Source organism: Elaeis guineensis, chromosome 2, assembly GCF_000442705.2.
Source record: "Elaeis guineensis isolate ETL-2024a chromosome 2, EG11, whole genome shotgun sequence".
NCBI classification, from domain to species: Eukaryota; Viridiplantae; Streptophyta; class Magnoliopsida; order Arecales; family Arecaceae; genus Elaeis; species Elaeis guineensis.
In genome coordinates this window covers 96,148,101-96,200,781 of record NC_025994.2, presented here as the reverse complement: position 1 = coordinate 96,200,781, position 52,681 = coordinate 96,148,101, and the positions used below count along the sequence as shown (strand labels likewise).

Sequence of the window (52,681 nt, the reverse complement as noted above, 5' to 3'; positions counted from 1 at the left end):
AAAATAGAAAGTTTGAAAAAGTAATAAACTTTAAATTTTAATACATTTGAACTTCACTGCGAACAAGAAGCATTTGTGACATAGGGGATGACAGGAAACCTTTACTTTTTTTGAGACCACACCATTCTCTCCAATTACAGTGCAAATCTTGTTGAATTGTACTTAGTAAATTGATAAGGATTCAAAATCTGAAACAAATTTAGGAACTCAGATAAATACGAGAGGTCTACCTTTCCCAAGGAAGTGTGGAAAGGGCAGGTTTCTTGTGATGAGTGGTGCCTAGATTTCTGAAAGTATTGGGAAGGGAAGGAGGGGACGGGATGTGTTTAGTGGGCACCGTCGCACAAAGGTGAAACATGGTAAGTGTTAGAATCGAATCTTAAAGCCAAGGGCTCAATCCACTTCCTTCCATGTATTTAGGAGATATTGAGGGAATATCTGAGGATATCTCCCAGCTGAATAAGGCCAAAAATATGGTGTTCGATTGTGTAGAAGAAAAGGGTCTTGCTATCTTCTTTGCTTTCAATAAAATTAAAGGTAGAGGGGAAACGTGAAGTAATTGCGAGAAAACAAAGAAATAGCCTCTTAGGTTTCGGTTTCACTAGCAGTTCCAGTCTCACAGGTAAAGTTTCAGTTTTAGACCTCTCCGAGTATTGGAGTTTAAGATTAAAAAGTCTGCAACAATTCAAGAAAATGAGAAAAGCAAGAAAAATCAAGGAAAAATATTTCCCATCATTTAACTTTGTTTATGATATTTAGGAACATAATTCACATAGTTTAGCTGGTTTTAGGCTGAAATCAAACTGTATTAAATACTCCATTTGGTGAAATAACAACCAATGAAGCATAAACTGGCAAGACAAGTGCATAAAATAAATTGAGACACCACAAACTATTTTGTGGTGCGTTATGCAAAGACACCATCATCACAACATCGGTGGGAGTATTGATAGGAATATTGATAGTAATGAGCTAGCTCACCACCAATCAATATAATTATGAAATGTCAATTTTATACAGAATATTATTTTGGTGAACTGTATCATATCTATTTGTCTATAATAATTTTTGTAAAGTACTATACTAAGGATTATTTTAGAGGCCTTGACCTGTCAAGGACAGCTGATGATGTACTTATGCTCTCTTTCAACTTAAGAAAAAGAAAGAAAATCAATTGCAAATTGGCATTATATAAGCCTATTATACTAAAATAAAGAAAGAAATGATGACAATGTGATTGCAAACTGGGTCAGTTATGGTTCAATCTCCACCGAAACAGATTTGATCATGGCTGAAACTTGGAACCTCAGTGACCTCCTAAGATCTCAAACCTAAAAGGGATAGAGAATGATCAAGGGAGGAGACAAAGCAAATCAACACAACATCTTACATTGCCATCTTTGTCATGATTCCAACTCAAGCACCATTTAAATCAACATTGAGTCAAAAACAACTTCTCAAAGCCATACTGTAAGAGCACCGCACTTATTTCATAGTTTTTACTCATGATTGGATGCCTTAATTGTTTCTTTTAGAACCATTTTACAAATTGAAAGGTTCCATTTCGCCGGACTTCCTGCATTCATAGGAACATTTATCTAGAGGAATGTTCCATGGCGAAATGTTCAGTTCAAAATTTCATGTGCTAAATTTCAGTTCAAGTCATGGAAATGCATTCCAACAAATCATATTTCTCTGTGTGAAACCAAGCAAATGCTTGGTGGATCCGTTCTTGGGGCCAAGGTAAATTTGATATCCTGCATTTTACAAATGCTGCACCTGAAAACATATCTAGCGGGAAGAACAGCAGATGGTTAGAGTAGACCAAAGCCAACAATACTCTGATCTGCCTGTGCGCACCCCACTCTGCTCTCAGCATGCACTGGGGAGAGGTTCCAGGTTCAGACACAGAAAATGGCGTTTGTCACAGTTCTCACAAAATGATGACAGTCTAATTTCAACATAATGAAAAGCATAAACAACCAAAGTTCAAACACAGTCAGAAGAATAATATTTTTAGCAGCAGGTTCCTACTTATTCTGGATGGCTATTTGCAAATGACACAAGAACCTATGCTGTTCTGAATACCATTATTCTGGGCTAGTCATCTGCAAACAGATCCAGACACTTGGTTTTGACAGATTTTCAAAATGCTCTCTCAAAAGCAGCTTCAGAAATTGGCCTTCATAAATCATACATAAGGCTAGACTTCATAGCAGCAGGAATTAATAGGATAGAAAATGCTACAGCAGCTCCAAATATACGATGCGAAGTTGAATATGCGGCACTCAGTTGTGGCCTGTTCAGGGGCAGATGTGGTGATAATGGACGGTTTGAAACAATTTTGGTGGATTCAGATAAGGCTCAACTTGCATGGAGGCTCAGCTTCCATGGGAGAATTCCTTGGCTGTGAAGTTTCCAAATAGAAAGAAGATCCACAAGGGGACCTAGAGAAAGTTTTGCCACCCCCAAGTTGCTCAAGGCTTAGAAGTGACCAGTGAAACCAACCTGTGTTACAACATCAAGAACTGGTGCCAGTGAGAGGATCTGAGAAAATTGAATGCAGCATGATTTTTGCACCATAATGAAGAAACCATATACATGTGCTATCTTCATTTTATAGAGATATTGAGCCTACTAAAAGCCACGAACGCATTATGGCTCTAGTTGTTCTGCATGTGAATATACACTTAGTGTTGTCACAGAACTGAAGAAATCTAGTAAATATTAATAGCATAAGCTCAGATGCAAGACATAGGCAGCTGGCTGAGAGCAATATTAACAGCAAAGCAAGCAAACTCCTTAACTAAAACAAGCTCGTCACAGATGCATGGCTAGCAAACCATGGACTTCTTTTAAGGAAGAATGCCAGGTGAGTTGATTCCTCTTAGAGATTTGCACCAACAGCATATATTATGAAGGTCAGTTGGTCAAACACGCCAGCCCCCTTCAGTCATTGATATTTTTAGCAGCATATACTTTGGTAGACATAGAAACAGGATCGAATCAAGTTGCAAGGGATCAAGTTGTCTGAGATTGTAAACAATTGTCCAAAATTTTATTTTATCATTGGAAAATGGAAATGAAAATGAAGAGTTGATATTTTATCATTGAAAATTGAAAATTTTCCCTCCTACCATGAAGTGCAAATGGAGAATCTATATGAAGCGTGTAATGAGCAGTTGGTTTGAACTTACATGCTCCTGTACTAAAACAATTAGCAGTTAAATCCTACAGAGTCAAGAAATAAACTAGAGACAATCTAGATAGGCAGTGCAACATAAGCATCCTCATCGGTTTGCTTGGCTTTAAGCAAGAAATCTTGATGATCAAGCTTCATTATGGAGACAAGTCCGAAACTGAGGTTTTATGCAGGTCACACTTACATCAACATCCCAGCAATGAACCAATGATACACAGAAATATATTTGAGGAGCAAACTGAGAATTTTGCAGCTTTACCTCAGGTTCGACCCTTTTCAAGAAATTTGATGTGGTGCACCAAAAGTGCTTTTCTAGAGAAATTAGTATTGCAAGTGATAGGAAAAAATTTTGCAACATAAGCACAGCCAAGAGTTTGAGTCCTTAATCAAAAATTGAGATGCACCAGTTAAGCCTTCCAAATGAAAAACTCCCAGCAAGCAACTTATGCCACAGAACAATTGGATGAAGTTATAAGAAAAACAGAGGATCGAAGAAAAAATAGGCAGAAAAATGGAGTCTATTTTCGAAATTTAGAAAACTTTATCCCACTATATGGTTTGTATGTGAACTGCAATTTCTGCCAAAAGCTAAAATTTCATTACTGGATAAACTGCTATGAACGGTGGTTGGGGTTGCAATTTGTATATTATCCACTTTGACAAAAAAAATGTTGTGGTTGTATGTCCCCTTCACATGTAACAGAATTTAATTGCTTTAATATGATTCCAATTGGAAGATCTTAACACCCTTTACTTCCATTAATATACTTTTTAAAATTAAATGTAAGATTTCAGAAATCCTAAGTTTCCCGAGAGAACCTTGTAGTGAACTTACATAGGAACTGACAAACCTTTACTTATCTTAAAGTAATTCGCAAAAATAAGGATAAGAAATTTGGAGTATTCAGATTTTACAATAGCACCTCTTAGTGAAACAGCCAAGGCACATCAATTGGCACAATTAACCCAATATCAACCATTCTACAATGAACCTTTTTTCTTTTTTACTTTTTTTTTTTTTTTGTGAGGAAAAGGGAAGCAGAGGTACTGTCACCTGGCTTTTATTAGAAGTGGATATTCACATAGGATAAGAAAAGAAACCAGAGACTACATGCTCTGGGGTGTTAACAGAGCTCCTCTAAGTTACAATGAACCATTGGTAGCAACAACAATCATGACTTTAGAAATATACTGCTTGTATATATTCTATTTTCATCTCTTTCCACAATTAACCCAATATGTCTTTCGTTATAACACATTAATCTTACCACAACACATATGAGGTCCATAGAACAATCTGGACTCACAAAAATGGAAAATCGTGCATAAAATCTAAAAGAAAATGAAGACTAAGAGCATAGAATTAATGCAAGTCAACAACTTTGAAAGTGCTAGGCATGAATTATCAATTATCATACTAAGAAATGCCTTTCAAGTTTTGCATATAGAAGGATGACATCATAAGAAATGCTGTTATATAACCCAACAATGTTATGATTCTATGAAAATAATAAAATCTGTCCCCAAATATCATTTTCCCCACCTTTTAAATAGAAACCATGAACATATACAAAGCAGTAGTTATGGTCATGCTCATGAACCATTACTGGTCTTCAAGCATCTTAAATATAAGTTCATATGCCATGTTTATTTCTCTGAAGAACAAAGGCCAGGTATCAAATGTTGACTAATTTTTCTGAGACCTAATCTACAAAAAAAAAGAGATTTGTGCATATAATCATGGAAAAGAGTAAAGCATCCATGCCCTTAGGACAGCATATGAGCATAAATTGCATGAACTCATTTGAAACAAAATTATGCTTTTCAAAAAGTTAGACTCATACCAGAAACAAAATTATGCTTTTCAAATTTATTATTAAAGAACCCTATTGATTGATCTTGACTTTAATTCGATCTGTGCCTCACGATTTCTTGATCAAGTCACTTGAATCTGACTCTCAGATCAAAGATCCTAAATTGCCCTGGTATCTAGATGGTCCGACACATTCGGTCAACGGTCCTCTTTCCTTATGATTTAATCTTATTATATTTATGGAATAGAATTTGATAATGATTTGATATTTTAAATAGGATTAGCTGATTCTTCTTACGAAGTCTGAAGATCTAAGATGAAAGAGGTAAGTGAATTTTATGCTCCTTATTTATTTTAAAATAATCATGTTTTTATGTAAAGAATTGGTATTGATGAAATCATAATTTTTCATAAAATAAGCATCGGCATATGTGATATGAAAAAGCATGTTTTATTATGAGCATTGATTTCATGAATATGTCTTATGAAAATAGCATGATTATGAAGCATGAATTTCATTGTTTTTCCATCTATGTATATGTATGCTTTAAGAAAAAGATATAATGATTTCAAAGGCTCTCAGATGGCTATGAATAAATTTCTTCGGGAAGGTCGACATCCGGAGCTAGCATCCACACGAAACATGGCCCTGCCAACGGGTATAAAGTTGGCACATGAATTAAGAACTCTGTCGATTAAGAAATATGGTCCTGTCATGGGTATAATAGTGACCTTAGCACGAATATCTGTGAGCAATGTTTTGAAACATGACATGAATACATGATGAAAATGATTTACGATTCATAATTGTGAAATATACATGATTTATGCATGCATGATGAGCTTATAACTTGTTTTATTATATGCTCTATGAAATATTTATTTTTACAATAATTGTTATTTGCTAAATGATGCATTATCATAGAAAACTTATGCTTGATCCGGTAAGGAAGCGGAAGTCTACTTACTGAGCTAGTGTAGCTCATATTCTTTTTATTTTCTTTTTGTTTGAACAGAGAAATAAGGTTAGGATCGACAAAAGGAATCCAAGCTTGAAGATCGGCATAGCAAGCTGAAAAATTTAGCAGCAGAAGTTTAATTTATTTTATAATCATGGATCTATAATTATTTATGAATGTTGAGATTCGGGTTAGTACTTGCTTTTGGATTTAGATGCTCTGAACCATTATTGGTTCGATTATTTGATGAATAATAGAATTGAATCTTTTTATTTGATAGATATTAGGTGATTATGATGGATTAGCTTCGTGTTATCGTGGGCTGCATCCCTCGGTAGCATGGCCGTGTTATGTCCCGGATTTGGGGTGTGATAACTTCTCCATATAAATGCCGCAGGTTAATTAATTTGTTCATGTCTTCTGGCAACCTAATAGAGCAGTATGATAGCACGTTCAAAACTTGCAGATGACATAGACAACAAATTGATTCGGGCAGCTGTTCGATCTTAGTGCAGGAGACATCTAAGTACCGTAGATGTAATAACCTACCAATAGCATCCGGTAGTCTGCTTCACATTTAAGTAAGATAAATCCAAAACACGCAGACTTTTTGATTGGCTTAACATGCCATCAAGAAAACGGTAAAATTTTTCAGAATCATAATCACCAAAGAATAAAATGGACCGTAGGTTTTGAAGTTTACAGGTGCCCATAACTGCATCCAATTTATCAGTCCTCAGAGTCAAGTGGCGAATTGTCTCTGGAATTTCTCCTTTCTCATCACTAATGACCAAACATTCATCCAACGAAACACAAACTGCCAATTCTCTTATCAGATCGTGCATCACGTACTTATTATTCAGAGTTGGTAGAAAGAAGTACCTGCTGGTTAATTCCTCAAATATCTGACTTCCGATGTCCTCCATTCTCATTCTTACCCCATTCTTGTTCTGAATAAAACCTTGAGCCATCCACATCTGGACTAACCGATCTTTTTCAAAAACATAGCTCTTGGGAAACATGGAGCAGTATGCGAAGCATTGCTTTAGATTTGCATTCAAGTGTTCATAACTTAAAGCCAGAGATGGAAGGATATTATCTAAAACATCACTATTTTGCCACCACTCACTTTCTAAGATCATGTTCCAGGAATTCTCATTTAGTTTGGACTTCAATAAACTTCCCACTACCTTTCCAGCTAGAGGTAATCCATGCAGTTTTTCAGATATTTTCCTTCCTATTGTTTGCAATTTTTCTCTTCGCTCTTCCTCAAGATTGTTTTCACCAAAAGCACAATGTTCGAAAAGTCTCCAGAAGTCATCTTCCTGCAGACTCTTCAAATCTATCGGGTCCATCGTGCCCATGACTTCTGCCACTATTGGACTTTGAGTTGTCACCAGAACCATGCTTCCTTTTGCTCCAGATGTCAAGACACCACGGAGTTCTTTCCACTTGCTACCAGTCTCATCCCACACATCATCAAGGACAAACAAAAACCTCTTGTTCCTCGTAGCATCTCTAAGTCTCCCTAGAAGGCCATCCAAACTAATATCGTCCCAAATTTGGGCATATACCGAGTCATATACAACCAGCTCTTTGGAAATCCGCTTGACATCAAAATTGTCAGACACATACACCCACTTCCTCAGCTCAAAATGCTTTACTACTCTTTCATGATTATAAATCAGTTGAGTCAGAGTAGTCTTGCCAACACCCCCAATGCCTACTATAGGAAGAACACAAGACTCGGGTAGCTACTAGTCCCAGCCCCACATGTCATGCTAGATTCCGGTTCATCCGCTGAAGCCAACAAGACATCCAATATCATGTCTGTCTCTCTGCGTCTCCCAAACACAATAACCTGGATAACCGAGCTGGTCTCTCTGGTCACACTTCTCTGCTTTGAGTTGTAGTCCTTTAATTGTTCCTCTATGTAATTGATATTGGTATAAATCTTGTCAAGATTTCCCACAAGATTCTTCAAGTTTTCCAGCTCATTATCGGACATTATAAAATGCTTGAGAAGCTTAACAGCAGAGGATGCAAAGTCACTCACCTTTCTCTTGTGGCGCAGCTTATAATGAAGCTATTTGAATTCAAGCTCATCCAGCACATCGTCGGCCTCGTAGGCAGCATCTTTGAGTTCCCTCAACCATGTGGCCAGAGCTGCGTCCCTGATCGGCCTTCCCTCCGCTGCCTGGATCACGGCCCGGATACGAGGAAGTCTAGCCTTCACATCCTCCACCATGGTCTTATCAGCAGTGAACTGATCATACCGGTCCTCCAAAAGCAGCAAAACCTTGTCAGCCAGTCTATTGAAGACGTAGGATACCATCAATTCTCCGACCATCATTCCGATCTTCTCCATATTGCGGGAAACTCCGGTTGCACAGTTGAAGACAGAGATCTTGCTCGGTCGGTCTTCTAACTAGCTTGCAACTTTACGCAGTACGATTAAATCTATGCACAGAGAAATTCTTGGCCACAGACTTGGTCTACGTATGGATAAGGGTCACTTGAATAAAATATAGCGCGTTAGGTGCGAGAGTCTCGCAACGAGTCGAAAGCAAATTTTACAGATATGTCTAGACTCCAAATTGCAAGCTTATGTCAATCTAATATTGGTGCCAGCAAGTATTTCAAATGTTTGTCCAAGGTGTTGGCCAAAGGGGATGGTTTTCTTCAGAAAAACACTATTGCCCAGAGGGTTCAGGTTGTACCTTTGGCACAAGAATACTTGATCGTTTTTTGTAACCTCAATCGTTGGATCGCATTTTACATAGCTTCAAAAAGCAACGTCAACTTTATATTCTGTACAGTGGATAGAGAGATATGATGTATTGTCTAAAATATGAGATTGGGAAAAAAAATCAACCATTTTTTCATGCGAAAGATATGAGGGAGCAAGATTTTAGTCTCACAGCGGTTGTTTAGCCAAACCATCTTAGTTTATAAGGCTTCGAAATCCTCCAACCTTTTAAAAAGCATTTTTTGGCCCGTGCAACGTGGTTCCAAGAGACAAAGCCGTGCAGAGTCCACCCCCGATGCCTACCATAGGAAGAACACCAAGACTCGGGTAGCTACTAGTCCCAGTCCCACATTTGATGCTGGATTCCGGTTCATCGGCTAAATGCAACAACAAATCTAAAATCATGTCTGTCTCTTTTTCCCTCCCAACCGGCCTATCCTGGATAAGCGAGCTGGTCTCTTTGGACACACTGTAACGGCCCAGTTACTTGAGCCTGTAGCACAGACGGCCCAACAATAATAAAAAAAAAAAATAATGCAGAGGAGGAGGAAGACTCCTAGCCGGAGTCTTCTTCCTTCCCGTTTCCGGCAAAATCGGACTCAAAGAGTCCGGCTAGGGTAGGAAATCCAGCACTATAAGATCCCCCATCCTTCCTTTAGGAATTTACAACAAAAATTTCAAAGAAAATCAAGGGATTTGAGAGATTTTCTCAAGGATCACCGTGGGTGGCTGATCGGAAGAGAGGAGGTCGTCGGAGCTAACTTTGGACGTCGGAGCAAGGTATTCTTCGTTCCCTATTGATCCTCCGATCGTCGGTGAACTTGGAAGCCGGCGAGGTGTCGGTTCGGATTCAAACAGGAATACCCTATTTATGTTAATTTTTTTTCTCTTCTTTTCTGTCGCCGGCAACAAGGATGGTGGCACTGCCACCGAGATGGTAACTCGCCGCCGTCGAGTCTTTGCCGAAAAGGGTGGTCGGAGGTGGCTCACCTGGCCAGTTGTGGGGGAGGCGCTCGGAAAGAGCGCGGGTTCCCTGTTTTTGACCGTGGGGAAGAGAAGAAGAAGAAGCCTCTTCTCTCTTCTCTAAAAATAATAATAATAATAATATATAATATATATATAATATAATTATATATATATATACATACATATACATATAATAAATAAAAATAATAAATAAAAATCAAATATATATATAAAATAAAAAAAAAGGGGGGGGATATGGGTAAGAGTCAGATAAACCTCAATATATATATATATATATATATATATATATTTTAGGAAATTTATTGGTTAAATTAATTTGTCTTGTTTGATAGGAGAATAGTCCAACGACCAGGAGGACAACGAGTAGGGTTTGATTTTTCAACTATAAGACTGTGAAATTGATTTCTCATTGATCGAGGTAAGAATCATTATACATGATCATCATCACATGTATATATTATTTTACTGTTAGTTTTGCATCGTTGGATTTGAGATCAATAAATTTATTATATGTATAATGTTGATATTTACTTGTGTGGTTGCGAGCATGAATATGTTTTCATCAGAGCATATGATGGCATGATTATATAGTTATGACATGTTTATTTTAAGTACACTGCAAAATTTGAATTGATTAATGAAGTCAAATATTATAATTTCATGAAAAATAGAGAGAAAGAGAAATGTGGTTTGGACTGACCTTGTCCTGTGGAATAGCTTGCCAGGAGCTTATGCCTGGGACAGCCTCCATAGGCTTATGTGTGGAAGAACTTGATCCGAGAAAGATCATGAATGATTTGATTCGAGAAAGATCACGGCTACTTGATCCGAGAAAGATTATAAATAGTTCGATCTGAGGAAGATCACAGAAATCGATCCGAATAAAAGATCGTCGCATGATCCTGGTTAGTCCAAAGCCAAAAAGGAATAAAAGGTTGTCATTCCGAAGATGTGAAAAATGAAACATATAATATGAAATTCAAAAATGAATGAAGATTTCACCTGATGATACATGATGATACATATGCATATTTGTGACAATATTCCAGTTATTATATACCTATGAGTTTTCTAAATTGTATTGATTTTAGAAATATTAATTTTATCTACTGGTTTGATGTACATGTGCAGTGATTCTTACTGAGCTGGAGAAGCTCATATTTCCTTCTTATTTTTTTTTCAGACTTACGGGATGCTTAGTTTGGACGGTTTGGGCGAGAGCAAATAAGAGCAGAAGCCTTTAGTAGTTTAGTTAGTCTAAATTTTCTGATACCAATGAACATTTGAATAAATTGTATTGAACAAAGTTTACATTTGATTTAAAGTTTTGACTCGGTGGATTGATTTGGTATTTACTTAGTTATTTAAATTTTTTTAAGTGTTAAATTAATAGGCCTTACATGATCTAGGGCGCTGCTCTAGGATTTGTGTGGCCGTGTCACGTGCCCAATTCAGATGCTGAATTTGGGGCGTGACACACACTCTTCTGCTTTGCATTGTAGTCCTTCAATTGTTCTTCCTTACTATTGATATCAAGATAAATCTCGTCAAAATTTCTCACAAGTTTCTTCAAATTTTCCAGGTCATCGTCGGGCATTATAAAACGCTGCAGAAGCTTAACAGCAGAGGATGCAAAGTCACTCATCTTTCTCTTTTTGAAAAGCTTATCATGAAGCTCGTTGAATTCAAGCTCATCCAGCACATCGTCCGCCTCGTAGGCAGCATCTTTAAGTTTCCTTAGCCATGCGGCCAGAACTTGGTCCTCGATCGGCCACCTTTCCGCTGCCTGGATTGGGGCTTGGATACAAGGAAGTCTAGCTTTCACATACTCCACCATATCAGCCATGGATTGATCCTCCAAATGCTGCGAAACCTTGTCAGCCAGTTTATTTCCGACGTAGGATGCAAACCATCCTCCAACCGTCATTACGATCTTCCCCATATCCATATTGGATGAGACTCACACTCGTGCTGCACAGTGGTAGTCTTCCTCTTTACGAGCTCAAGACAGGAAGGTTGCTACCTCGCAGCAAGGACCGCGTCTGCCCGTGCATCAATGGAAAAAAAAACTTACCCGTGTTAGGTACGAAATCTCTCAATTGGTCAAATACTGCAGACAAGACCGCGCCTATCACAATAAATATAGCCAGTTGGGTACCGAAATCTCGCAATTGGTCAAATATTGTGGCCAAGACCGCGGTTGGGTACCGAAATCTCGCAATTGATCAAATATTGTGGCCAAGACCGCATCTACGGGTCCGTCAATGGAATAAATTATAGGTCTACCCCAAAATATTAAAATTTTATCGAAAAAATTAATAAAAAATAAATTTAAAAAATACAGAGACCCATTTTTATATGCTCTATCTATCGTTGTTTGCAAGCTTTTAATTTAAAAAGATACAAATTGAGCAGTCCGAATTGATGAACAATCCTTCTTTTTATCATTATTCTTAAAATATTTTGAATCAGAAGATAGATGGTGACTCGCATCTCTCCGGTCCTAATCTATCTTTCTTCCTATAACTCCAATCAAATATAAGATTAATATTATTGCTCTAGAGACGCTTGCGTAAGACAGTTTTAAAAGAAAATAGAATAATAAAAGAGAGATGGAGAAATAGAATTAAACTGTACCAATTGTGCTGTTATTATGCTAATTATTTAGAAATTTGATTGACTATCAAATTGGTACGCTGAACTATCAGATAATATTTTAAAAATGATAAGCCGAATGTATCACTTGCCTCCATTTTTTGGGCCTAAGCTGTGTTTGCTTGGCTAAACCGAAGTTGAGCTATAAAATCAACCCAGGATGCTTTTGGAGGCCATTTAATGCTCGGCACGATTCTCATGTAGCCAATTCCATTCTCGAAGCATTGTGCATATGGGTAGGAATTTCAATGACGCAACCACTCCTCGAGGCATTGATCGTTACCATTTAGAGCTTTATTTAAAGGGCAGAAGCTTTAGTTGGTTTCCTCTGCATAACGAGTACTCTTCCATTTCTATGTTTTTCGTCTGTGGAAGCTTTGACTCCTTTCTCTTTCCTTTTGTAGGTTGGTTCTTTCTTCTTTCTTCTCTCTTCATCTCATTTTACTATCACGGTCGCCTCATTTGATAGTGAGCTTTTTATTAGCTGGTCAAATCATGCAGCTTCATCCTAGAATTCCCATGACTTTAATAACACTAAACCGGAGACTTAGTTCAATCCCGGCACCAAAGAGTGCGTTCTAGACTAGGACAACCTTAATTGATTCTGCGTCAATTATCATGTTCCAATCGGCTTCTTCCTCAAATTGCTTGAGGTTAAGGAGCAGGCACATGGTTGCTACCACACCCAAGTCAGTCTTTATGAGGAGACTCTAAAGGCTGAGTTGAGGCTTTCACTTCCTCCTTTCATAGTTCTCACCAATTTCCAATTAGTGCTTCCCCAATTGATTCCCAACTCATGGAGGATTATCATTGGCTTTCTATCTCTATTGGCTCTGCACAGTATTCAACCTATAATAGAGTTGTTCAATGCATGATACATACTTAAGAAGCATTCTATTGAGCACGATTGGTGGTACATCTCAATTCGAAAAGAGTTCCAATTGATTCAAAATGGTTCTTCTTTAGTTATGGTTGGAAGAACTGCTTCTTTTTTGTGTTATCTGAGCAGTCCTAGGGATTCGATATTTTGTGGGTACCCTCAAGAAAAATTTAAACTAAGTTGCTATCCTCTCCAACGTTAAGTAGAAGATTTTTGAATCCTTACATAGCATCAAGGCTCCTCTTGTTCTAGAGTTGTTGACCAAGCAAGCGCTAGTCAACACCAAGCTAGGTCTTGCTAGACCTCAAGGTAAGGATCTCTCTATCTTTTTGATTTTCTGGCATGTTACCAATTTTTTTTAACTTCATTTTTATTTCTATAGATACGGCAAATAAGTTGATGGTGAGAAAAATGGTCATCGTCAAATGCGAGGTGACGATGGAAGATCGATCGTCAATCATCTACCCAGAGACCATATGGTGCTTCTCCCTCTTGCCCGAGTTGGGGCACAACTGCAACCACCCCAACCTTGCAAGCTAGTCAGCTCCATTTAGAGATGGTCATGCATAAGGGATAAGCTAGAAGAGCTTGGTGGCAACAAAGCTACGAAGGTTCGAGAAACAAATTGTTTTTTGAGGGATTTAATTGTTATCTTCTCTTTTCCTATCTTGGTAGGCTGGAGCTGTTGAGGATTCATTAGATGTGCTATAAAAAATTGGCCATGAGCCTCCTATAATAGGATAAGAGTTCATTATTTTGGTAGTTAAAACCCAATAGATAGGTTTCATGTAAGACACTTGAAATGCTTGCCCCATAAATGAGAATTTTAGGTGTGAATCAAACATCATCTTTGAGGCGGTTGTTGTAGGCATGGAATTAAATTAGGAGTGGAATTGTGAGCGGCGTTTAGGGTTGATGCCATGTGTCAAGGAATTCATAATATCTCATTTCCTGTTTAAAATTGTTATTGGCAATAAAGTTTTAGAGTTTTTGTAAGTAGAACTTTAAAAAATAGAGTTTCTCTGAGAAATTATTTGCTGTTTGGTAACTGTATTTCTAAAAGACTACATGTGAAATTTTAACATATATTTGGTAATCAAAATAAAAAAATATATTTGATATGATAAAATAACAAAAAGATATATTGCATAATATTGTATACCAGAGTATAATATAATATTATATTATATATTACTATAAATTAAAAAATTATTATATTATATATACTATATAATATTAAATACTATAGCATAATAATATGATATGATACGACACGATATGATATAATGTAGTAATGTATTATTAATAAGACATTATTATTGCAATATAATATCATGTAATATAATATTATAATATAATTTAATTATAATTATAATGTAATATATAATGCAATATGATATAATAATATGGTAATGTAATATAACAATATAATATAGCATGGATTATAATTTAATCTAATAATAAATTATAATGTAGTATTCTAATAAATATTATTATCTTATTAATATAATAATATTTTACAATATTCTATTATATATTGTGATTATATTAATATGTTATATTATCATAATAACGATATTTTGATAATATAATATTATAATATAATTTTATGATAACTAAATAGAATATAATATTATGTAATATAATCTAATATATTATATTATTGATATAATAATATAATACAATATTCTATTATATCATGACTATAATAATAAAATATTATATTATAAAAATATGTTATATTATACTTTCTACATTATTATATTTTAGAATTATATATTTTATAAAAATATAATATATTTTTAATTTATTATTTTAGTATATGATATTTATTATATAATAATATAGAATGATATAATATGAAATGATATAAACTGTAATTATGAGATTTATTAATCGCCATTTTGGTCATTATAAAAAATTAATTAAAACCAAAATAGCTTTTTAATATTGGTCAAAAAATATTTTTGAGGAGAAGCTACAAAATTGAGCTTTTCTTAAATAGATCTTTTTAGCTTTCTGATAAAAATAATTTTTTTAATTTTTTATCAAATACTATTATATCATCCAAAAAAAAAAATTAGAAGATGGAAAAGTACTTTCTGAACATCCAAAAGCTCCGCCAAAAGGTGCCTAAGCTTTGTTTGGGATCAGTAAATTGCATTGTAATAGATAGAAAAGTAACCACCCAAAAAGATTTGAAACTTGCTAGTGTGCTAGTCTAATGAATATATTACAAATTTATGCACTGCATGTATACAAATGATATCTATACATTGATTGATCAGGTGTAGAATGCTCCAATCCCTACTCTTTCTTACTATTCAAGTTTCATTTTGATTACAATTTTGACTCTAATCGTGAATCAAGCATGTTAAAGAATATAACCATTCCAATTTCCACTGCAATCCATTTCAATTTCGATTCTAATCACAGATCAAAAGTGCCCGTGTCCAACTAGGATCTCACCTTTCTAGTAGCAATTTCAGTTTATATATTGTCTTTTTAACAAAACGCACCCACCTTGCGTAGTTCTTTTAGGTTAGCAATCGACAGTGTATGTGCAAAAGAATCAAAAGAGTAGGCGTAAAAGATTTTGATTTAAATTCTAAATGCAGTCCATCCCGCTTCTTCTAATGTGCAAGGCATGTGATAGATGCTGGTCTGGATAAGGCACACTCTTTTAATTCTGCTCCTCGGATCACACAGCTAAACCTTTTTCATCTCAAAGTGTATTTGCAAACAGTAAGTAGCATCTAACCTACACGCCTCCTACGTTCTGGGAACCTTTCCTTCTCAGAGGCAACTGTAATTATGATCCTGCATCACATGAACACATGTTATAAATCAGCTTGGAATAAAGCCCACTTGTTTTGAACAATCAAGCCCCGCTTTAGAACCAGAATAAAGCCACCTAGTCTTAGTTTGGTGTTGATCCACGCTAAGCTGGCTTTCTGGATGGGATCATAGTTGAACCCACCATCTCAGAGTCAAGTGATGAGGTAATCACCTTTCTCAGCAAACCGATCAAGACATTAAGATCAACGAAGTTCTATAACTCTAAGAATCTAATCTGGTAGTACCAGAAAACCCAGTCACGATGATTCATACTAGGTGAAAGGTACTGATCAATGGGCTAAATTGGACTTAGAACCTAAGGCCAGTAACCTATCATTACCTAATTCCGAACCAGAGCGGACAGCCTGAAGTTTGTGCTCTCCAGCAGTAATGAGAAACGATGAAACAGTCTCATTAACAAGTGAGCTCCTGTACGACTGATTCATGTCCGAACCAAATCTCTATGGAACAACCTTGCCTGCAATTACATTGGTGGCGATGAGCAAAGTAGCAAGAAAGCGTGAAAGGAACCCTGTTGGCCTACTCCAGCCAGGTTGGCCACTCACGTGGGTCACTATATAGCGCAGGGCCCTGGCAGTCAACAGGTCTGTATCCATTAAAAACCGTAAACAAGCAGTGAGTTCCCATATTTACCCAAAGAAAAAAACGGAGTAAGTTCCCACGTCAAAGACGCCATTATGAAAAGTAGTAGAAAATTAACATAGACTTATCGTAATTTGAGTTCTCCCTGGAAATATGTGACTTGGGGCAAAACAAGGCAGGACTTCAGTACAACAAAATGCAATTAATTACAAAGTAAACGACAAGTCTCAAAACAAATCCAAGAACACGGACCAATTTGGTTGAACTTCAGAGACTACCTGCAAATTAATGACAGCTCACTCTGCTGGTGTCATGTAAACTTTATCCAATTTTCAGAGTAGAATTGCAATTTTGAATTTTGAAGACTGTGATCTTATAGTAGACATTTCATACATGTTCAAACTGTATATGGCATCAAGATCATTGTAACAAATTATCGTGGCATTCTAGAGTTAATCACAGATGCCCTGTTAAATAAGCATTCTCCCTCGGTTGTTAAAACGCAGTTCAGACCTAAAGACAGAATACAACAAAATTCAAAGGCAAAACCATCTAGGTGATCGTATATTATTTCTAGCAAAATGCTTAAAACAGACATTTTCCACCTACATTAAATTCCCATCATAATTGATGATTCCTGATTAATGTCTCAGCAATGGAATGGTGCAGATGGAAAAGCCCCAATTTGTTCATTAAGCCCTCTTCTTTCGCACGGAAGGGGCATGAGAGGAAGTAGCAATTGTGCGGCGAGGGTGAGAGAGACATCCCCGTAGGATTGCAAAGAGGGCGAGGAGAATACATTTGAATTAACCTGTCTGATGCCTTGCCTGAAAGCATCAGCTCTGCCATCAGAGCAGCCTGAATGAATAAACCCAGCATCAGACACAGTAGAAATAACTGGAACAAAAACATTATCCAACTATGTATATCAGGAACAGAAATGATATAGGTTTCCTGTAGGTATATTCATCCACCACGGCAACCTAATAAAGGTTGCTGGATATCACAGCCAACATTAAATGGATAAATCTGATAACAGCCAATGGTCACTTATTGTTTACCAACCCAGAATACTTGCGGTTTATCAAGGCAACGGACTAACCCCTCCCTCCAGAACTAATGACTTGTCAATTTCTTCCAAGCATAAGTGGAAGTATTGTGGGCATTCCTATCTTTCTATGCTAAGCTGGACCAACTCATTTCTGTCATTTTTCAAAGGATAAGCCAATCTTTTTAAACCAATTCTTCCCAGGAAGTGAGACAAGACTTTTACAAAAGAAGATGAGTTTATTGTCTATGCTGGTTTGGTGAAGAGTCGAGTAGATTCACATGTTCTTCATCTCAGTGGCACTCTAGAGCTGCAGAAGGTTTTGATTATAATGCACAAGCACGTGCCTTGTTCGACACAAACAATAAAGCTAGTATGAGCATAATTTGATTGAAGTATCAGATTAACTGATAGAATTGGCACTCATTTGCATCGCCAGTAATAGTTAGTAATATCTGAATTTATGATTAGTTTTCCTTGGATTTAAGTTGTAGTAGCAAATGGTCTCTGTAATACATGTTAAGAATAAAATAGAAAGTTTGGAAAAGTAATAAACTTTAATTTTGATACATTTGAACTTCACAGTGAATAAGAAGCATTGTCACACAGCTAATGAGAGAGGAAACCTTTATTTTTTTTGAGACCAGACCATTCTCTCCAATTATAGTGGAAATCTTGCTGAATAGAACTTATTAAATCGATAAGGATTCAATATTTGAAACAAATTTAGTTAGAGAAATATGTTAGGGCTCCCATTTCTCAAGGAAGGTTGGGAAGGCAGGTCAGTTGGGATGGTTAGTGGCTAGATTTTTGAGGATTGGGAAGGGAATGAGGAGATAGTTGAAGCATTTAGGGTGCACAGCCGGACAAAGGTGACACATGGTTGTGTTAGAATTGAATCTTAAAGCCAAGCACCAAATCCACCCTTTTCACTGCATTTCCAAGACATTTGAGGAAAAACATCTTGGATTTAAGCTGTACGAGCAAATGGGTCAGTAATATATGTCAGGCATAAAATAGAAAGTTTGAAAAAGTAATAAACTTTAATTTTAATACATTTGAACTTCACTGCGAACAAGAAGCATTGTGACATAGGGGATGACAGGAAACCTTTACTTTTTTTGAGACCACACCATTCTCTCCAATTACAGTGCAAATCTTGTTGAATTGTACTTAGTAAATTGATATGGATTCAAAATCTGAAACAAATTTAGGAAACTCAGATAAATATGAGAGGTCTACCTTTCTCAAGGAAGTGTGGAAGGGCAGGTTTCTTGTGATGAGTGGTGCCTAGATTTCTGAAAGTATTGGGAAGGGAAGGAGGGGACGGGATGTGTTTAGGATGCACCATCGCAAAAAGGTGAAACATGGTAGTGTTAGAATCGCATCTTAAAGCCAAGGGCTTAATCCACTTCCTTCCATTGTGTTAGAATCTCCCAGCTGAATAAGGCCAAAAATATGGTGTTCGATTGTGTAGAAGAAAAGGGTCTTGCTATCTTCTTTGCTTTCAATAAAATTAAAGGTAGCGGGGGAAAACGTGAAGTAATTGCGAGAAAACAAAGAAATAGCCTCTTAGGATTCGGTTTCACTAGCAGTTCCAGTCTCACAGGTAAAGTTTCAGTTTTAGACCTTCTCCGAGTATTGGAGTTTAAGATTAAAAAGTCTGCAACAATTCAAGAAAATGAGAAAAGCAAGAAAAATCAAAGAAAAATATTTCCCATCATTTAACTTTGTTTATGATATTTAGGAACATAATTCACATAGTTTAGCTGGTTTTAGGCTGAAATCAAACTGTATTAAATACTCTATTTGGTAAAATAACAACCAATGAAGCATAAACTAGCAAGACAAGTGCATAAAATAAATTGAGATACCGCAAACTATTTTGTGGTGCGTTATGCAAAGACACCATCATCACAACATCGGTGGGAGTATTGATAGGAATATTGATAGTAATGAGCTAGCTCACCACCAATCAATATAATTATGAAATGTCAATTTTATACAGAATATTATTTTGGTGAACTGTATCATATCTATTTGTCTATAATAATTTTTGTAAAGTACTATACTAAGGATTATTTTAGAGGCCTTGACCTGTCAAGGACAGCTGATCATGTACTTATGCTCTCTTTCAACTTAAGAAAAAGAAAAGAAAATCAATTGCAAATTGGCATTATATAGCCTATTATACTTAAATAAAGAAAGAAATGATGACAATGTGATTGCAAACTGGGTCAGTTATGGTTCAATCTCCACCGAAACAGATTTGATCATGGCTGAAACTTGGAACCTCAGTGACCTCCTAAGATCTCAAACCTAAAAGGGATAGAAAATGATCAAGGGAGGAGACAAAGCAAATCAACACAACATCTTACATTGCCATCTTTGTCATGATTCCAACTCAAGCACCATTTAAATCAACATTGAGTCAAAAACAACTTCTCAAAGCCATACTGTAAGAGCAAAGCACTTATTTCATAGTTCTTGCTCATGATTGGATGCCTTAATTGTTTCTGTTAGAACCATTTTACAAATTGAAAGGTTCCATTTCGCCGGACTTCCTGCATTCATAGGAACATTTATCTAGAGGAATGTTCAGTTCAAAATTTCATGTGCTAAATTTCAGTTCAAGTCATGGAAATGCATTCCAACAAATCATATTTCTCTGTGTGAAACCAAGCAAATGCTTGGTGGATCCGTTCTTGGGGCCAAGGTAAATTTGATATCCTGCATTTTACAAATGCTGCACCTGAAAACATATCTAGTGGGAAGAACAGCAGATGGTTAGAGTAGACCAAAGCCAACAATACTCTGATCTGCCTGTGCGCACCCCACTCTGCTCTCAGCATGCACTGGGGAGAGGTTCCAGGTTCAGACACAGAAAATGGCGTTTGTCACCGTTCTCACAAAATGATGACAGTCTAATTTCAACATAATGAAAAGCATAAACAACTAAAGTTCAAACACAGTCAGAAGAATAATATTTTTAGCAGCAGGTTCCTACTTATTCTGGATGGCTATTTGCAAATGACACAAGAACCTATGCTGGTCTGAATACCATTATTCTGGGCTAGTCATATGCAAACGGATCCAGACACTTGGTTTTGACAGATTTTCAAAATGCTCTCTCAAAAGCAGCTTCAGAAATTGGCCTTCATACATCATACATAAGTCTAGACTTCATAGCAGCAGGAATTAATAGGATAGAGGATGCTACAGCAGCTCCAAATATACGATGCGAAGTTGAACATGCTGCACTCAGTTGTGGCTTGTTCAGGGGCAGATGTGGTGATAATGGACGGTTTGAAACAATTTTGGTGGATTCAGATAAGGCTCAACTTGCATGGAGGTCTCAGCTTCCATGGGAAGAATTCCTTGGCTGTGAAGTTTCGAAATAGAAAGAAGATCCACAAGGGGACCTAGTGAAAGTTTTGCCATCCCCAAGTTGCTCGAGGCTTAGAAGTGACCAGTGAAACCAACCTGTGTTACAACATCAAGAACTGGTGCCAGTGAGAGGATCTGAGAAAATTGAATGCGGCATGATTTTTGCACCATAATGAAGCAACCATATACATGTGCTATCTTCATTTTATAGAGATATTGAGCCTACTAAAAGCCACGAACGCTTAATGGCTCTAGTTGTTCTGCATGTGAATATATACTTAGTGTTGTCACAGAACTGAAGAAATCTAGTAAATATTAATAGCATAAGCTCAGATGCAAGACATAGGCAGCTGGCTGAGAGCAATATCAACAGCAAAGCAAGCAAACTCCTTAACTAAAACAAGCTCGTCACAGATGCATGGCTAGCAAACCATGGACTTCTTTTAAGGAAGAATACCAGGTGAGTTGATTCCTCTTAGAGATTTGCACCAACAGCATATATTATGAAGGTCAGTTGGTCAAACACGCCAGCCCCCTTCAGTCATTGATATTTTTAGCAGCATATACTTTGGTAGACATAGAAACAGGATCGAATCAAGTTGCAAGGGATCAAGTTGTCTGAGATTGTAAACAATTGTCCAAAATTTTATTTTATCATTGGAAAATGGAAATGAAAATGAACAGTTGATATTTTATCATTGAAAATTGAAATTTTTCCCTCCTACCATGAAGTGCAAATGGAGAATCTATATGAAGCGTGTAATGAGCAGTTGGTTTGAACTTACATGCTCCTGTACTAAAACAATTAGCAGTTAAATCCTACAGAGTCAAGAAATAAACTAGAGACAATCTAGATAGGCAGTGCAACATAAGCATCCTCATCGGTTTGCTTGGCTTTAAGCAAGAAATCTTGATGATCAAGCTTCATTATGGAGACAAGTCCGAAACTGAGGTTTTATGCAGGTCACACTTACATCAACATCCCAGCAATGAACCAATGATACACAGAAATATATTTGAGGAGCAAACTGAGAATTTTGCAGCTTTACCTCAGGTTCGACCCTTTTCAAGAAATTTGATGTGGTGCACCAAAAGTGCTTTTCTAGAGAAATTAGTATTGCAAGTGATAGGAAAAAATTTTGCAACATAAGCACAGCCAAGAGTTTGAGTCCTTAATCAAAAATTGAGATGCACCAGTTAAGCCTTCCAAATGAAAAACTCCCAGCAAGCAACTTATGCCACAGAACAATTGGATGAAGTTATAAGAAAAACAGAGGATCGAAGAAAAAATAGGCAGAAAAATGGAGTCTATTTTCGAAATTTAGAAAACTTTATCCCACTATATGGTTTGTATGTGAACTGCAATTTCTGCCAAAAGCTAAAATTTCATTACTGGATAAACTGCTATGAACGGTGGTTGGGGTTGCAATTTGTATATTATCCACTTTGACAAAAAAAATGTTGTGGTTGTATGTCCCCTTCACATGTAACAGAATTTAATTGCTTTAATATGATTCCAATTGGAAGATCTTAACACCCTTTACTTCCATTAATATACTTTTTAAAATTAAATGTAAGATTTCAGAAATCCTAAGTTTCCCGAGAGAACCTTGTAGTGAACTTACATAGGAACTGACAAACCTTTACTTATCTTAAAGTAATTCGCAAAAATAAGGATAAGAAATTTGGAGTATTCAGATTTTACAATAGCACCTCTTAGTGAAACAGCCAAGGCACATCAATTGGCACAATTAACCCAATATCAACCATTCTACAATGAACCTTTTTTCTTTTTTACTTTTTTTTTTTTTTTTGTGAGGAAAAGGGAAGCAGAGGTACTGTCACCTGGCTTTTATTAGAAGTGGATATTCACATAGGATAAGAAAAGAAACCAGAGACTACATGCTCTGGGGTGTTAACAGAGCTCCTCTAAGTTACAATGAACCATTGGTAGCAACAACAATCATGACTTTAGAAATATACTGCTTGTATATATTCTATTTTCATCTCTTTCCACAATTAACCCAATATGTCTTTCGTTATAACACATTAATCTTACCACAACACATATGAGGTCCATAGAACAATCTGGACTCACAAAAATGGAAAATCGTGCATAAAATCTAAAAGAAAATGAAGACTAAGAGCATAGAATTAATGCAAGTCAACAACTTTGAAAGTGCTAGGCATGAATTATCAATTATCATACTAAGAAATGCCTTTCAAGTTTTGCATATAGAAGGATGACATCATAAGAAATGCTGTTATATAACCCAACAATGTTATGATTCTATGAAAATAATAAAATCTGTCCCCAAATATCATTTTCCCCACCTTTTAAATAGAAACCATGAACATATACAAAGCAGTAGTTATGGTCATGCTCATGAACCATTACTGGTCTTCAAGCATCTTAAATATAAGTTCATATGCCATGTTTATTTCTCTGAAGAACAAAGGCCAGGTATCAAATGTTGACTAATTTTTCTGAGACCTAATCTACAAAAAAAAAGAGATTTGTGCATATAATCATGGAAAAGAGTAAAGCATCCATGCCCTTAGGACAGCATATGAGCATAAATTGCATGAACTCATTTGAAACAAAATTATGCTTTTCAAAAAGTTAGACTCATACCAGAAACAAAATTATGCTTTTCAAATTTATTATTAAAGAACCCTATTGATTGATCTTGACTTTAATTCGATCTGTGCCTCACGATTTCTTGATCAAGTCACTTGAATCTGACTCTCAGATCAAAGATCCTAAATTGCCCTGGTATCTAGATGGTCCGACACATTCGGTCAACGGTCCTCTTTCCTTATGATTTAATCTTATTATATTTATGGAATAGAATTTGATAATGATTTGATATTTTAAATAGGATTAGCTGATTCTTCTTACGAAGTCTGAAGATCTAAGATGAAAGAGGTAAGTGAATTTTATGCTCCTTATTTATTTTAAAATAATCATGTTTTTATGTAAAGAATTGGTATTGATGAAATCATAATTTTTCATAAAATAAGCATCGGCATATGTGATATGAAAAAGCATGTTTTATTATGAGCATTGATTTCATGAATATGTCTTATGAAAATAGCATGATTATGAAGCATGAATTTCATTGTTTTTCCATCTATGTATATGTATGCTTTAAGAAAAAGATATAATGATTTCAAAGGCTCTCAGATGGCTATGAATAAATTTCTTCGGGAAGGTCGACATCCGGAGCTAGCATCCACACGAAACATGGCCCTGCCAACGGGTATAAAGTTGGCACATGAATTAAGAACTCTGTCGATTAAGAAATATGGTCCTGTCATGGGTATAATAGTGACCTTAGCACGAATATCTGTGAGCAATGTTTTGAAACATGACATGAATACATGATGAAAATGATTTACGATTCATAATTGTGAAATATACATGATTTATGCATGCATGATGAGCTTATAACTTGTTTTATTATATGCTCTATGAAATATTTATTTTTACAATAATTGTTATTTGCTAAATGATGCATTATCATAGAAAACTTATGCTTGATCCGGTAAGGAAGCGGAAGTCTACTTACTGAGCTAGTGTAGCTCATATTCTTTTTATTTTCTTTTTGTTTGAACAGAGAAATAAGGTTAGGATCGACAAAAGGAATCCAAGCTTGAAGATCGGCATAGCAAGCTGAAAAATTTAGCAGCAGAAGTTTAATTTATTTTATAATCATGGATCTATAATTATTTATGAATGTTGAGATTCGGGTTAGTACTTGCTTTTGGATTTAGATGCTCTGAACCATTATTGGTTCGATTATTTGATGAATAATAGAATTGAATCTTTTTATTTGATAGATATTAGGTGATTATGATGGATTAGCTTCGTGTTATCGTGGGCTGCATCCCTCGGTAGCATGGCCGTGTTATGTCCCGGATTTGGGGCGTGATAACTTCTCCATATAAATGCCGCAGGTTAATTAATTTGTTCATGTCTTCTGGCAACCTAATAGAGCAGTATGATAGCACGTTCAAAACTTGCAGATGACATAGACAACAAATTGATTCGGGCAGCTGTTCGATCTTAGTGCAGGAGACATCTAAGTACCGTAGATGTAATAACCTACCAATAGCATCCGGTAGTCTGCTTCACATTTAAGTAAGATAAATCCAAAACACGCAGACTTTTTGATTGGCTTAACATGCCATCAAGAAAACGGTAAAATTTTTCAGAATCATAATCACCAAAGAATAAAATGGACCGTAGGTTTTGAAGTTTACAGGTGCCCATAACTGCATCCAATTTATCAGTCCTCAGAGTCAAGTGGCGAATTGTCTCTGGAATTTCTCCTTTCTCATCACTAATGACCAAACATTCATCCAACGAAACACAAACTGCCAATTCTCTTATCAGATCGTGCATCACGTACTTATTATTCAGAGTTGGTAGAAAGAAGTACCTGCTGGTTAATTCCTCAAATATCTGACTTCCGATGTCCTCCATTCTCATTCTTACCCCATTCTTGTTCTGAATAAAACCTTGAGCCATCCACATCTGGACTAACCGATCTTTTTCAAAAACATAGCTCTTGGGAAACATGGAGCAGTATGCGAAGCATTGCTTTAGATTTGCATTCAAGTGTTCATAACTTAAAGCCAGAGATGGAAGGATATTATCTAAAACATCACTATTTTGCCACCACTCACTTTCTAAGATCATGTTCCAGGAATTCTCATTTAGTTTGGACTTCAATAAACTTCCCACTACCTTTCCAGCTAGAGGTAATCCATGCAGTTTTTCAGATATTTTCCTTCCTATTGTTTGCAATTTTTCTCTTCGCTCTTCCTCAAGATTGTTTTCACCAAAAGCACAATGTTCGAAAAGTCTCCAGAAGTCATCTTCCTGCAGACTCTTCAAATCTATCGGGTCCATCGTGCCCATGACTTCTGCCACTATTGGACTTTGAGTTGTCACCAGAACCATGCTTCCTTTTGCTCCAGATGTCAAGACACCACGGAGTTCTTTCCACTTGCTACCAGTCTCATCCCACACATCATCAAGGACAAACAAAAACCTCTTGTTCCTCGTAGCATCTCTAAGTCTCCCTAGAAGGCCATCCAAACTAATATCGTCCCAAATTTGGGCATATACCGAGTCATATACAACCAGCTCTTTGGAAATCCGCTTGACATCAAAATTGTCAGACACATACACCCACTTCCTCAGCTCAAAATGCTTTACTACTCTTTCATGATTATAAATCAGTTGAGTCAGAGTAGTCTTGCCAACACCCCCAATGCCTACTATAGGAAGAACACCAAGACTCGGGTAGCTACTAGTCCCAGCCCCACATGTCATGCTAGATTCCGGTTCATCCGCTGAAGCCAACAAGACATCCAATATCATGTCTGTCTCTCTGCGTCTCCCAAACACAATAACCTGGATAACCGAGCTGGTCTCTCTGGTCACACTTCTCTGCTTTGAGTTGTAGTCCTTTAATTGTTCCTCTATGTAATTGATATTGGTATAAATCTTGTCAAGATTTCCCACAAGATTCTTCAAGTTTTCCAGCTCATTATCGGACATTATAAAATGCTTGAGAAGCTTAACAGCAGAGGATGCAAAGTCACTCACCTTTCTCTTGTGGCGCAGCTTATAATGAAGCTATTTGAATTCAAGCTCATCCAGCACATCGTCGGCCTCGTAGGCAGCATCTTTGAGTTCCCTCAACCATGTGGCCAGAGCTGCGTCCCTGATCGGCCTTCCCTCCGCTGCCTGGATCACGGCCCGGATACGAGGAAGTCTAGCCTTCACATCCTCCACCATGGTCTTATCAGCAGTGAACTGATCATACCGGTCCTCCAAAAGCAGCAAAACCTTGTCAGCCAGTCTATTGAAGACGTAGGATACCATCAATTCTCCGACCATCATTCCGATCTTCTCCATATTGCGGGAAACTCCGGTTGCACAGTTGAAGACAGAGATCTTGCTCGGTCGGTCTTCTAACTAGCTTGCAACTTTACGCAGTACGATTAAATCTATGCACAGAGAAATTCTTGGCCACAGACTTGGTCTACGTATGGATAAGGGTCACTTGAATAAAATATAGCGCGTTAGGTGCGAGAGTCTCGCAACGAGTCGAAAGCAAATTTTACAGATATGTCTAGACTCCAAATTGCAAGCTTATGTCAATCTAATATTGGTGCCAGCAAGTATTTCAAATGTTTGTCCAAGGTGTTGGCCAAAGGGGATGGTTTTCTTCAGAAAAACACTATTGCCCAGAGGGTTCAGGTTGTACCTTTGGCACAAGAATACTTGATCGTTTTTTGTAACCTCAATCGTTGGATCGCATTTTACATAGCTTCAAAAAGCAACGTCAACTTTATATTCTGTACAGTGGATAGAGAGATATGATGTATTGTCTAAAATATGAGATTGGGAAAAAAAATCAACCATTTTTTCATGCGAAAGATATGAGGGAGCAAGATTTTAGTCTCACAGCGGTTGTTTAGCCAAACCATCTTAGTTTATAAGGCTTCGAAATCCTCCAACCTTTTAAAAAGCATTTTTTGGCCCGTGCAACGTGGTTCCAAGAGACAAAGCCGTGCAGAGTCCACCCCCGATGCCTACCATAGGAAGAACACCAAGACTCGGGTAGCTACTAGTCCCAGTCCCACATTTGATGCTGGATTCCGGTTCATCGGCTAAATGCAACAACAAATCTAAAATCATGTCTGTCTCTTTTTCCCTCCCAACCGGCCTATCCTGGATAAGCGAGCTGGTCTCTTTGGACACACTGTAACGGCCCAGTTACTTGAGCCTGTAGCACAGACGGCCCAACAATAATAAAAAAAAAAAAATAATGCAGAGGAGGAGGAAGACTCCTAGCCGGAGTCTTCTTCCTTCCCGTTTCCGGCAAAATCGGACTCAAAGAGTCCGGCTAGGGTAGGAAATCCAGCACTATAAGATCCCCCATCCTTCCTTTAGGAATTTACAACAAAAATTTCAAAGAAAATCAAGGGATTTGAGAGATTTTCTCAAGGATCACCGTGGGTGGCTGATCGGAAGAGAGGGAGGTCGTCGGAGCTAACTTTGGACGTCGGAGCAAGGTATTCTTCGTTCCCTGTTGATCCTCCGATCGTCGGTGAACTTGGAAGCCGGCGAGGTGTCGGTTCGGATTCAAACAGGAATACCCTATTTATGTTAATTTTTTTTCTCTTCTTTTCTGTCGCCGGCAACAAGGATGGTGGCACTGCCACCGAGATGGTAACTCGCCGCCGTCGAGTCTTTGCCGAAAAGGGCGGTCGGAGGTGGCTCACCTGGCCAGTTGTGGGGGAGGCGCTCGGAAAGAGCGCGGGTTCCCTGTTTTTGACCGTGGGGAAGAGAAGAAGAAGAAGCCTCTTCTCTCTTCTCTAAAAAATAATAATAATAATAATATATAAATATATATATATAATATAATTATATATATATATACATACATATACATATAAAATAAATAAAAATAATAAATAAAAATCAAATATATATATAAAATAAAAAAAAAGGGGGGGGATATGGGTAAGAGTCAGATAAACCTCAATATATATATATATATATATATATATATATTTTAGGAAATTTATTGGTTAAATTAATTTGTCTTGTTTGATAGGAGAATAGTCCAACGACCAGGAGGACAACGAGTAGGGTTTGATTTTTCAACTATAAGACTGTGAAATTGATTTCTCATTGATCGAGGTAAGAATCATTATACATGATCATCATCACATGTATATATTATTTTACTGTTAGTTTTGCATCGTTGGATTTGAGATCAATAAATTTATTATATGTATAATGTTGATATTTACTTGTGTGGTTGCGAGCATGAATATGTTTTCATCAGAGCATATGATGGCATGATTATATAGTTATGACATGTTTATTTTAAGTACACTGCAAAATTTGAATTGATTAATGAAGTCAAATATTATAATTTCATGAAAAATAGAGAGAAAGAGAAATGTGGTTTGGACTGACCTTGTCCTGTGGAATAGCTTGCCAGGAGCTTATGCCTGGGACAGCCTCCATAGGCTTATGTGTGGAAGAACTTGATCCGAGAAAGATCATGAATGATTTGATTCGAGAAAGATCACGGCTACTTGATCCGAGAAAGATTATAAATAGTTCGATCTGAGGAAGATCACAGAAATCGATCCGAATAAAAGATCGTCGCATGATCCTGGTTAGTCCAAAGCCAAAAAGGAATAAAAGGTTGTCATTCCGAAGATGTGAAAAATGAAACATATAATATGAAATTCAAAAATGAATGAAGATTTCACCTGATGATACATGATGATACATATGCATATTTGTGACAATATTCCAGTTATTATATACCTATGAGTTTTCTAAATTGTATTGATTTTAGAAATATTAATTTTATCTACTGGTTTGATGTACATGTGCAGTGATTCTTACTGAGCTGGAGAAGCTCATATTTCCTTCTTATTTTTTTTTCAGACTTACGGGATGCTTAGTTTGGACGGTTTGGGCGAGAGCAAATAAGAGCAGAAGCCTTTAGTAGTTTAGTTAGTCTAAATTTTCTGATACCAATGAACATTTGAATAAATTGTATTGAACAAAGTTTACATTTGATTTAAAGTTTTGACTCGGTGGATTGATTTGGTATTTACTTAGTTATTTAAATTTTTTTAAGTGTTAAATTAATAGGCCTTACATGATTCTAGGGCGCTGCTCTAGGATTTGTGTGGCCGTGTCACGTGCCCAATTCAGATGCTGAATTTGGGGCGTGACACACACTCTTCTGCTTTGCATTGTAGTCCTTCAATTGTTCTTCCTTACTATTGATATCAAGATAAATCTCGTCAAAATTTCTCACAAGTTTCTTCAAATTTTCCAGGTCATCGTCGGGCATTATAAAACGCTGCAGAAGCTTAACAGCAGAGGATGCAAAGTCACTCATCTTTCTCTTTTTGAAAAGCTTATCATGAAGCTCGTTGAATTCAAGCTCATCCAGCACATCGTCCGCCTCGTAGGCAGCATCTTTAAGTTTCCTTAAACATGCGGCTAGAACTTGGTCCTCGATCGGCCACCTTTCCGCTGCCTGGATTGGGGCTTGGATACGAGGAAGTCTAGCTTTCACATACTCCACCATATCAGCCATGGATTGATCCTTCAAATGCTGCGAAACGTTGTCAGCCAGTTTATTTCCGACGTAGGATGCAAACCATCCTCCGACCGTCATTACGATCTCCCCCATATCCATATTGGACGAGACTCACACTCGTGCTTCACAGTGGTAGTCTTCCTCTTTACGAGCTCAAGACAGGACGGTTGCTACCTCGCAGCAAGGACCGCGTGTGCCCGTGCATCAATGGAAAAAAAAACTTACGTGTTAGGTACGAAATCTCTCAATTGGTCAAATACTGCGGACAAGACCGCGTCTATCACAATAAAAATAGCCAGTTGGGTACCGAAATCTCGCAATTGGTCAAATATTGTGGCCAAGACCGCGGTTGGGTACCGAAATCTCGCAATTGATCAAATATTGTGGCCAAGACCGCATCTACGGGTCCGTCAATGGAATAAATTATAGGTCTACCTCAAAAAATTAAAATTTTATCAAAAAAATTAATAAAAATAAATTTAAAAAATACAGAGACCCATTTTTATATGCTCTATCTATCTTTGTTTGCAAGCTTTTAATTTAAAAAGATACAAATTGAGCAGTCCGAATTGATGAACAATCCTTCTTTTTATCATTATTCTTAAAATATTTTGAATCAGAAGATAGATGGTGACTCGCATCTCTCCGGTCCTAATCTATCTTTCTTCCTATAACTCCAATCAAATATAAGATTAGTATTATTGCTCTAGAGACGCTTGCGTAAGACAGTTTTAAAAGAAAATAGAATAATAAAAGAGAGATGGAGAAATAGAATTAAACTGTACCAATTGTGCTGTTATTATGCTAATTATTTAGAAATTTGATTGACTATCAAATTGGTACGCTGAACTATCGGATAATATTTTAAAAATGATAAGCCGAATGTATCACTTGCCTCCATTTTTTGGGCCTAAGCTGTGTTTGCTTGGCTAAACCGAAGTTGAGCTATAAAATCAACCCAGGATGCTTTTGGAGGCCATTTAATGCTCAGCACGATTCTCATGTAGCCAATTCCATTCTCGAAGCATTGTGCATATGGGTAGGAATTTCAATGACGCAACCACTCCTCGAGGCATTGATCGCTACCATTTAGAGCTTTATTTAAAGGGCAGAAGCTTTAGTTGGTTTCCTCTGCATAATGAGTACTCTTCCATTTCTATGTTTTTCATCTGTGGAAGCTTTGACTCCTTTCTCTTTCCTTTTGTAGGTTGGTTCTTTCTTCTTTCTTCTCTCTTCATCTCATTTTACTATCACGGTCGCCTCATTTGATAGTGAGCTTTTTATTAGCTGGTCAAATCATGCAGCTTCATCCTAGAATTCCCATGACTTCAATAACACTAAACCGGAGACTTAGTTCAATCCCGGCACCAAAGAGTGCGTTCTAGACTAGGACAACCTTAATTGATTCTGCGTCAATTATCATGTTCCAATCGGCTTCTTCCTCAAATTGCTTGAGGTTAAGGAGCAGGCACATGGTTGCTACCACACCCAAGTCAGTCTTTATGAGGAGACTCTAAAGGCTGAGTTGAGGCTTTCACTTCCTCCTTTCATAGTTCTCACCAATTTCCAATTAGTGCTTACCCAATTGATTCCCAACTCATGGAGGATTATCATTGGCTTTCTATCTCTATTGGCTCTGCACAGTATTCAACCTATAATAGAGTTGTTCAATGCATGATACATACTTAAGAAGCATTCTATTGAGCAAGATTGGTGGTACATCTCAATTCGAAAAGAGTTCCAATTGATTCAGAATGGTTCTTCTTTAGTTATGGTTGGAAGAACTGCTTCTTTTTTGTGTTATCTGAGCAGTCCTAGGGATTCGATATTTTGTGGGTACCCTCAAGAAAAATTTAAACTAAGTTGCTATCCTCTCCAACGTTAAGTAGAAGATTTTTGAATCCTTACATAGCATCAAGGCTCCTCTTGTTCTAGAGTTGTTGACCAAGCAAGCGCTAGTCAACACCAAGCTAGGTCTTGCTAGACCTCAAGGTAAGGATCTCTCTATCTTTTTGATTTTCTGGCATGTTACCAATTTTTTTTAACTTCATTTTTATTTCTATAGATACGGCAAATAAGTTGATGGTGAGAAAAATGGTCATCGTCAAATGCGAGGTGACGATGGAAGATCGATCGTCAATCATCTACCCAGAGACCATATGGTGCTTCTCCCTCTTGCCCGAGTTGGGGCACAACTGCAACCACCCCAACCTTGCAAGCTAGTCAGCTCCATTTAGAGATGGTCATGCATAAGGGATAAGCTAAAAGAGCTTGGTGGCAACAAAGCTACGAAGGTTCGAGAAACAAATTGTTTTTTGAGGGATTTAATTGTTATCTTCTCTTTTCCTATCTTGGTAGGCTGGAGCTGTTGAGGATTCATTAGATGTGCTATAAAAAATTGGCCATGAGCCTCCTATAATAGGATAAGAGTTCATTATTTTGGTAGTTAAAACCCAATAGATAGGTTTCATGTAAGACACTTGAAATGCTTGCCCCATAAATGAGAATTTTAGGTGTGAATCAAACATCATCTTTGAGGCGGTTGTTGTAGGCATGGAATTAAATTAGGAGTGGAATTGTGAGCGGCGTTTAGGGTTGATGCCATGTGTCAAGGAATTCATAATATCTCATTTCCTGTTTAAAATTGTTATTGGCAATAAAGTTTTAGAGTTTTTGTAAGTAGAACTTTAAAAAATAGAGTTTCTCTGAGAAATTATTTGCTGTTTGGTAACTGTATTTCTAAAAGACTACATGTGAAATTTTAACATATATTTGGTAACCAAAATAAAAAAATATATTTGATATGATAAAATAGCAAAAAGATATATTGCATAATATTGTATACTAGAGTATAATATAATATAATATTATATATTACTATAAATTAAAAAAATATTATATTATATATACTATATAATATTAAATACTATAGCATAATAATATGATATGATACGACACGATATGATATAATGTAGTAATGTATTATTAATAAGACATTATTATTGCAATATAATATCATGTAATATAATATTATAATATAATTTAATTATAATTATAATGTAATATATAATGCAATATGATATAATAATATTGTAATGTAATATAACAATATAATATAGCATGGATTATAATTTAATCTAATAATAAATTATAATGTAGTATTCTAATAAATATTATTATCTTATTAATATAATAATATTTTACAATATTCTATTATATATTGTGATTATATTAATATGTTATATTATCATAATAATGGTATTTTGATAATATAATATTATAATATAATTTTATGATAACTAAATAGAATATAATATTATGTAATATAATCTAATATATTATATTATTGATATAATAATATAATACAATATTCTATTATATCATGACTATAATAATAAAATATTATATTATAATAATATGTTATATTATACTTTCTACATTATTATATTTTAGAATTATATATTTTATAAAAATATAATATATTTTTAATTTATTATTTTAGTATATGATATTTATTATATAATAATATAGAATGATATAATATGAAATGATATAAACTGTAATTATGAGATTTATTAATCACCATTTTGGTCATTATAAAAAATTAATTAAAACCAAAACAGCTTTTTAATATTGGTCAAAAAATATTTTTGAGGAGAAGCTACAAAATTGAGCTTTTCTTAAATAGATCTTTTTAGCTTTCTGATAAAAATATTTTTTTTAATTTTTTATCAAATACTATTATATCATCCAAAAAAAAAAATTAGAGGATGGAAAAGTACTTTCTGAACATCCAAAAGCTCCACCAAAAGGTGCCTAAGCTTTGTTTGGGATCAGTAAATTGCATTGTAATGGATAGAAAAGTAACCACCCAAAAAGATTTGAAACTTGCTAGTGTGCTAGTCTAATGAATATATTACAAATTTATGCACTGCATGTATACAAATGATATCTATACATTGATTGATCAGGTGTGGAATGCTCCAATCCCTACTCTTTCTTACTATTCAAGTTTTATTTTGATTACAATTTTGGCTCTAATCGTGAATCAAACATGTTAAAGAATATAACCATTCCAATTTCCACTGCAATCCATTTCAATTTCGATTCTAATCACAGATCAAAAGTGCCCATGTCCAACTAGGATCTCACCTTTCTAGTAGCAATTTCAGTTTATATATTGTCTTTTTAACAAAACGCACCCACCTTGCGTAGTTCTTTTAGGTTAGCAATCGACAGTGTATGTGCAAAAGAATCAAAAGAGTAGGCGTAAAAGATTTTGATTTAAATTCTAAATGCAGTCCATCCCGCTTCTTCTAATGTGCAAGGCATGTGATAGATGCTGGTCTGGATAAGGCACACTCTTTTAATTCTGCTCCTCGGATCACACAGCTAAACCTTTTTCATCTCAAAGTGTATTTGCAAACAGTAAGTAGCATCTAACCTACACGCCTCCTACGTTCTGGGAACCTTTCCTTCTCAGAGGCAACTGTAATTATGATCCTGCATCACATGAACACATGTTATAAATCAGCTTGGAATAAAGCCCACTTGTTTTGAACAATCAAGCCCCGCTTTAGAACCAGAATAAAGCCACCTAGTCTTAGTTTGGTGTTGATCCACGCTAAGCTGGCTTTCTGGATGGGATCATAGTTGAACCCACCATCTCAGAGTCAAGTGATGAGGTAATCACCTTTCTCAGCAAACCGATCAAGACATTAAGATCAACGAAGTTCTATAACTCTAAGAATCTAATCTGGTAGTACCAGAAAACCCAGTCACGATGATTCATACTAGGTGAAAGGTACTGATCAATGGGCTAAATTGGACTTAGAACCTAAGCCCAGTAACCTATCATTACCTAATTCCGAACCAGAGCGGACAGCCTGAAGTTTGTGCTCTCCAGCAGTAATGAGAAACGATGAAACAGTCTCATTAACAAGTGAGCTCCTGTACGACTGATTCATGTCCGAACCAAATCTCTATGGAACAACCTTGCCTGCAATTACATTGGTGGCGATGAGCAAAGTAGCAAGAAAGCGTGAAAGGAACCCTGTTGGCCTACTCCAGCCAGGTTGGCCACTCACGTGGGTCACTATATAGCGCAGGGCCCTGGCAGTCAACAGGTCTGTATCCATTAAAAACCGTAAACAAGCAGTGAGTTCCCATATTTACCCAAAGAAAAAAACGGAGTAAGTTCCCACGTCAAAGACGCCATTATGAAAAGTAGTAGAAAATTAACATAGACTTATCGTAATTTGAGTTCTCCCTGGAAATATGTGACTTGGGGCAAAACAAGGCAGGACTTCAGTACAACAAAATGCAATTAATTACAAAGTAAACGACAAGTCTCAAAACAAATCCAAGAACACGGACCAATTTGGTTGAACTTCAGAGACAACCTGCAAATTAATGACAGCTCACTCTGCTGGTGTCAGGTAAACTTTATCCAATTTTCAGAGTAGAATTGCAATTTTGAATTTTGAAGACTGTGATCTTATAGTAGACATTTCATACATGTTCAAACTGTATATGGCATCAAGATCATTGTAACAAATTATCGTGGCATTCTAGAGTTAATCACAGATGCCCTGTTAAATAAGCATTCTCCCTCGGTTGTTAAAACGCAGTTCAGACCTAAAGACAGAATACAACAAAATTCAAAGGCAAAACCATCTAGGTGATCGTATATTATTTCTAGCAAAATGCTTAAAACAGACATTTTCCACCTACATTAAATCCCCATCATAATTGATGATTCCTGATTAATGTCTCAGCAATGGAATGGTGCAGATGGAAAAGCCCCAATTTGTTCATTAAGCCCTCTTCTTTCGCACGGAAGGGGCATGAGAGGAAGTAGCAATTGTGCGGCGAGGGTGAGAGAGACATCCCCGTAGGATTGCAAAGAGGGCGAAAACAAGAAACGGAGAATACATTTGAATTAACCTGTCTGATGCCTTGCCTGAAAGCATCAGCTCTGCCATCAGAGCAGCCTGAATGAATAAACCCAGCATCAGACACAGTAGAAATAACTGGAACAAAAACATTATCCAACTATGTATATCAGGAACAGAAATGATATAGGTTTCCTGTAGCTATATTCATCCACCACGGCAACCTAATAAAGGTTGCTGGATATCACAGTCAACATTAAATGGATAAATCTGATAACAGCCAATGGTCACTTATTGTTTACCAACCCAGAATACTTGCGGTTTATCAAGGCAACGGACTAACCCCTCCCTCCAGAACTAATGACTTGTCAATTTCTTCCAAGCATAAGTGGAAGTATTGTGGGCATTCCTATCTTTCTATGCTAAGCTGGACCAACTCATTTCTGTCATTTTTCAAAGGATAAGCCAATCTTTTTAAACCAATTCTTCCCAGGAAGTGAGACAAGACTTTTACAAAAGAAGATGAGTTTATTGTCTATGCTGGTTTGGTGAAGAGTCGAGTAGATTCACATGTTCTTCATCTCAGTGGCACTCTAGAGCTGCAGAAGGTTTTGATTATAATGCACAAGCACGTGCCTTGTTCGACACAAACAATAAAGCTAGTATGAGCATAATTTGATTGAAGTATCAGATTAACTGATAGAATTGGCACTCATTTGCATCGCCAGTAATAGTTAGTAATATCTGAATTTATGATTAGTTTTCCTTGGATTTAAGTTGTAGTAGCAAATGGTCTCTGTAATACATGTTAAGAATAAAATAGAAAGTTTGGAAAAGTAATAAACTTTAATTTTGATACATTTGAACTTCACAGTGAATAAGAAGCATTGTCACACAGCTAATGAGAGAGGAAACCTTTATTTTTTTTGAGACCAGACCATTCTCTCCAATTATAGTGGAAATCTTGCTGAATAGAACTTATTAAATCGATAAGGATTCAATATTTGAAACAAATTTAGTTAGAGAAATATGTTAGGGCTCCCATTTCTCAAGGAAGGTTGGGAAGGCAGGTCAGTTGGGATGGTTAGTGGCTAGATTTTTGAGGATTGGGAAGGGAATGAGGAGATAGTTGAAGCATTTAGGGTGCACAGCCGGACAAAGGTGACACATGGTTGTGTTAGAATTGAATCTTAAAGCCAAGCACCAAATCCACCCTTTTCACTGCATTTCCAAGACATTTGAGGAAAAACCTAATGAATATTTCACAGCTGAATAACACAGAACATGAGGAGCTTGATCAGGTAGAAGAAAGGGATCCTGTTATCTTCTCTTTGATTTCAACAAAACCACAGAAGAAAGAGGAAGAAAGAGTGAGAGTGGGGTTGTGGAAGGGACGTGAAGTAATTGAGAAAAAAACATAGGAATTACCTCTCTAGCAAGGCTTCAGAACTAGGTTCCAGTTTCACTCTCAGTTTCAGTCCCGCAGTTAAGAGTTTAAGTTTCAGCAGTTTCAACTGTTCCAATATCGGAGTTTTAAAATAAAAAGTTGGCAACAATTCAAAAAACTGAGAAAAGTTAGAACAAAATCAAGGAAGGTTATTTCCCATCATTTAATTTTGTTTATGTTATTTAGGAACATAATTCATATAGTTTAGTTGGTTTTAGGCTGAAATTGAATTGTATTAAATAATCTCTTTGGTAAAATAACAATCGATGAAGCATAGACTAGCAAGACAACTATATAAAATAAATTGAGGCCAGATCTGCCGTGCATAATGCAAATACATCATCATCATAACATGTGTAGGAGTATTGATTGGAATATTGATAATAATGAGCTAGTTCACCACCAATCAACATAGTTATGAAATGTTAATTTTATATAGGATATTACTTTTGTGAACTGTATCATATTTACTTGCCTATAATAATTTTTGTAAAGTACTATACTAAGGGTCATTTTACAGACCTTGACCTGACAAGGACTTCTTACTATGTACCTATGCTCTCATTTAACTCAAGAAAAAGAAAGAAAACCAATTGCAAATTGGTATTATATAGCCTATATACTTAACAAAGAAAGAAATGACTACAATATGATCGAAAACAGGGGTCAGTTACCATTCAATCTCCACTGAAACAGATTTAATTATGGCTGAGACTCAACCTTTCTCTCTAGAGTGACCTCCCAAGATCTCCAACCTAAAAGGGATAGGGAATGATCAAGAGAGGAGACAAAGCAAATCACCACCACATCATGCCTTGCGATCCTGGTCATGATTTCCACTCTAGCACCATTAAAATCAATATCGAGTTCTAAACCAGGCTGCCCCCCCTTTTGTCATCCCTTTCTAATCAAGTATAACATAGTACTCAGGAATCCAACTGCTTTCAGATATAATAATGGTTTTTTTAATTTCTGATTGACATTATCTCCATCAGAATGTTTTCACCTTGATTAGCTTTTGATAACAAGAATTTTATAATTTTAAGAGGCGACAGAGACTAAAAGCTTATAGTAATAAATGTCCAATAATTGCAAATGTTCATGATCATCATATTGCTTTTGTGATATAGATATCACTACAATATGATAGGAGGGAAAAAGAGAAAGAAAAAGAAAGAAAGAGAACAATAGCCCATTCCAATATACTTCGATGAACTCCAAACAACAATGATGCTAGAGAAGCTGCTGGTAACAAATCACAGAGCATATAAGGTTGCTAAAACATAAATCTAAAAAAATTCTGTGATATTATGAGATGGAGATGGAGAGAGAAAAAAGGTCATGATTAACATCAATGATGACAGAGTAGGATCCTAGGGGCTGACAAGGAGGGGGCAGGCAGGAGTTGTGTAAGTACTCTTGGGCTCCTTTGGTCTCGGCTTCTTTTCCCTCTTTATCAGTTGTGAGATATTTGTTTCATTTTTTCCCCTCTATCTTGTAAGCACAAAAAAGAAGAGAGATAGACTTTGCATGTGATGACATATGCACAGCTGTCCAAACCTAGACACATCCATTCTTTGAGATGGTCAGTGAAAATTGGACAATCTTTATCTATTGAGTGAAGGGTGCTCCAGAGTTAAGTGGACAGTGTTTTGGTGAAGAGACGACATAAACAACAAATGGAATATCCAGAAACTTCCAAATTCCTGTTTTTTTTAGTATAGCTATAAATGGACTCTACCACAATCACACTTCCTGATGATGGAATATTATTTATTTCATTAGTTTCTGCTCCAGATAAGAGTTTGCATTGAATTCTTATTTTAGAAATTTTACAGCTTCTATAATTATGATAATATTTTCCAATATCTCCAGATCCGGCAGAAATAGTGTTGAAGGTCTTATTTTGGTTAGAGCTTGAGCTGCTAGAATTCTAATGTCATCAGAACTGTGTTTCACATTGGCAAAGCTATCTTTCTATATGATGATCTATACGGATCCAGATTTTGATACCTTAAAACTGGTTGCCACATAAAGATTATTTTAACCATGCAGGATTTTAAGAAGGACGAAAGAGCAATTCTGCATATCAAGGGCCAGCTAGTCATGTTTTATGTTTTGGTTTTCTAAGCATCTATCTAATCTCCTTTTCAATGACAAATCATAAGGTATATACTCCAAAAAAAAAAAAAGAAAAAAGAAAAAAAGAAAATCCTAAAAGAAGTAGTAAATTTAAAACTGAACTTTTATAGAGGCTCAAAATAGATACTGGAGAAAGAATAACACCTTCAAGCCTAATAACAGATCCATGGAAGCGGATGCGACTCACAGAACAATTGGCAGGGGGGGAACACATATTTTTATGTTCTATTTAAACAAGGAGGCTTTGGAAAGATTGTTTAAAAATTGGCTTCCCTGGGTTCTTTTAGAGAACAAAGTTTTCTGTATTGGCATTGGCTGCCATACCAATACTTTCCTGGTACAATACAATATGCACACTGTACCACACAACATTGCTCGCACCTAGCCATAATACCACCTGTGACTGGATGTTGCAGGTTGGTACAACATAAACCAAGTATGCGATGGTTCCACTTGACTCGAGCCAGTTCTGCTCATATACCAACTGAATGTCAATATCATATCGACACCATACCGGAATGATATGGTACACCCTCTATGAAGCGGTATGGCAGACCTTAGTACTAATTTTAGTATCACACGCAGTTATTGTTATCATTAATTTCTTAATTTATTTGAAATTTAAAAATGTGATTTGGTGGCGTATAACTTTTTGTTGCATTATTAAAACACACCATGAAATCTTAATGGTACAAAGAAGTGTTAGCATACATGATTATAACTTATGTTGGGAAAGTTCTCATACATCTGTTATTTTCACTGATCATTTTAGTCCATAACAGTAATAATTCATTTATTTCATTTCCAGCTTAAAAAAATCACGGGTTGGCTCTATTTTAACTGAAACAACTTGAAAAAGAAATGAAACAAAAATCTTTTGGCCCAAGGACAAGGGCAACACGTGCCATGATAACCAAATTATACTTGTACTAAAGCTGTTCAAGATCTCACCTACAGACCAATGCCAAGGGATAAATTTCATTTCTTTGTCAGGTTTCAATCATTCTCTCACATAACTTCAAAATATTTGGGAATATATATAAAGGAGGAAAAAGAAGAATACGAGATTTGTTGCAATGGGGCCAGCCGAAACCTCCTAGTCCAATCCATTTGAGGATCTTCTCAGGATATCCACGATTTTATTCTTTCAGCAACTCACTCCTCCCAATCTAGCTTTGAAATACCACTCTCATCTGCTATCCTAAAAGAAACTTAGTCCCAGCATCTCAATATTGATAGATTGTATGTCACTTATTCTTCAGGTTTTAACCTTTCTTTTCTAGAAATCCTCACAAATTTCAGATATATATAAGAATATAAGACACGACAAAAGAAATCAACGAAGTTCATCGTCTAGGGACCAACTGTCAATGACTCGAAGGACCTACACTTTCCGGTCTTTTTTGGCTATTTACTGAATCTCCAAATATTATTCCCCTTGTCATGCCTCTCAACGGCCACCCTCATCAACCAGTCCATAATGAAACAATTAACAAAACAAGAAATTGGGTCCATTAACGATCCAAAAAACATAACAGGATAATCGGTTTATTCTATTCAGAACGTGACTTCTTCCTGAGAAAAAAAAAAATCCTTGTTGCGGCCAACTCCCCGTCGCCTGTCGTCGGAAATGAATACTTGCAAAACAGCGTCCGCACAGATCGGATTTGTGTCCGACGGGTACCCTCCAATGCTTAAGTCAGAGAGGGAAGTTGGTGAACAGGAGTTGAATGTAAACAGTAGCAGAGATTTGGCCCAGCATAAACTTACCAGCCCTGTTTTCCTTACTCCTTTTTATAGATGAGGTTTCGTAACCGTCGGACGTGGTCTCGTGTTTTATGGCGCTAAATCACCGAGCCATAATCACGTAGTGGATCGTTAATTCTCACTGATTGCACCGCGATATGTGGCCGATAACCGTTCATAACGGTTATGATATGTTGAACAGATTGGCCGACCATATGTTGGTAGAACCAACCATATGTCGGTAGAATCCATGAGCGATCGTCGACTAGTAGTTCTATTATGCCGATGGTCTAAGTCATCTGCTGTCGATCGAAAAAAGTCGAATCATTAGTCGGTCAGCCGGCAACAAGTCGGTGCGGTTCGCTCAGTTGGTCGATGAAAAATCAGAACCACAAATTCAGCCGATGTAGAGTCGGAGTTGTATGTCCAGTCGATCGGCTATTGTTGAGTCAGAGTCGGTAGTCGGTTGTATTGAGTCAAGGGTCGATTGACTTATCCCAACAGTTGCCCCCCATTCTCAAGTACAAAGTGAGTCGACATGTATATACCATGTCGTTTGTCACGTTGGACGGAGTTATTTTTTGTCACATCGAATCCCGATTTTGATGCCGTTTTTTTCGAGATATGGGTGATCAGCTATTTTGTCGTATTGATAAGTACAGCCATCTATCACACTGACCGGACGATTCGGTATCAGTTGTCAGTATCAGGCATCATTTTGAAAAGTCGATTCGACGTCTGACGATATGATTCTGACCAGTAGATTTGTTCCACGTGTCCGAAAGTTATTGGGTCGGAATTGTTCACGCAGATAGAGGTGATGTGGCTCAATCTGGGATAGGTGCGTCGAACCATCTGATCAATGGTCGGTCCAGATGTTGCCATATGTCGTCATCCGGTATATCTTCGATTTAACCGCCTTGATCTCGGCCGTTGAGGGATCTTATATATAGAGTCACTCTCAGTCAAATTTTTACTTTTCACTGCTTTTGCTGCTGGGACTCTGCCGGATTGTTGCCCCAACGCCCAAGATTATCGCTTCCAACCTTCAGATCAACTTCGTCTTTCTTTCGAGTCCTTTTCTCTTTCCTCTAAAGTCTCTGTTTTCTTTAGAGTTGTTCTCATGGCTAAAGCCTCTCCTTCTCGAGAAGATCAGTCAAAAAATCTGACTGATGAATTCCAGTCGAGTCCGGATGTGGAGTCCTCTTTACTTTCAGGACCGAATATCGAACGGCTTCGGAAGCAATTTTATATCCCGGAGCAGTTTCAACTTTTCGCCCCTGAGGTCGATGGTCGGATGAATAACCCACCATCGGGTCAGGTGGCCATCTACGTCGAAGATCTTCGGACGGATCTTCGATTTTCGATTTCGAAGTTTGTCCGGAATATTTTGGATTATTACGGACTTTTTCCGGCTCAGCTGGTATCGAACTCAGTCCGACTGATAATTAGCTTTGCTTTGCTATGTCGGATGTTGTCGACCACGTCCCGTCCTTCTTTTTTTCGTACTTTCTTCGTCCTCCAACCTCATCCAAAGGCCCGAGGATGGTGGTTCTTCAACCTCCGAAAAGACCTTTTCTTTATCATCGATCTTCCACATCGGTTATGAGTCAAGAGAGAATATGGCTTATATAGATTGAAACCTTCTCTCCCAACGTGAGGCACCTTTTAAAGGACAAAACCGTGAGGCTCTAAATGATCAAAGCCCATTAAAGCCTAAAGACCCATTGAAGCCTAAAGTCCTACTGAAGCCTAAAAATGATCATGAGTCAAAGCAGACAATACCTCACGTATGCGGAGGCGAAGGCATAAACCAACCATCTGAGCCATTCAACCCCTTGATCCATGACCACAACATTGACGCCATCTATGGAAATGCCTCCTATCCATACATATTCCCTCTTGATTGGGAGACTGTGTTGTGGTGTAGAGAAGACTTTTTTAATCCCACATCGATTATGAGTCAAGAGAGAATATGGCTTATATGGATTAAAACTCTCTCCCAACGTGAGGCATCTTTTAAAGGATAAAACCGTGAGGCTCTAAATGATCAAGCCCATTGAAACCTGAAGACCCATTGAAGTCTAAAGATCCACTAAAGCCTAAAAATGACCATGAGTCAAAGCGGACAATACCTCACGTATGCAGAGGCGAAGGCATAAACCAACCATCTGAGTCATTCGACTCCCTCACCATGACCACAACAATCCTCGTTAGTGGAATTAAATTAACGAATCAAGATTGGACAAATTAATGCTCGAAAATTAACAAGTTTTCAAGAAATAACGTATATAAGTAACAATGTTAAGATATTTTCGGAAATCACCAAAAAAAAAAAAAAGCGCATAAATCCAAAAGAAGATAAGATTGTTGCTTCTTTCTGGGAGAAGACATACCATGGAGGTGGCGGCGGAGACGCCGGCCATGAGGGAGGTGGTGGCGGACCAAGGGCGGCGGGCGAGGATGCCGTAGATGTTGGCAAGGGAGAGTGGCCAGAGGAAGGCGATCTCGACCCAGACGAGGCCGACAAAGAAGTGCGGCTTCTCGACCATGAGGTAGTCGCCGTACTCCTCGCCATACCACTGCTTGAGCTGCACCAGCGGCGCCGGGAAGAGGGAGCCCGGGAGGACGGTCTGGGCGTCGATCAGCGGCACCGCCACCGCCAGCACCGCCGAGAACAGAACCACAACGGCGTCGACGAGCCCCGAAATCAGCCCCATCTCTCTCGGCTTCGGCTTCGAAGGCCTCGGAGGAGTCGCAAAGGCTTTTTTTCTTTTATTTTTTCCTTTTTTGTCTCTCTCTCGGGTTCTTTGCCTCCGAGATGAGGGAAACAGAAGAGTGGGGCCTTGAACGGAATTATAAGTTGGTGATAATTTTCTGTTGTTCCGCGAGTTCATTCTATCGGGTAAAGGTCGGCTGTAATAAACTAATAATGACCGGAGATGGTTGGAGACTCCGAACCGGGCATGTAGACCGTCGAGCCGGGTTGAAGCAAGACCGACCGGATAGTGTCTAAATAAAGTAATGAACCGTTGTTGCATTATAGATCAAATTGGAGGCAACTTGGCGCCAATGGACCAAAGTGAGGGCATCGGTGGGATCACCACTAGGAAGCATTATTTAGGAATCAATTTGTTCGGATTTGGCTGACTTATTAAACTAACACTCAACCCCCACGTTATGGAGGTTTTACTGATAATAATAATTTTTTATATAGTTAATGTTAATAAATTTAAAAATTAAGGATACTATAAGATAGATTTATAGAACGTATTATATAAGAATCAAAAATAAAATATAAGTTATTTGATATAAAGAGAAAAGTTTTGCTTTCTTAAATTTTATCTTAACAATTATAACGCATAAATTTACATATAAAACTTAGTACTAACACGAGAAAAAAATTGAGACTCTTCAAAAAAAAAAAAAAAAGAAGAAGAATAAATTGTGTTTGTGCATATATGAAACTCATGGCACTAATTATACACTTCATTATGCTTGATTTTACATTTGATAAGTTTTTTGTCATTTTTAAAATATCAATTGTTAGTATTTAATATCATATTTGCTGGCATTAATCTCAAAATATGAAGCAAATTCAAAATAGTTGGCATGTATACGAGCTTCTCGATCATCAATAATAAAGTAAACCGTTTGTTTCTAACTAAGAGATTTGTAGTTGTCTCTCACTGTAAGCACCCTCAATTTTTTTATAGCATATGCATAACTCTCTTGCAATACTGGTTTGAATTTTGAAATCAGATCCTTCTTTACCATGGTATATATCAGCGGATTCTATCATTTAAGCAATTAATTTTATTTTGAATTGATTTTGTTACTTATATACTTTTTATAAAAATAAATATTAAAATAAATAAAAATATAAAATTTTTTATTTTTTATCATACTATTTATATTTTTATTTTTATTTAAAAATATAAAAAAAAATAAAAAAATAAAACTTAATACATAATATAGTGAGAGATTATTTTATAATCTTATGTGTTAACATGAAATGCCACTTCTAATAATCATGTATTGCTTTACTATTATTACATAGATAGATAGATTGGTGCTTTTATTTCTTATTTAAAAAATATAAAAAATAAAAAAATATTTTTTTATCATACTATTTATGCTGTTATTTTTTATTTAAAAATATAACAAATTCAAATTCGAAACGAATCACATTGTTGGCACTACGATTTCAAAAGCCGCACCCACCATCGTATCAATGACATCTCCTTCTCTTCCTCCTTTTCTTCACCTCTCAGCAGTAGAGATGAGGACTCACTGAGGCCACTTCGCTGACACCATTTTTTTCTATTTAAAAAATATAAAAAATAAAAAAATAATTTTTAACACATGACATTGCGGGAGATTATCCTATAATCTTACGTATCAATATGGAATGCCAACTCTAATACCCATGTATCACTTTATTATTATTATATAGAATTCTTTATTTTTTATCATACTATTTTTATTTTTATTTAAAAAATATAAAAAATAAAAAAATAAAATTTGACATGTGACATTGTGGGAGATTATCCTATAATCTTACATATTAACACGGAATGCCACCCCTAATATATGTATACTATTTTAGTATTATTACATAGATAGATAGATACCAGCCCTAATATCTGTATGTCGCTTTATTATTATTATATAATTTTTTTTATTTTTTATCATACTATTTATATTTTTATTTTTTATTTAAAAATATAAAAAATAAAAAAATAAAACCTGATATGTGGCGTTACTGGAGATTATTCTATAATTTTATGTATCAACATGAAATGCCACCTCTGATACCCGTGTATCGCTTTACTACTATTGTTATTATTATATAGAATTATTTATTTTTTATCATACTATTTATATTTTTTTATTTAAAAAAAATATAAAAATAAAAAATAAAATTTGATATGTGGTATTGTGATAGATTGTCTTATAATCTTATGTATTAATACAAAATGCCACTCTCAATATCTATTTATCACTTTATTATTACTATATAGATAGACACCATAAGACTTGTGAAATCAGATAAACAAATCCAAAAGAGTTGTTAAAATGTCTGTTCTTGGTACAAAGTTGTTTAAGTTTTATGGGAGAGTTTTGATGTATCAAAACAAAGAGCTATAAGTATATCATCAAAAAAAAAAAAAAAAAACAAACAAAGAAAGAAAGAGCTATAAATGGATCAAAAAGAAATGATTGAATTGACCAGAATTTCAATGATTAGATTATTGTGATTTTATATTTGAATATGATCACATCTACTATTTATAAGGGATGAAGGCTAATTTTTTTTAAGCTATGTTGGCTTTTGCAGCTGTATCTAAGTTTTGATTTCTAGTTCGTAAAATTTATTAAATTAAAATTTCTAATTAGTAGAAATAGAATTAAAAAAAATTATCTGGTCCAACAAATACATCCACATTGATGAGAACATAAGGATCCATTGTAAAATAATAAAATAAAACTTTGGTAAAAGTTAAAATAGAAAGTAACTATAGATTATTCATGCTCAAGGCTTTACAAAAATTCAGCACGTATCGGTATGCCGTCCCTTCAATCACCGCATTCCAGTGCTGCGAGTGGGAAGGAGGGTGTGGCCCTTCACAAAAAGCAAAAAGGCATTACAAAAAACTGCCTCGTGGACCACTGATCTTGTAGAAAATATATTAAAACTGTCCGATGCCACACCAGGCCAGCAGCGAGAATGAACAGTGGAGTGCACGGGTTCAAATTTTTTTGTCAGTAGGCTCTGGATTTAATGACTCGTCAAAACCACACCACAAAAATAATAACTCCTTCTATCCACTATCAAAAATTTTCCTGCATCTAGATCGATGCTAGTAATGGCCCGAATCTTCTTTCGCATCCCGTATAGGATTGAGGTGAAAAACTCTATAAAATCCATGGATTGGGACGTTTGCGCATTGTAACCAAATATCACCCACTGTAAACCCCGTAGGAAGAAAGGACTTTCGTATATCCTTCTTCTTTCCACTAACAAGAATTTGCATAGGCTTTCAGAAAATATAAGATAGATGGACCAATCCAGATTTCTACAGTTTTTTAGTCCAATCCCATAGGAATATCCAAATATGTCCTAAAAGCTTAGGCCGACACTCTTAATTGGAGGAAATGAAAAATAGCAAAACTCATAGCTGATACAATCTTTGTGGATGGCCAATTGTCATATACATAAGAGCACTAAATTGTGGAATTAGCATACACTCCTAATCTCAGTCTTGTGGATGTATGAGATGCACCAGAAATGTCTTTGGACTCTCATCAAACGTGAATATTAAGGTGCAGTATGGGATTGACATTAAATTATCAAACATTTCATTATATATAGGATTAGAACTGTGTTTCAAGAAACATCATACACCTATATAAGCAACACTAAATAATAAGTCCCCATATGATCATAAAACCAAGAGCCAATCCAGAGTACTTCCAACTCTAGCGAAGAGCCAACATGGCTTGAATTGAAGTTGGTAGGTACTCTCAACATTTTCCTCTTTGTTAACTTTGAACTACTCTTATGGGAATAATGAGAATTTTCTCTGGCCTCTTTCCATGTGATAGCAAAAACTTCACAAATTCATGAGCCCTTGGCAGTCTGCTTTGGAAGTGACGAATTTCAACTGACTTCAGGTTACCCATTACCTCAAGCTTATCCGAGAGCCTAGCCGGGACTGGCCTTTTCTCCTCCCAACATTAACTCCGTGAACAGAAACAAAGAGATAGATGGTATAAGCTAGCACTGCACGTAATCTAAAAATTATAGAAAGGACAGTAGAGGAAATTGATGAAATCAATTACTTTCGTACATTACCTCACAAAATTGAATGACTAGATTTTGAAGATTAGGTGATTGGTGGAGTAAACAAGTAATTGCTTCCAGAGGGCCATCGCTCATAGATGTCATCAGCTTCAAATTCTTGAGTCTTTGAAGTGTTGGTGGAGCACATTGTGAGGAAAGCATCTCTTTGAAAATATACTAAACACACACAGCATTGTAAAACAAAATAAAATGAGATGTGTAGAAATGTACGTATGATGCCATTTTTTATCCAAAAGGGCTGATATTAGCAAAGAAAGTTCATAATAGAAAGAATATGATTTGCCAGCAAAAGAAACAAAAACTTGGCCAAACATAACATATGATCCAAGAATTTGAAGATATTTAATATCTAATGATAATCAAATTAGGTTAATCGGCTGAGAAGCAAATGAAGTGGAAAATCTTTTCGTATCCCTGTTTTTATTGGTATTATTTTAGGTGGTTATTTTTTTGTCAAGGGTGGTCAGAGTTTTTGAATAAGTCAAGGGTGGCAAGATTTCTCGACAAGGAATGGTTCATTGATGCAGAGTACTGAAGATATCGCATGACTTGAAAAGTTGATAATGCATAAAATAATGCCTCCTCATCTCAGCCAGTCTTAGCACATGTGCTGTTTAGAGGTTCCACGTTCAATCCTGAAAGATGGCACTTGGGCATAAAGAAGATGAATGTCCTTAAGCATTGTGTGATATTTTATATGCTGATTTATTGGATTGTTTTCACACTAGAATGGTGTGATCGTCTGCTTGTAACAAAAAAAAAAAAGATGACACTTTCATCATTATTGTAAAAAATAAAAAATCTCTTTATTATGACTTTTTTTTTAAGTGAAAAGTTAAATTAAAAGTCATTTGTTTCCGCACCTTTTTTTTTTTTTGTTGAGAATGTTTGCTGTGATAGTTAAATGCTAGATCTCAGATCGCAGAGGGGGAGCAGGAATGATAAATATAGACCCAAAACTAATCAAATTACATTAAAGAGTTCCCATATAACCAGTACCACCAGTAAAATGACCTGTCTAAACTTGTAAACTAGCTAGCTCTCAACCATTTATTTTTGATAGAAAAAATTACAAGTTAGTGATTACATACATGATGCATGTTAGAGTAAATGTGGGCAATAATACAACCAATTTGAGAATCAAAAACCTGAAAAATAATCATGCATGGCCACATCCGTGGCAAGATGGAAGCTTGTTTTTAAAGTTGGAGCAGTGCCGATATCTTGAGGCTATCATTAGAAAGTCACCAGAAACGTGCATGCACACCCGAAAAGATTATCCAAAACACCATCAAATTCTTGTAGCTATGTAGGCTGTAGTTGTAATTAAGAAGATAGGACATAGAAGTTGAAAGTTATTGATGGCATTTTTTTTTCTTCGGAAAGAAAGAAGAAAGAAATAGGCAGATATGATGAGCAATTTGGTGTTTCATAGGATTATTGGATTACTTGATGCCATTGCACACGTACCCAATTTCCTAGCATGACAAAGTAAAGAAATTATGGAACTGTTGGGGGATACCCACCGACGGACCGACCGACTGGCGGCCCGACCGACTTCTGCCCCGACCGGCCAATGGCCGTACCGACCGATTGACGGTCGGAAAGATCGACTGGCGGCCCGACCGACCGACTGGCGGCCCGACCGACTTCTGCCCCGACCGGCCAACGGCCGTACCGACCGATTGACGGTCGGAAAGACCGACTGGCGGATGCCATCACCGTCTAATTATCGGCTCACGACCGACTGAGGATACGTCGGGTGCACCTTTCCCGACCGACTGAACCCAGGGGTCCGATGGCCGACTCACGTGAAACTCGCCGACCGACGGAGGGGCCCGACACCACTCAGCTGGCCACCGACTTTGGGTCGGTCGGCTCCTCCAATCGCCGTATAGTCGCCAGACCTTGTCAGTTCTGACAACGACATGCGGCACGACTACCTGGGGATATTATCCCGCCGAGGGCTTTGTCAACCCTGGTGATTTGACAGCCACACGGCGACGTGACGTTTTCACGATGACTCTGACAGTCCACCAGTGAGTTGACAGTTCCTCACTTGTCCGCGCCATTAATGACGGTGCCATACCGTGCTCCACTATATAAACCGGGGAATGCAACAGTGCAAGGGATCGATCCGCTCCGTCTCTCCCGAAAACGCAGGCTCGCTCCTCCCTCTCTCTCCCTCTCTCGATCGAGCTCTCTGTCTACATTTCACTGTTGCCCAGTCACCTCTCTGACTTGACCGTCGGAGGGTCCCCGTCGGAGCCGCCTCCGATCAGAGTGGACTTCTCGTTTTTGCAGGCGCACGTGCACGCTTCCCGACGATCGGGTGACGAGGCGATTGGCCGCAACAGGAACAAAACTCCAAAGCCGAATCATATAACCGGAGACTTGATACAGTATATAGGCTTCTAAAGATCCTTGTCGGACCATTCAAAAGAAGATTGCGAAGATGTGCCCTCTCCAGAGATGTCAAATGCTCCAGAGAAATATCCTCTGCCATCAAACCCTGAATGTCCAAAGACTTCAGCCCCGGTGCAACAACTCGAACTTTAGCATGGGAGGAGCCAGTCTCCAAAAGATCCAAATGCTTGAGCTTCCTAGAATTAATCTCCAGCACACAAAACTTACAGAACATTATCTTCAAGCCCTCGAGAACCGGGCATCCAGAGATTATTTTTACCAAGGTTTCGCCTTCGCAAGAGATGCCAGAGAGGTGCCAGGTTTCCAGCCCGGAGAGATTAATAGGAAAGTCTATAGCTCTGAGGCAATTATCGGCTGTTAACTTGAGGACTGACAGCGATTTGCAGGTGAACACGCACTGCGGTAGCTTCCCATCGCGTGCGAGCGTGAGATCGAGCTCTCGAATGTGGCGATGCACTGCATGGTAGATCCATATATCGGCATGGGCTTGGTCCAGGTCTCGGCCCCAACAGAGATGGAAGGTTTGGATGGGTGACGATGCATCACGGCAGAGCAGCACGGCTTCTGTAAAATGCTCGAAGCTCTTGATGCTGGGGAAATCATAAATGGCTATGTGGATGTGAGAAATGGAAGCCCAAAGATATCTCCATCTTTCTGAGAGGATGCTGGTCTTCACGACAAGTTGGGTGGGCAAATAGGAGAGAATGTGGTGAAGGATGGTATCAGGGAGTTGGCTGATTCGGTCTGCAGCCATGCTGCATGCTGCAAGTATCCCTGATATCAGAATGTCTCGGTGGGAGGGGGGGAAAAAAAGCTTGGTGCCTTTCTTTTAAGAAGATGGCAACAAGGCTACTACCGGAAGATAACCACGTATATTGGATAGAGTTTAGAAGATACGAGTCCAGTCTTTGGTTGGATCTCTCTCCTGGAACCTTACGCTTGAGGTAAGTATGGGCATCGTCGGAGAGTTCAAATTTATCTTATCTTGATTCTCTAGCTGGCTAATTCGGACGGAATTTTGAAAACTTTTAAGTTTAAATGTTGCAGTTTGGCCCAACGCTCTACTACGTTGGTGACTCTGCAAGAAAATGGCAAAGAGGCTACAAGCAGACGATAAACTACAGATATTAGGGTTTAGAAGATAAGAGTCCAATCTTTCATCTGGATCTATCTCTTGGAATCTCGAGGCTTCAGATGAGCATGAGCATCGTTGGAGAGTGCATATTTACCTCTCTACTATCTAGCTGACTAATTCGGATGGCATTTTGAGAACTGTTTAATGTTGAGATGTTCCTATTTGGCCCAACAGTCTAGTACGTTGGAAAGCTTACATGAACTAAATAGCGAGATATTTTCCAAAGTGGAGGGCTGTTATTTATCCTCGCCAAAATCCAAAGAATTGGGACTTATATTGTGGTAGGGGGCATCCCATGCTATGGCAAATCTATTCTATCAAAATGGTCGAGCAGACTTGTTAGGTGGAATAGACTAAAAGCTTCAATCACCATTTTGCTCTTATCCATCTTATTAACACTTTAAAAGTGAAAGGATAATTTAGTCTTTGCAATAAAATCTAAACTATCACGAAGTTTAATGCAAACTAAGTACAATCTCTTCCCTCCACCTACGCCATTTCTTATCTCAGGTCTTGATTCCAGGTCTGGAACTTCCTTTGTACAACGGCAAAAACCAAAAAAAGAAGGAAAGAAAGAGAGAAAAAAAAACACGACTCCTCTGCAGAAGAGACCTATTCTTCAACAGATATCCCTTTCCTCACATATTCTACAATAAAACACCATCTAAGAGACTGGTTGAGAGCCCATGTCATTCACAATTTGAAATCTCTAGACTGAGTTGATATCAAGATGCTATCCTCAT

At 37.0% G+C, this 52,681-nt stretch overlaps 2 protein-coding genes and 2 pseudogenes across 4 annotated transcripts; all 4 read right to left on the bottom strand.

The window, feature by feature from the left end:
* Nucleotides 1–5,731: 5,731 nt before the first annotated feature.
* Nucleotides 5,732–11,697, bottom strand: LOC140855726 (putative disease resistance protein RGA1; annotated as a pseudogene).
* Nucleotides 11,698–24,441: 12,744 nt separating this feature from the next.
* Nucleotides 24,442–27,177, bottom strand: LOC140855725 (putative disease resistance protein RGA1; annotated as a pseudogene).
* Nucleotides 27,178–34,466: 7,289 nt separating this feature from the next.
* LOC105051689 (uncharacterized) lies at nucleotides 34,467–44,342 on the bottom strand. Of its 3 annotated transcripts, none has more exons than XM_029267011.2 (2): nucleotides 43,905–44,342; nucleotides 34,467–34,782 (listed from the first exon to the last, which is right to left on the bottom strand). In XM_029267011.2, the coding sequence occupies exons 1-2, from the start codon at nucleotides 44,226–44,228 to the stop codon at nucleotides 34,759–34,761; spliced, it is 348 nt and encodes a 115-aa protein (XP_029122844.1). In that variant the 5' UTR covers nucleotides 44,229–44,342; the 3' UTR covers nucleotides 34,467–34,758. The 3 variants fall into 3 exon arrangements, with proteins under 3 accessions (XP_029122844.1, XP_019705243.1, XP_010930547.2); XM_019849684.3 differs by lacking the exon at nucleotides 34,467–34,782 and adding an exon at nucleotides 35,548–35,681; XM_010932245.4 differs by lacking the exon at nucleotides 34,467–34,782 and adding an exon at nucleotides 35,874–36,272 and having other exon boundaries at nucleotides 43,905–44,338.
* Nucleotides 44,343–47,027: 2,685 nt separating this feature from the next.
* LOC105052662 (F-box/LRR-repeat protein 25-like) lies at nucleotides 47,028–51,557 on the bottom strand. Its single transcript, XM_010933563.2, has 2 exons — nucleotides 50,810–51,557; nucleotides 47,028–47,134 (listed from the first exon to the last, which is right to left on the bottom strand). Exons 1-2 carry the CDS (start codon nucleotides 51,555–51,557, stop codon nucleotides 47,028–47,030), a joined length of 855 nt encoding a protein of 284 aa, XP_010931865.2.
* Between the last annotated feature and the right edge of the window lie 1,124 nt (nucleotides 51,558–52,681).

What these genes read in the sequence shown, in the direction of transcription:
- LOC105051689 (XM_010932245.4), bottom strand. Translation starts at nt 44,228, where the DNA reads ATGGGGCTGATTTCGGGGCTCGTCGACGCCGTTGTGGTTCTGTTCTCG. An exon ending in TCTCCGCCGCCACCTCCATG is followed by an intron (nt 36,273 to 43,904) that starts GTATGTCTTCTC and finishes TTATTCATTCAG; the next exon opens with GCTGCTCTGATGGCAGAGCT.
- LOC105052662 (XM_010933563.2), bottom strand. Translation starts at nt 51,557, where the DNA reads ATGGCTGCAGACCGAATCAGCCAACTCCCTGATACCATCCTTCACCAC. An exon ending in TCGCAATCTTCTTTTGAATG is followed by an intron (nt 47,135 to 50,809) that starts GTCCGACAAGGA and finishes CTTTTTGTGAAG; the next exon opens with GGCCACACCCTCCTTCCCAC.